This window comes from Pseudopodoces humilis, chromosome 20, assembly GCF_049639895.1.
Source record: "Pseudopodoces humilis isolate 2021_Gansu_Grassland_sample_001 chromosome 20, ASM4963989v1, whole genome shotgun sequence".
NCBI lineage: Eukaryota > Metazoa > Chordata > Aves > Passeriformes > Paridae > Pseudopodoces > Pseudopodoces humilis.
Window position 1 is genome coordinate 8,044,655 of NC_142219.1, and position 60,948 is coordinate 8,105,602.

The 60,948-nt window shown below is 44.3% G+C and overlaps 3 protein-coding genes and 1 long non-coding RNA gene across 12 annotated transcripts; 1 reads left to right on the top strand and 3 right to left on the bottom strand.

Moving 5' to 3' along the window:
• Window positions 1-8,779: 8,779 nt before the first annotated feature.
• Window positions 8,780-14,195, bottom strand: SDF2L1 (stromal cell derived factor 2 like 1). Its single transcript, XM_005524387.3, has 3 exons — window positions 13,962-14,195; window positions 13,041-13,237; window positions 8,780-11,834 (listed from the first exon to the last, which is right to left on the bottom strand). The coding sequence occupies exons 1-3, from the start codon at window positions 14,128-14,130 to the stop codon at window positions 11,556-11,558; spliced, it is 645 nt and encodes a 214-aa protein (XP_005524444.2). The 5' UTR covers window positions 14,131-14,195; the 3' UTR covers window positions 8,780-11,555.
• A 287-nt stretch (window positions 14,196-14,482) lies between these two features.
• On the top strand, window positions 14,483-34,593 carry YDJC (YdjC chitooligosaccharide deacetylase homolog). Of its 6 annotated transcripts, XM_088065242.1 has the most exons (7): window positions 14,483-14,534; window positions 17,559-17,773; window positions 23,024-23,196; window positions 30,830-30,989; window positions 31,669-31,768; window positions 32,669-32,846; window positions 34,261-34,593. In XM_088065242.1, exons 3-7 carry the CDS (start codon window positions 23,039-23,041, stop codon window positions 34,568-34,570), a joined length of 906 nt encoding a protein of 301 aa, XP_087921368.1. In that variant the 5' UTR covers window positions 14,483-14,534; window positions 17,559-17,773; window positions 23,024-23,038; the 3' UTR covers window positions 34,571-34,593. The 6 variants fall into 6 exon arrangements, with proteins under 6 accessions (XP_087921368.1, XP_014109493.1, XP_014109490.1 ...); XM_014254018.2 differs by lacking the exon at window positions 14,483-14,534 and having other exon boundaries at window positions 15,376-17,773; XM_014254015.2 differs by lacking the exons at window positions 14,483-14,534; window positions 17,559-17,773 and adding an exon at window positions 22,309-22,409.
• LOC148182756 (uncharacterized) lies at window positions 23,112-32,414 on the bottom strand. Of its 3 annotated transcripts, none has more exons than XR_015774283.1 (6): window positions 31,727-32,414; window positions 30,808-30,974; window positions 27,525-27,680; window positions 24,103-24,232; window positions 23,822-24,017; window positions 23,112-23,248 (listed from the first exon to the last, which is right to left on the bottom strand). It is a non-coding gene; the product is annotated as an uncharacterized LOC148182756 (long non-coding RNA). The 3 variants fall into 3 exon arrangements; XR_015774281.1 differs by having other exon boundaries at window positions 24,103-24,329; XR_015774282.1 differs by lacking the exons at window positions 27,525-27,680; window positions 30,808-30,974; window positions 31,727-32,414 and having other exon boundaries at window positions 24,103-24,463.
• A 1,962-nt stretch (window positions 34,594-36,555) lies between the features above and the next one.
• Window positions 36,556-54,049, bottom strand: UBE2L3 (ubiquitin conjugating enzyme E2 L3). Of its 2 annotated transcripts, none has more exons than XM_005524390.3 (4): window positions 53,963-54,049; window positions 45,709-45,804; window positions 42,240-42,426; window positions 36,556-39,237 (listed from the first exon to the last, which is right to left on the bottom strand). In XM_005524390.3, the coding sequence occupies exons 1-4, from the start codon at window positions 53,987-53,989 to the stop codon at window positions 39,083-39,085; spliced, it is 465 nt and encodes a 154-aa protein (XP_005524447.1). In that variant the 5' UTR covers window positions 53,990-54,049; the 3' UTR covers window positions 36,556-39,082. The 2 variants fall into 2 exon arrangements, with proteins under 2 accessions (XP_005524447.1, XP_087921369.1); XM_088065243.1 differs by lacking the exon at window positions 53,963-54,049 and adding an exon at window positions 53,313-53,423.
• Window positions 54,050-60,948: the final 6,899 nt, after the last annotated feature.

A 60,948-nucleotide genomic window follows, 5' to 3' on the forward strand; every position in this document is an offset into this window, starting at 1 on the left:
TGCAAACCCAAATGTGTCATTTTGCAGTAATGTAATACGTAAAATATTTTAAAGAGTCACCCTGCTACTACTACAAAAAATAGCAGAGCCCTGCCTTCCTCAAACGCTGATATACAAAGAAGTAACACCTTTGCCAGGAGCCGCTACATCTTTGTGAACAGTTTTCCCAATTAAAATCTAAGGGGAGTTACACTGAGTACAACAGCCACAATCACACGGTTCTAGAAACAAACTGGTTTGTTCCACCACCACGAATTCCTGTCATATTTCAGGACTAGGTTGGGGTGATGGCCATCTGGGTTTACACAGCCCTCCAGCACAAGATTCTGTTAGCTGGTTTTCTTCTCACAGCAGCTACACCTTTTACACGTCTCTAAATTATTTTGAAAAATTCAAACAAAAGGGAAGTTGTGTTCTGAGAGCAGGAGAAAATAAAAAACTTCCCATTCTGAAAGAGAGGGAGATCTCTCACCAGCCACAGAGAAATATGGAGGTCACCTTCATGTGCAAGCTGTTGCAGACACCAAGAAGGAGAAAACCTAAGGATTTCTCGCTGCCTATCCCCAAACATCAAGTGATTAACTTATGACATTTATAGCAGAGTTTGGAGCAAGTGAAAGAGTAGTTTTGGTTGAATATCCATCTGAATTCTCTGATCAGACCCTTTCTCCCCCTCGTTTCCCTGTGCATGCATAGACAACCTTACTGAAAAGTAAATTTATACAAGAAGAAAACTTAACAACCACCAATCTCCTCCTCATCCTCCGACATCTCACACACCGCCCCCGCAAAAAAAAAAAAAAAAAAAAAAAAAAAGCAGGAGATAATTTAATTAGGGGCGGGAGAATCAGGTTAATACTTAAATCGGGAGAAGTGAAGCTGAACTGTTTTCCATTTGCACCCTGTTTTACGGAAGCCAGTGGAGTAAGGGGTCTTCTTTAAAGCCTGGACTAGCTGAATGAATGGGTCTTGGCACTAGCGGGTGGTGTAAAGCCCCAGTCTGCCTTCCCCCTCCGGCGGCAGAGCGGCTCCCCGGGCCGGGGGGAGGCTCGCCCGGGCTCCGCTCCGCGCCCACTGCCCCGACGGCGCGGCGAGCACCAATGGGTTCGGCGAGCTGCACGGGCAGCCCCAGCCGCGCTGCCGCCAGCAGGAAGAAAGGGTTTCGGTGCCGGGGGCTCATTTTCGGTGCTCGGCAAAGGCCAGTGCACCGCAGCCGGCTGCCGGGTGAAAGCGGCCCCCGCAAACGGATTGTCTGGGGGTTCCGAGGGTCTCTGGCTCGCGGCTCCTGAGAGGACCCCGCTGACAGTCGGTCCCGCCGCTTTGTTCGCAGGCTCTGCCCAAAAGGAAGGCTTCAAGCCTGAGGATCTTCCCCCGCCGTCACACAGGGAGGCAGAGGGCGGCCCCCTTTCCATCGGGGAAGGTGTGCTTGAAGCCACTGCCTTCCCCTCGCCGTGAAAGTCTGACGCCAAAAGTCACGTCCGCCAGTCCCAGCAGAGACGGGGAGGACAGGCTCAGAGCGGGGGCAAAGGGGACACCGTCTAAAATCACTTCTCGACATAGAAGTCTTTAAAGTTTTAATTAACTTGGGAGCACACAATAAACATAAATATGGGGGGAGACACAGCAGGACTAAGTATTGCTCAGGCTATTCAGTCACACGTTTCCGATTATCTCTGCCCAAAATACCTCTGCCCGAAATCCAAGAACATCCTTCTCTGGCTCTTCTCTATTCAATTTAAATCCACTGATGCACATAAATGCCCCGGAAACCCGCCTGGGGGGAGTCCGCTGCTGCTCTGACCGTGCCGTCGGGAAAGCCCCTCCCGGGCCCTCCGGGGGGCTTGGGGGTGACCCTCCTTACTGTGTTTGGCCGCATTTCCCTCAAAGAAGGGAGCGAAAGTCTCCCACCGGCAGCCGGTCAGTCCCGGCGGCGAAAGCACCGGGCGGAGAAGGGCTGCGAGGCATGGGGAGCCCCTGTCACCCCGCAGCTTCGAGCGGGAGCCACACCACCCCGGCCAAAGAGGCGCTGGCTCCCGGCAGAACACCCAGCCTCCCTCAGCCGGGCGGTAGAGGCCGTGCCCAGACTCGCACCCGCTCCCGGTCACCCCGCAGCCCCTGGACAGCCGGACGGGGACAGGCAGAAGTCCCTGCCTTGGAGGAACAGGGTGGCCGTCGCCATTTTAATCTGCTCAGAGCAGGCCCGCAGCAGAGAGGCAGCAGGTGATCTTCTGCTGCTCTCCGGGGCTCCGGGAGAAGGATATTGGGGAGGGCAGGGATTCACCTGGACAGCCCTGTCAGGGCATGTCATCCAGTCTTCCTGCTGGCTTCTTGGACACCTGCCCTGAGCAGGAGCCCAGAGCACTGCCCACAGAGAAGGCAAAGAAAACCTATAATTTCCTCTCCCAGAGAGGACGAAGAAGCACCGACATGTTTTTGGGATCACACAGCTCTGCAGCTACAAACTGAGTGTTGCTCATCAGTTCCAGTTCAGTACCTTAAGCATAGCTCTACATATTCATTCCAAAAGATCTCTGGACTTTAGCTAACCTTTTATGAGGATGGAATTTTATTTTAAGTATTAAGGCATTCTTTCAGTATAAACCATAGCGTCTCAGACTGAACAACAAACATTTTTCTTTTGGTTTCTTAAGGCACCAGATGTAAGAAAATATGATCTGGTGTCTAGGTGGCTTTCTGACAAGAACGATCTAGACTCGGCAACTTTCCTGTGCAGAAGACCACAGAAAGCAGGTTGAAAAGAAAAGCTTTTCGGCATTTATTATTATTTTCCCTTCGAAACACCTTTTAACGTAGCATCCCACTCAGCACCATCCTTCCCAGCCCTGCCCCGTGCAGCATCTCCTCCCCGATGGGGCCAGTGCCCTGGCACGCAGCCGGCGCAACCTCCTCCGCCGGAGTCCCAGCCAGGAGCGTGCTGTGGGCAGAGCAGGAGCCGCCCCGGCGGCAGGTTAGTGCTGAGGATGCTGAGCCACCTTCCCTTGCCAGCTCCCATTGTACGTCCGCTCCACGCCTGCGCCCTGCCCCACGCAGCCCCCGCCCCTGCCCTGCTGGGCACCGCCGGGCTCGGAAACTCTCGTTCTCCGTCACTGACACCACATTCACTTTGTTCTGATGTTCCCCACGTTCGGGACCCCACCTCCCCGTCCCGGCAGAATAAGAGTTGCGGGGCTCACTCGCTCCCCGACTCGGCTTTCGGGTGTCGCTGGGGAGGAAGCCGAAAAAAAGCTGCTATGTCAAATTTCCAGTCTTGTGAGGGTTCTCAGGCTTTTCTCTGACACCCACGCCTGCTCTCCCGGAGGGCGGTGTTCCTTCAACTCCAGCTGCCGCTTACAAAAAATCACAAGTATCCCTACCTTTTTGGGTAGGGAGGAGGGAAGTTATGCCCTCCCAACTGTGAATTTGCCCCTTGAAGAGCGAATTTGTTCCCGCCGGTCGGATCGCCCCTCCCCGGTCCTTGCCGAGCAGCATCTCTGCCATCCTCCGGCGTCCGGCTTTACCCCTGGGAATGGTAGTTTTCCTAAAGGAGGCGGGGTGTGTGTGTGTGTGTGTGTGTGTGTGTGTGTCACGAAGCACTTTCTCCCCCGGAGCCGAGATCGAGGGGCTCCGAGGCTGCTGGGAGTTCTTCAGCAAGATTCCAGTTAATTGCTCACAATAAACAGCCGCCCATATCACGAGGGGAAACAGCGCCCATAGAGACAAAATATTTTAACATTTTAAACTATTTTGCCCTTGAGACTGAAGTCTCTAAACTCGACTGAGAGCCAATCTCACCGTGGGTTTGTATTGCTGAGGAAACACAGCACAACATAAACGTGTTTTCCCATGCAGCTTTAAAGAAAATTGCCTGCAGCTCGACAGTAATCATCTGCACATCCGCACCTAGCGAAGGCAGAGGTAATGCGTTCAAAAGTATAATATTTGCAAGAGAGAGCATATGGTGCTCCCTTGGGTGCAATTTCAGGAGAAGCCTTGCATTCTGCACTTCTCGAGGTCTGTTTTACCCACACAGATTTAATGCTATAAGAGCTCTATATTTTTTTCTTTGGCAATGGAGTCACAAGCACACCCAATGCTAGCCCAGTGTAAGATGTTGCTGGAACGCATCACGACCCTTCCCATTTTGAAGAAACAGGGAGGATACAAGCAGAGTAGACAGGTGATTAAACAAGTTCCTATGTGATTATTTTACTGCATCACTTCATGTGTGCCCGCCGAAGCCAGCTACTGAGCTAGATGGGTTTGTACAGGATGGGAACTGCTGAGAACGCATTAAGGTGTGTTTCTCTCACAGTGTCAGCAGCCGGACAGGGCCGGAAGCCCTCTGACAAGCCATATAAAAGCAAGGTTAGAACACCCCTAAGCACGGAGGCCTCCGGGCATCCCTGATGCGGGATAAGCACTCAGGGCGCCCGTGAGCCTGTCGGCTCCCTCTCCCAGGCAGGTACTGAGTCGCCGCTGTGTTTTCTCGGCACAAGGAGGCACTTCGCTTTTGCAGCCTTCCGGGCTCTTGAGCTACGGGGCTTTAAACTTGCCGCCTGGCCAGAGGAAATCGGGTGAAGGCAGCGGAGGAATCGCCCTCTCCGCCGACCCATCGGACACGGGCAGTGCCCAACGCAGCGCCGTCCCTGGGCGTCGGCCCTGCGGCCAAGCATTGCCGCGCCCACCCGCGAGGAGCTCTCCCAGGGGAGACGGGCCGCGCCCAGGCTGTGCTGGGGCCCGGGCTCTGCCCGCAGCCGGGGGCTCCGGCGGGGCTGGCGCACACCGTGGGACCTCCCCGCTCCCTCCACGCCCCGCTGCGGCGGGCGAGGCTGAATAAAGAGACGCCGATCGTGCTCGGCAGAGAGGAGAGGGATGGAGGCAGAGTGAGCCGTGAGAACAATTTCGCTACGAGAATGAGGGTCTCCTGCCAGCACCCAAGGATCGCCATTACCAGCGGCTGGCACGCAAATACTGGTACCCGGGATCGCGGAAGGCTCCTGTGCGAGAGCATCTTTCCGCTAGACATGAAAGGATATCGGCAAGCGGCGGATGCTGAGAAACCCAAGTTGTACCGCCAGGCAGACACGCAGGAAAAAAAAAAAAAACAACAAAAAAACCCCCAAACAAAACCCCCTACGTTCTTTTGGCACGTGAACAAAGCCCTCGGCAATAACTGCGCGAGCAGGAAGGGGAGTTGGACCCACCGCTTGCTGTCCCCTCTGAGGACGGCTTCTGAGGCGCGACGTGGGTGACCCACGAAGCCAGCGGGAGCTGCAGCCCCGCAGGATGGCTGGGAGAAGTCTCGCAGCAGCTCGCAAACCGATACCGTGTTGGTAAGAGATGGCAGCTCGGCTTTCATCCTCATGTCAAAGGGAATCCTCGGCGGATGGCACAGGATCTACACCAGGGGAAGCGGTCCAGCAAGAGTCGAGGAGAGCCAGGTGAGCTACGTTAGGCATAAGAGATATTCCTGTAGCTACCACTGACGTGCAGCCTATTCTAGTTAGGAACAGATCGTTTCGTTTTAGCTTTTACTATCGAGATCTTGCGAAATGCAATGCGTTTTTTTGTACATGACAGGACAAGGAGAGTTCTCTTTTTTAACGATCCTTTTGTGTGTTTTCTTCCCCCACCCAGCAGAAACTGGTATTTAATTTTACAATACAGATAATTGCCTTAACTATATATTGTAAGCAAACAGACTTCATCCTTGGCCGCACTTCAACGATCCTAAAGAAAAATAGTAAACAGAAACGTCTGAAGCACCGCTTCAGAGCTTATGCTAATGTTTTAAACTTCCCTTTCAAATAACCGAGCAGTCCATGACTTGGCAGAGCACACCTAAGGAGGCACGGCCGCACGGGCGGTCTTACAGCAGCTGATCGCCTTAGCAGTGTAACGCGGGGGAAGCGGATGTTATTTGTTTCCCCCCGAAGAGTATAAATCTGCGGCGATCAAAGCGGCGCTGCTGAAACCCTGCCGGGCTGCCAAAGGCACACGGTTCGCAGGCAGGCAGCGCTGGGTAGCGGCGCGGAAGGCGGAGGAGCAGCGCTGACTAGCGGCCGCAGCTCTCGGCTCCAGCACCGAGAGAACGAGACATGCGCCCGTCCCTTTCTCTTCGGAACGGCCCTGCTCGCATCCACCCCACGCAAGTTTTTATACAGCTCGTTCACAGGGCTCTTCCCTAGGCAGGACGGAGTAGCCACCAGCCTTTCAGCGCACAGAAGAGAAACTCTCGTGTAGGGGCTGTCTGTGGGCACCGGCCAAAGCAAGCAGCAGCGGGAAGGCGGCGGGTCAGCCCGACCCTTCCAGGCTGCGGCGGCCGGGCAGGCAGAGATGGGGCTGTGAGGACATCAGCAGAAAAAAAAAATAATATCGGGCACCTACTGCGTCTTATGTTCAGCTGTGGTTTGAGCTGCACTTAGATTCACCCCACCTACTTCAATTTTCAGTACAGCTCACACTTGTACCTATAAGTACCCCCAGAAAATGAAGCTGAGGCAGATAAATACATAACCATCATGAAGATCAAGGAAAGAGCCATAGATCCAAGCCAAAGCTCGACAGTCCCCCAGACAAAGCCAGCAACCACACATTATTTTTACAAATTAAAAAATGCACATAGGAAGTTATCATGCAGCTTTACAGCTTGTATACATTCTGATTAATTTGTAATGTGTTTTGTAAGGCTTTGAGACCCTTGAGATGTCATACAGCTTCTAACACTTCTTATCCTAATGAAGCAGGACACCATTTTCCCAAAGGACAGGAGACAGATGAATCCCTCACAGAACAGCAGCTTGAATCAGTATCAAAGCTATCAAAGGATTTCACTGTGAACTTTATGCTAATTCAGAATTAGCACAATACCAAATATAATAAAAAGGTTTTTATAATCAATTCAATTTGAAGCAATTTAAATAATAAGAAGCATTGAACAGTGCAGCTGCTGAAGTCTACTTTTCAAGGTGCTCACTATATTCCCTCCTTGCTCATACCCAAAATAAACTAGTACTGTCCTTAGAGGAATTGGCTGACCATGTCTCATCAATTCCCATGCATTACTGCAATTACAGCAAGTTTGATTCATGAAACAGATGAGAAGGAGCTAATGCTGGGTTTGCATCTTCTGCGTAGAAAGTAAAAAGAAATTATTAGGTGTAAATACTGCACATACTACCAAAGAATTTATAAACATGGGAGAACTAAGATGCTTAGAATATCCCTGGAAGGAAAAGAAAAAGGTGTGAAAATATTTATTCCTTTAGAGTCCTAAGGTTTTTTTAAAATGCTTAAAGTTTAGAACTGTTCGTGATGTGCATGCATAATAAACCCTAAGATAATGTTTAAATTGCCTTGTGTTTCCTATGTAACTCCAGGTTGGTAAGGTTGAATGTTTTACTCTTCTTTGAGGAAGAAAACCATCCCCTGTGCTTCCTATCCCACAGGATAGAACTAAGAAGAAAATACTTCCTTAGCTTCAAGTATTTATGTTTAAACTCTTTTTTTGCTTCCTTAAAAAGCTTAATGACACAACCACAAGTGCTGTCTTGTAACCCCAAAAACAGGGGTTCCTGAAAGGCAGCTGATGAAATAGCCGTGTTATGAAGCAATCAATAATCAAAGATAATTGATTGGTGGCCCAGGACTGGATTACAGGAGACATTTCTGAAGAGAAAATTGCAAAATGAAAAAGTCACAGATGAAAATGCAAAACTAGGAAAGAGGGGCATTAGCATCAGACACCCTACATACACAAATCTCTGATAGGCTCTCAGCCAGTTCTCAGCTGCCTGCAGGGAATTTAACAAATAGGCACCAAGGATGCCAAGCAGAGTCAGACACCAGCGGGAGGCTGCTGCTGGAAGAAGACACCGCTACAGTTCAGCCTCTGCCTAGGCCAGGTGTGAAACGTGATACATCCACAGTGCCAGCTACTGCTTCAGTGCTGAGGAAGGCAGGCAGAAGACAGAAGATTCAGCAAAACTAACAGGCTTAAAAATACTGCTGAGTAAGAGAGTCATTGTTACAGACTTGTTTTGACCGTTTTTTTTCCTCTTTAAAAAGACATGCTAATTTAACCTAATAAGAATAGATATACCCAATTAGTATTCCTAAACACAAGAAATTAAATTATGGTTATACCATTTAAATACAAGCACTGATTTATATTTAGCCTTAACATTCAGAATGAAGAATCAATGAGCAGCACATCCCTTCCAGCACATTGGAAGAACTAAACCCAGGTCTCATTCATCCTGACTGAAAAGTCAAAACATGTGGCAAGTGTTCATATGCTGAGCAGTTGTACAGAGCTTTAAAGAGCTTCCATAAATAGAGTAAAAATATCTGTAGGCACACACTTGCCTCCAAAATTAACACATCTAAGGAACTCCGTGTCATTTCATATTGAGCTAGATATATACATATGTGTAAAATGCACTATTTTGACAGATTGACTAGTCTTTAGCAACTATTCCTGCTGAGAACAACTATAAATACAGATCCCTCTAATTCTTTCCCCAAAAGCCCTTCTGGTTTCTTAAAGGAAGAGTACAAAGCAACATTGGTGCATCTTTTCAGAGAATTCTTGTAGTAGAAAAGCAAGAAACAGGAAAGCACCTGTCAGTTATTTGAAAGAATTATTTCCTGCTAGCATCAGAAGTCAAAATAAACAGGTTTCATTTAACCTTGAAACATACAGAGATTTTTGATAGGAGGTATAAAATTTATCACCTTAAAATAAAGGAAAATAAAGAAACAAAACAGCCTTCCCAAGTTTTATATCTACATCTCTCAGTATTTCGTGTTTTACCCTTGAGCCCCAACAGCTTTAGGCAGAAAATAACATCATATGGAAAACAAATACCACCATACAGCAATATAAAATCAGATTCTCCAAGTCTCTAGTCCTCACCCATGGGGATAGGACTGAAAAGTTGAATTATGAGCAGCCAAAGAAAATAAAAACACCTGAATCACACTCTGAAATCTCAGTACTTACACAAGAGCACAAGCCACCATTTTTCACAGCTATAATGTTTGCACTTCATACACGAACGTGACTTTTGTAGCCAGAATTCAGCAAGCTAGGAGGACCAATAGTTTTTGAAGTACTATATTAGATATTTCCAAAGTAAGATATACTTACCAGCCTTATTTGAGTGTCCTTCAGAACAATGCTTACAGAAATAAAAACTGGAGAAAAAATTCCAACCACACAAAACTCCCTCAACTATTGTGACACACACTCAGGTGAGATACTACAGCTAAGTGACTTTTACACTTTGGTCAGAATCAGAAGTGGAGAAAACTCAGTTCACAGGAATATTGTTGAACATGTCTTTAAATAAGGCATTCATGGGTATATTTGTGTGTTGCAGCTTGGTTCTTTAGGAACAAAAAGGGTTTTTTTGTTCCTAAATAAAAAAATAAAATATTTTTCAAAACAGAACATATTAGAAAGTGAGCAATAGGGACTAAAAATCAGTTTTTTCACAGCCTCACCAAACCAATTTGGTTCAAATCCAGAATAGAAAGCCAAAGGTCCAGTGAGATCCCATTAAAGCATAATAAATAAGACTGAAAACCACCTCTGCTAGGGACAGAGACATCCAGGCACAGACAATCATTGGGTGGGGATAATATCTGGCACACAGACCAAGATAAGCCCCACAGCTCTATCTCTTTTCAGTCAATTTAGTGTTTCACAGGTGCACAAACACTAAGCCCATATGGTGTAGGGACAAAGCATTTTAGCTCTTAGTGACAGAGAACTCATTGCCAAAACTATTTCTTCCTCCTGTCAAATGCTATCACATTGTTTGTGTTTATATATATACCACCTTCAAAAGAAAAGCTCTCCTTGTTTATGCAGGCTTGTTTTGTTTTTAAATAGTTATCCTTTTATAGCCATAACCTCAATACTAATTAGTCAGGAGCATCATCAGTGAACCTGAAATACTAATCAAATGGAAGTTTATTTCTAATACAAAACAGCAAAAGCCAGTCTACTTAATCTTCAAAATGCCTGCAATTCTTAAATACACATGTGCAACTAAAATTAGTAGAAAAACATTTTTCTGTTTTTCTTTGAAGAAAAATAGCAAGGTACACAGAAGTGCTCTTACAGAGGTTTCTTGTTCCATATGGACAGATCTTCCCCAGCAGAAAATCCTTAAATAAAACCTTGAGCCAGCCTGGACAGCACTCTGCATGAAGTGCAAAGAGCAGCTGCTGGATTTGTAAAGATGAAATCAACTGCCTGCTGCACACTCTCAACACAACACCAACACTGCAGATCCCGACCACAGCTTCCTGCTTCTTTAACTGATTGACTAATGAGCACCGTAATCAGTAAACTATTTATACATGGAAACAAGAACACCTGATTGTTCTGACTTTTCTCACTCATTTAGTGAACTTTTCAATTTGAAACAAAATCGCAAATATATGGTATTTTGAATTTTAATCAGTATTTCCAGTAACACTGTGTAAAAAACACACTGAAAAATTAATTTCTCTTTTCACAGAGGAACACAGAAATTCTTAACTTGTTCAGTGAAGATTCCTTGCTAGAACTCCAGTGCATACCACTCTGTCAGAAATCCATGACCAAACCATTGTCTCAGATTTTTTTTTATTCTTCTGGATTCACACATAAAACCCCCCACATTGGTGTATGCCTCACTATTTTTTCACCTGGATTGTCATACTGATCTTGTAGAGTGTCACAGGAGTAAGCCAAATTCAACTCTTCCTTTGCACCTAAGAAAGTTTGTAAAATTCTAATATTAATTAAGCAAGCAGCAGTTTTCCACACCTGTTCATAGAGCAGAGCAGCCTTACCAATGGACAATCAGCTGTACCACCACTACTAGAAAATCCAAATTTTTTGGATGAAGTGAAAATATTAAAATTTTGCCTTCTTACTCCAACATACACAATATTTTCAAGTCTTCCAATATAATACATAATGAAACTCTCATAAGACATTGGATGCAATTTTCAAATGGATACTTTTTTTTAACTTAAAGACCGAATAGCTGACTGCAAGGTATTCAAAAAACACCATATTTCAGAACCATTTTTCCATTTCTAGACTCAATCCATCTCCTTATCAATAACATTGTTTCACTAGGACAAAGAAATCTTTGGAAACAAAAAAGTTTCCAAATATTTAATTATAGCTGGAAAAAGATTACAAAATACAAAGTTTTACTGAGACTAGAGAAAAGTACTACTTTCATTTTCTCATTTCCTTCAATTTCGAGAAAAAGTAACAAGCAAATAAATGACAACAAAACCTAACAGATGTATGAACTAGTTTCACCAATAAAGCTTGGAAATTCAGAAAGGATTTCACCAAATAAATGTCAGTGGCTGAACCTGGCAGAAGCCATCCACCACTGAAGTGCTGCATTCCTAGAATGAACTAATGCCCTTCAGTAAAACAGAAAGTCAGTTGCTCAGGCAAGGCAGGACTTAGAAGAGACCAAGGATTAGCATCTCCAAACACTGGAGTCAAATGGAGCATTTTGGATCCTGTGTCAATTTCAGAGCTCATCATGTTTTGCAGGGTCCAGACTGGGTTTGATGAAGACTCCCTCCATGGCTTTCCAATAGTTGTGGTGGTTGGCAGCAGGCATGCCATGAACTTCCCGCTGGCCTCTAATGGGGTGGCCGTACTGCTCCCCCGTGATGGACAGGAACACCTCAGTCCCCACATGCTTGAAGCGCACGGCATCCTCCCGCTCCCAGTAAGTCCCACTGCACTGCACAATCCAGAAATCCAGGTCATCTCCTTCGCCATCATCCCCAAAGGCACTTACTTCCTGTTAGAGACACAAGCTTCCTGAAGTGAAAGTGTAAGCAAACACCTCCAGGACACACAAATAACAAGCACAGACTCAGCAGAGTTCAAAGACAAGGATGGGGAAAGAAGTGTTGTTTTGCTTTGTCAACAGTTACCAAAGCCAGAAGCAGTAAGGTTCTACCACTGCAATCTGAACACAAAATGCCAACAAACTCAAACCTGTAATCTGAGCAAAAAGTGCTAAAAAATCCCCAAACAAAACAAAACCCCACAATGACAGTTGAACATCCTCACCATAACAACAACAACATATGAAGTTCATGTCTACACTGAAAAATGAAACCTGGGGGGAGGTTTTAGACTAAATCTTTCCCAATTCTTTTGAAATGCTATTTTTCCATCACTTCTTTTAATAATTAGGTTATCTAGACACCCTACACAGAGCTGGACCTTATTGTTTCAGCCACTTTACCCATGGTGAAAGAAAAACTTTTCCACAAAGAGTCAGATTTTCCAAGTTTGAATGTAACAACCTATCTACATAGCCTGATGGAAAACTGACAGGACTAACAACAAAAATCTTCCAACTGCAATATTTAAGAGAGATTTTCAATCTTGGAGAAGTAGATGTTCAAGGACAAGACTGGGGCTGAACTACAGTTGGAAATTACACTCTTCTAGATATGTACAAAATTATAAATAAATATGATTGCAAGAGCAGATTAAGTTTTCCTGTGGAAGGGGGACAGATAAATAAGAATGGTGAAATAAAATAGAGATATCAAGAAGACAACTGAGACTAATAGACTGGATCACCAAGGAACATGGACATAGGAATGCCTAAAGTTATAATACATGATTAGTTGCCTGGCTCTAGAAAAATCTTCACAATGTTGAGGGAGATACTCAATATCCTGCATCTTGAAAACACCAAACATTTCAGGACAGTCTTCCTAGTAGCAACAGTGCAGGGAAAAAAAGCAGATCTGTTAAAAGTACTGTGAAATACCAACTCTGGCACATAATAAATATTACCTCTGTCAAGAACTGAAATGCATCATTTCGAGATGCAGAAAAGCCTATACTTGAATCTGGATATGCACAGACATACTGCTTCTGGCAGCTTGTACTCAAGCCTGATTCTCCAAAAATCCAAGTAACTGGAGAGACTATTGTCAATAGCATGCACTACTTACACAAAAGCTTAAGATTTAAACCAACTCACTTGGTTATTGGAGAGTGGTGATGGGAAGTGATGAGTGTGCAGATTTTTCCCAGTGTTAACATGGGTAAGTCGTATGGCTTGCCCACATTTCACTGGTGTCCCACGCTGGCAACTGCTGTCACTCTTCCCACGGATCCGCCAGTAGCTATTGGCATCATCTGAAGCTTCAACTCCTGTCACTGACTGCTGCCCACTTCCTGTTTGAATAGAATTAAATGACACAAGACTTATCCCGCTTCCCCAGTTGAAAAACACACAGGAAAACTACAGAAATTTGCTTTAATGTTGTCATGCCTTCACGTTTATGAGCTGCTTAATTCTCACAGTCCACTTACTGACTGCAACAGGAATGCAGGCACCAAATAATCTTTCAGAAGGAAGCAGTGAAACACAGCATGTGTTAGCAGATGCAAACTGTCAAAGTTCATAGCAAACACACATGAAAAATCTCTGATCCATGACAGGTACTATTCACACCATCCCACCTTTATCAAAAATACTATCAAGGTCTTGGTGTTCCCAGGCAGACCAACACCCTGGTTGCCAGAAACAGACAGTGGGAAGGTACTGCTGAGGCCCTTGACACTGAGCAGGGGTTACCTCAGGGACGAGGACAAAGCACCCCTGCCACATCCTGACTCCAGGGCCCGCAGAGCAGCTGACACATCTTCCCGTCCCCCAGGCCTCAGCTTTCCCCTGTCCCTGCCGTGTCTCCAGCCCACCCCATCCCTGGCCTGCCGCTTACCCCTGCACCAAGGACAGGAACCCCGGGAAGCTCCAACATCCTCCACCTTCCCCACCACCCTCACTGCCTGCCCACCCCCGCCATTTCCTTGCCAGGCACCGCCTGTCCTCCCACGCTTCCTCGCCCCCCTCACAACCCGCGCCCCTCCACTTTCCAGCCGGCTGGGCCCTCCTCACCAGAGCCGTACTTGACCTCGTGCGAGTGGAGCCGCACGCTGTGGCGGGTGTTGAGCAGTTTCAGCACCGAACCGCAAGCCACGGCGCCCGGCGCCGGCTCCCTGCCGTGGCACAGCCCGGGCAGCAGCGCCAGGAGCAGCAGCGGGACGAGGCGGCGGGTGTCCCGCATCGCGCCGCACCCGGCCGGCCTCAGCGCCCCCCCTCAGCCCAGCCGCCACTGCCGCCCTCAGCGCGGCGCTTCCGCTCCCCCGCGCGGGCCCGCCCACCGACCGCCCCGCCAATCCCCGCCCGTCCCCCTCCCCGCCGCGCGCTTTCATTGGGCTACGGCGAACAAGCAAGCGGGGAAGTGACCAATCAGAGCCCGCGGCGTGGTGGCACCCAGGGGAGGACGCGAAAGAGAACTGCGGCCGCTGCTCCCTCACGGGGCCGGGCCGGAGTTGCGTTGCCGCCGCCCCCGGGCGCCTTCACCGCCGGGCCCGGAGCGGTGTCACCGCCGGCTGCTGGGCACCCCCGGGGCAGCGCTGACACGACTCTGCCGTCTGCCCTTGCTGAGAACGTAGGAAGGGAGGCCAGGTCTGTCACTGCTGCCCTCTCGTCTAACGGGGTGTGGGCTGTATGAAAAATTACAGCCAGATCAGGCTGAGGGATTGTTAAAGGGCCTTGGCGGAAAACGTGCTGTGGGTTGGACTAGTCAGTTATCATCGAAGCCAGGGAAGGGCACACACAGTGTCCTCACAGTGAGAGCCGTGTCAGAGACAAACTGGCTCTGAGGTCACAGCCCAGGTACGGGCAGGGTTTACAGCCAGCCTCGGGGAGCCGCAGTTGGCACTGTCAGGTCAATCAGCCCCTGCTGTTCCATTCAGGCTACTTCTAGCTCAGAGCTGGCAGGCGGCACATTTAGGTCTGCTCCTCCCTGCGGTTCTGGCTCTTAGAATGGAGTAAATATGTACCCATTTGGGGGATTTATAGAGAAAAGTAACACAGTGCTGAAAAACAAAGGAAATTCAAGTTTGTGGAGTGACTTGGATGATAATACATCACAACTCTAGTCATTTCTGGATTATATTAGAGCTTCTAATTATAGGGCATAAATGCTACACAAAGAAGAACTAACAATGGTTGCTGTAACATTAAGCTGTAGCAATAACATAACATCTTTGCTTTTGGATCCCAAAATTCACCTTTTGTATTTCAGTCTCTTGCAAAGTTCTTATTACAAAGAGATTATTAAGATCTCTTCTGTAGAGAAAAACCTGCATAAATTAACACACATACTGTCCTTTATTGCATAGTTTTGCAAACTAAAGAAATACCCCTCCCCCCCAAAAAATCTCAATAAGAGGCAGCCATTGACAAAGGACATTTGAACTCCTACATAGTTCTTTTGTCTCTGAAACTCCTTGGATTGACCCATGTACCACATCGCAGCCTTGTGTGAGTCCCACATAAAGACTTCAGAATTGTGAAGAATTCAAAGTAATTGAAAAGAGAGAAAGATTTTGATCTTTGTAGTGGCAAGGAAAGAGGTAGAAGGGCTCCCATCTTGGGACTTAAATCTTTGTAATAATGGTATTTTGTCCTTGAAACAGCAAAGAATTGAAACACCGAACTTGGTAATATAGGGTGATTTAGAAAGCACATTAGTGTTGCTGGGTAGTCCAAGCATCATAAGATGATCAGCTGATTCTCTCTTCCACCAGTCCTGAAGCTGCAGGGTTTTTTCCTGCTTATGTGATACCATTCAATTGAATGGTTAGGTTTTTTGTGCTGACTTTGGCCTGTTTTCCATAGCTATACCTACATTTAAGAAAAATCTCTGACTAAATGCCAGGCCAGCCTTAAAACAAATCCAAGTGCTAAACTCAGTCACATACACACGTGTCTATACACACACAAACACACTCAAGTGTGCTTTACTCAGGACAAAAAAACTCATTTCCTACTGCTGGAGATACAAAGCTTTACTTACAGGAAAGCAAAAAAATCCCCCACTGATAGTCAAATGCCATATTTTTATGTCATTCTAAGCAGCCTTGCTGTTCTAAGACAACAGCTCACATTTGCCTCTGTTGTAACTGGGGCAAAATCAGATGTCTGTGGTTGCCATTTTAGCCATGGAAAATCAATCATATGGGGCTTTAGCAGGCACCTGTCTATCTTTCTGGGAGGTCGCTCAGTCTCAGTGCATTTAGTGCCGTTTACATGGTGCTCCCTACAATGCTTTTCACTCCCACTTTAGAAACATAATTGGGTTAGAACGGTTGCCAACAAAGAGCCCATCAATGCCAAACACCCACGGCAATTAACAACCACCTCATTGCGACAGGGCCCTCTATTGTTTCTGGTAGACTGCTGTAAGCTCCAGGTAAAATTGCCTCAGAAATTATGTGGCTTCACCTTGGTCATGACAACATCAGCTTTTTTTAATAGAAATCTCTTTATGATTCTTGTTTATGCACAGAAACAAAATAATTCAACGGTGCTGTAAAAGAGGAGAATGAAAAATGTAACTACAAAGCCTTCAGTCACACCCCTTGTGCACAATTGATTTTCAAGCACTTTGGAAATTCCTACCATTTTCACTCAGGTGCAGCTGTAGGTATAACCTGGCCTCCCTGAAAAAATGATTGAGCAGTGCCAAATGCTACTAACATGCAGGAATGAAAAATCTGTGGCACAGAAAAATTTCAGAGGGCAAATATGTACCCAAAGCAACAGATTCTAGAAAAAGGATATAGTTTTTATGTTGGCCTTTGTTTAAGATGCTTTGAACTTTCTGTTTGCTTTGCATGATTGGAGCAGTTACTGACAACTAAGGTAGCAGACCTGGCATCTCCTGGGCGTGATCTGCAGCCCAAAAAGCACTGGTACTTGGTATTGACAGCCCTTGATTTATGGAGAACACTGCAGCAACACTTGGGTTCTTTCTCAGACCAACACAAACCTTAGGCAAAACACACAGGGACAGTTCTGAAGCCATTAGTACAGAAAGTATGTTAGTACCTGATACAGAAACAAGCCCACATGAGCTCTTCTATTGGCTTTTCTCTGCATCTGGTTCCTTCTCTGACGTCAATAAAGCTGAACTGTACTGAATTCAACAGAATAACTGTAGACAATCAGGTCTGCAAAGATTCTGTGCTTTTTTTCTGTCTCCTTCTTTCACTCCACGCTGAGGAACAGCTGGTTATAAACCTCACTTCAGATGAAACAGTTGTCTCCACTGGCATGCCTTGCAACAGAGCTCTTCCAACTGTGACCCCTAAGCCTCATACAGTGAACAGGAATAATAATGATAAAATGCTGTCACTCAGGGAGAAATCCAAGTGAGAAAAAAAGGCTTGTCAAGAATTTATAGAATTCCAGTTTCTTATCAGTCAGCCTAAGTTAAGGTATAGATAACCAAAATAATTTGCTTAGATTTTTGGATTCAGTACATATAAACATAATGTAAGAATAAGCAGAGTAAGTAAATAAGCAGAAGACATTTGACAAAAAAAGTATTAACATATGCATATTTACATATTTAGATTGGAGATTTTTTCATCTCCAAGATGAGATGATTTGATGTTTTTTAATTCTGTCTTCTATTTCCAGTCTTAGAGGTAGAGAGGATTTCCTGGGAAGTTCTGCAGAGTCCTGGCTATCTGTGTCCATCACTGTCGCCATCTCTCAGCCACTCTCCTGTCTGATGCTTGTCCTTCAAGAGCAGGTTCTCCTCAGAACCCCAAAGGAATTAATCTGTACTTCCACTCAATCAACTGAGATTTTTCACTTGTTTTCAATGATGCTGGGAAGTGACAACAATCACTGTAAGTGATCTGCCAGATTAACTTCCAGGTGTAGTAACATTGCTGAGGTGTTCCTGATGTTTGCATTAATTCCCTTTTTTCCCCCTTAACATAAGGACCTGCCTCTGGTATCTTTGATCCGCATGACCTCCTGATCAAATTTACATTTGTAAAAATCAGGTTTAGGCTTAACTCTGCTTTTGTTTAGACGGTAAGTTGAAGCTGAGGAATTTATTTTGAATTTGTAGAATGATTATTATTATTTAGAATTATTGTTAGACTTATTAATTATTATTTAGAATTTGTAGGCATGGATTGGAATTGTTGTTTTGAAGATTAGCTTCTATTTTAGAATAAGAATGTAAAAATGCAATGTATGTTACATCAGTTCAGGCAGCTTTTAAAATAACTTAGTTCTTCATGGAGTTGAAAAAACCTCTAGACATCTGTTTCCTTGGTAGGTAAATATTAATGTAATTCTGAAAATTCCACTGAACATCTATGCATCTTTTACATAACCTGCTCCTCTCTGACCTCAGAGATAATTTCCTCTAGGAACCTTTATCATAAATACCAAGAAATGAACTCCAGATAGTATAATAACTTTCAGAGAGGTCAAACTGAATTCCCGATGCACTCAAACAGGTAGTGGAATCAGTCAGTCTGGGTTTAGCTATTAATGTGCACAGTTAAACAGTACCTATTGTGGACCTATCATTTAATTGTCTATGAGAAATATTCCCCATCTCAACTCTCTTTTGACCGGGTGTCTTTGTATATTTAATAGACCTCAACATCAGGCAAAAAGGCATCTGGAAAAGGAATGTGCAGGCTTTACATCATCTCAACCCCAGTTAGAAGTCACAGATGCTGTAGCTTAGTTCATATTCAAATACTAATTTTTACCACACATTAGACACTGAAGGAAATGCAGCGCAGAGAAAATAACCCTCTGAAAAAAGGGAGAGTGGATTTAAAATCACCATCAATGAGCCACAGTATCACTAAGGACCAAGGCCTGCTAGGTGCATCAGGAGGGATTTGAGTTTGGTGCTTTTAGCAATCCTCCATAATTTAATGCCGAGTGCCAAGTTAATAAGAATGGCAAATTTGCCTTTCAGCCATCTTGCTAGAACCACACACCTTGCCAGGTACTGGCATTATTTTGTGCTGGTGTTAATTCAGGTGTTTCAGACATGGGCCAGGGAAGGTGACAGGTACTACCTGGCTGTATCACATGGTAAGCAGGGTAACCTTTCACTCTTAGCAGACGTATTACAGAGTTTGGGGATTTCAACCCTTTTTGATGCAGGATGCAGGAAGCTGTTCTATGGATGAAAAAAACCCCATAGTTTAAGCATTTCTACAGAAGCCACTGAACCTCAAAGATTTACAAAATTTTTGAGGCTGGGACAGAGAAGAAAATATTTACATCCTTTCATTTAGAAAATGGATTTTACTTTGTGTCATTTCAATGCCTTTTACAGTTCACACTTTCAACAAAATTTCATGCAAGGAAAAGACAAACAAAGTACTACTGTGCTACCACTGTAATCCCAAATGAACTAACTAGCTGCAGCCAAGGGAACAAGAAAAAGAAAACACATTTTTTATGTCAACATATAAACAGACGCCTTGTTGGAAGCAGTAATTGTTGGAAAACACTTTTGTGAAATACAGGAAACCTCGAAATTTGCTACTGATTAACTCAAAGTTCAGGGAAAGAAATTCAAGCTCAAAAGCAGTGAAGCACTTGAGGAAGGTGAGAACTCCTGCTGGCTTTTGCAGCTAAACTGAGGTAGGGCTGTGCTTTGTTTTAGTTAAGCTGGAAGATGCAGCCTTTCCTTAGTCCATGTCCTAGTTTATGCAGCTCCACCAGAAATACTGGCCAGTGTGCCTATCTTCACTGCAAATGAAAGACTGTCCAGAGGAAGTCAGCCTTGCCTTTCAGCTCTGGGTTGAATTTGTAAGGGTCTTTCCCCGCTGGGCTCTGTCGAGGTCAGCTGCAAAGGCTGTCCTAGCAGCCAGCTGCGAGTGCAGGCTGCAGAGGGAGCACTGCTGCTGTCTAAGGGGATGTGGCACAGGGGCAAGGGTTGCTTACTGGGGAATGTTTGCTTCCAGTGGCAGGAAGGAGAGCTGGATAAACAGGTATGAAATCAGAAAAGAAAAGCCTCCAGGAAGTGCATTAAATATTTAAGAAGGATGTTACCGTTAATAGCGTTAAATGCATACTAAGGTTAAGAAGGCTGAGAAGCCAAGCTTTGTCTAAGATTCTTATGTTGTGCTTCTCACCTGTGCAGAGTCAGGGAGCACTGGCAGTTCTAGAAAGAGGCAGAAAACCCCAGAGTTTGCATTGGCAAAGAGAGGAGATACTTATTTTTTGATTCATGGCATTACTTCGGAGTTGTGCTGACTTCAGCTGTTACAGTAACAGCACTCATCACTAAGTGAAGACTCTTGGGGAATGTGGGCAGGCTGTGACGTTCATCTCCCAGAAGGGGAAGCAAGTAGCAGTTGCACAAATATCCCCTCTGAAATGCCAAGGGCACAGGAAACCTTTACAAAACATCAAAAACTTTTCTGTGACAGAGCCCTACAACTATCAAATGACAGAAAAGCTCACAGGAATTGCCTGAATGAAGATTTAGCAAGTTGTCTACAGCATTTTAGCATGATCTGTTTTGAATTTCATTTCATATGGTTTTTTTCCTAAGAGAAAATGTCACTGAAGAGGCAGAAGGCTGTCTCCAGCTCTCACCATCATTTGCAGTAGTCATTGCTCATTTACATGAACAGGAAAGAGCAAGAAAGAGTGAGAAAGTGACAAACAGCTGATGTCCCCTTTATGCAGCAGAAGTCTCCCAGTGCTGCCCATTTTAAGGCCTGCAGGGAAAGCAAAGCCTAGGAACCAAATTCTCTCATGAATAATATTGCTACTACCCATTTTATTTTTCTCCTTCAAAGTATCAAAATAAACTTACAAATTGTCATCCAAAATTTAGCTACCCCTCCAAGTGCCCTCAGGCTAATGGGAACAAAGTTCTGTAGCAGTTTTGCTAGGTGGACTGCAATTGATGAGAGCCTAAAGATAACAGGGCTGCAGCCTACCTCAATTCAGTGATTCCAAATTCCTTCTTAGGAGACAGACCTGGAAAACCACTACTCCCACAGGTGTTCATGCCCCCACACAGATGTTTCAAACTTCAGGTGTGAAAAGGGTACAATTTCCTCTGCTGAAGTGTGCTTCTATGTCTCCAATCAGATGGTTCTTCCTTTGCCAAAGACAGTCAGTCTCTGGCAAGTCTCAAAGACAAGTCATGTCTGACTTTGGGGCATGGACATGCCGGCTGTCTTTTAGGAATTTAACTCTGCTGAAAATGAGACACCTGGAGGCTTTGGTTTCTTTACACTTTCTTTACACATTAATTAAGCAGCAGGATTGTCAGTCCATTCCCACAGAAACGACTCTTAAAGCCTTTTCCAACCCATTTCACTCCAGCTGCTCTTCCAAGAAGCTGGTTCTTGGCTTGTCAGCTGTTTCCGCACTTACCTCCACACTGGCACAGGTTAGAGGTGTAAATCGCCATTGTCCATGCAAGAGTCCCACTCCCAGTGTGATCCCAGCTTCCTGGAACAAGTTACAGCAAACACCAAGGCAGCTACCCTGGATTCATGGACATGTTACCATGGCACTTTCTGAGCTGCCATTCTCCCTACCCCAAACATGAGTTTATTGTTTCTCCTGAAATATCAGAAGTGGGTAAATGTTTTGGGATAACACTACAGACCAAGAAGAGGGTTGTTCTGCTTTGATAGAACTTCATCCTCTTCCACAGGTGAAAAATGCTGGCTAACAGTATCTTCCACTCTTCATTTCAAGCTGAGTACTTGGCACTTTCATTCTGGTAGATCGAGAGTAGCTTTTCTGCAGTGAGAAAAAGCAGCTCAATGGGAGGACAAACAAGATTTTACATGCAGCCTGATGGAGAACTGGCTGACATCCAGCACTGAATGACAGCATGTTAGAAGCTGCCCTTCGTGAAACTCTCGTCTGTTCTCCCTGCCCTTCTCTAGCCTAACACCAAGAGCCATGGGACCTCCTGACCAGGGATTGCTGCCCTGTGGCTCTGAAGTCAGACTGAATGCACACTGCCACCAAACCAAGGTGGGGGAAAACAGGCAAGTGGCTACGGTGATGGTCACCGATTGCAGGATTATATATCCATGGCATCGTTGGGATCGTCAGTTTTGCGCTGAAACCAGCACAGAGCACGAACTGAATTGCTTGTCCCGCCTTCAGCCGCAGGCGAGTCTCACCTCGGGAGTGTGGAGCAAAGACCGCCACAGAGAGCGGCACGGGTCCCGGCCGAACCGGGCCATGCAGCGCTGCGGGCCGCCGCCGCCAGGGGCCGCCGCCGGGGCCGCTCCGGTGCTCGCCGCGCTCGGAGGCGCCGGCGCTGCGGCGGGACCGCCCTGCGCTCGCCTCGCCGCGGGGGCTCCCTCCTGGGACCGCTCGGAGCGCGGGCAGGGGGGATGCTCGGCCGGGCGGCGCGGACACAGCTCCGCCGCCGGGGCCAGCGTTTCCCCCGGGGCAGCGGCGGCCGCGGCCGCCCACACCTGGCGGCGGCCCTGGGACCCGGATCGGGCCGGAGCGGAGGTACGCACCGCCCCGGGCGCGGGAGGGGAGTGGCGGGCCCCCTGCTCCCCCGCCACAGCGGGAAGGCAGGGCCGGACCGCCGGAGCCCGCTCCGTCCCGGTTGTCCCCGGGGACACGGCCCGCACCCCCTCTGGCCGCGCCCGCTGGAGCCGGGGATCGGTGGCCGCGAAGACGTCACGGCTGCGGGCTTGCCTCAGGTGATCCGCACCCGTGCCATTTCGCTGGGCACCGCGGGCGAGGGTGTGCTGGGGAATGGAATTTGACCCTCTCTTGTACCTTCGATCGATTAAATCATCCCACCAAGTCCCCGAGCTTTCGCACGCTCCTCATCGCCAGAGGTACAAAGTATACGCAAAGGTTTGTCCCCGCAGGGGAGGGCGCGGCTGGTGCTCTTAGGCAGGAGCAGGCAGGGATGGTTGAGCCCGGCGGCCACACGCAAATTCAACCACTGTGCGAGCTGCGAGACAGCGGCGGGCTGAGGTGGAGCAGGAGGAGTTAGTCAGGGGCTGAGTCACGATTGGGTTCGCCCCCGGTAAGCCTGTCTTTTCCTGTTTGCCTGTGATCTGCAGATTGCCGAGTGTTCCCATTAAACCTCCTTTTACTTTTTTTGCCAGGGATGACATCTAAGGATGCTTCAGGTGAAGCTAATAGTAACTGGAGATGACTTCGGCTATTGTCCTCGGAGAAACCAAGGCATTGTGGACTGTTTCCTGGCTGGTGCGATATCTAACGTGTCCCTTCTCGTCAACGGAAGTGCTGCAGCAGATGCAGCCAAGCTGGCAAGGAGGTAAGCTACTTTCTTTAGCTCCTTTGTGGACAGCCTCCACGAAAAACCAAGCCTGGAAAATGTATTTTGTAGCCCCAGAATAAACACTGTATCATAGCTCAGACTGGTATAAGAAAACTCTATTCAGATACATTTACTAAGACTCTTTATAGTAAAACCAGTGATCTTCTAATACTAGTAGTGGTCTTTCTCTAGTATTAGCCACTGCACCTTTCCCCCCCCGCCCCAGGATAGGAAGTCATTTCCACTATTTGACTAGTAGAAATTGGGTTTGTCAGACTTTCTCCTTCCACACTTCTAAGAGATGCATCATCAGAAGGAAAGTGCACATTATATAGTTAGACCAATCTTCCTACCCCTAAAACTATAAGAGCATAAAAGCACAAGTATTTAAATCTAATATAATTGATCCATTTCACCCAGGCCAAATACAAGGTCAGACAGGCTCATTGCAGAATCAGGGAAAGGTGTGATTCTGCAAAGGCTGATTTATAAATCTGGACAGTGAAAAACTTGACTTTTTCCCCACACCATAAACCTTTTTAAAAAAAGCACATCAATATTTATATTAATTCTAGGCTTGATAAATCTGTAAAAAATGCATACATAAAGAAAGGAACAATACCTTGTACCACCTTTACTTCACCAACTTCAGAGGCTGCTGGCACAGTTAGCTCTGCAGCAGATCAAGTGCTCTGTGGCAGTCTCATGGTCTAGTCTAGCAAATCCTTTAATAGGAAGCATTATTTGTATTTAGGAGGTAAAACCCAGTTTATGCTTTAGCTCTGGTGTAGCCAGGCACTTGGAAGCAGGAGTATGTCCTGAAAGAGAGAACATCAAGGTTGAGAAACAATTTAGGAAAGCAGAAAAGGAAAGAAGCTGTACTGCTGCTAAATAAACAGAGACCTTATGCTTTAAATGTAGCTGCTGTGGGGGAGACTTTCATGAGAGTCCTGCTGTCCTCGTTCTCATTGAGCACCTCTCCTCAATTTGCTGTGGTTTTAGAGGTATTTGGAAATTGCTTTTAGCTTCTTTGCTGTATAGTAGTGGAAGAAAGCCAAGGTGCAGTGTTAGTGGCAAACTGGTCTGTAATAAGGCTAGAGATTCTTCACAAACATCAAGGGAGGAACTGCCTGGGAATGAGAAGGGGAGAGGCACAACACTAGTAAGATTCTTAAAATCCTATTAGTAAATGAAACAAAACACAGAGATAAAGCCAGCACATCTCTCAGACACAGAGGCACCATGAAACCCTTTAAGCCCCAGTGGTCTGGTAATGTTGTCAGCTATTTTAGCCATGGTCTTTAGCAGGCTTTTAAAATAGAATCCACCTGGCCTCATTTCCATAGCCAGGAAGTAGGCCATGGAATCAGGGGTTTAGAAAGCATCTTTGAATCCAGGTCATGACACTTGTGCTGGCAGCTGATATGGGTGTGAAAAGCCACTTGGGAGAGCAGGGGACAGCAGAGGCTGCAGCCTGCTGCTCCAATTTGATTTTTTCTGGGGAGATGGGCCTGGGAGGGGATGTAATTTTGAATTATCAGTGTGAATGAAATGGATTTAAATCTGTTTCTGAGCATATAAGCAGGGTCACTTTGGGAACGTCTGCCAGCTCTGAAGATCAACACCCCAGCTTCTACATTTCCTCATTTGTGTAGCTATCTGCAGGTGTATTCAGCCATACCCAGGCATGGGGGGAGCATTAGCAGGTGTGGAGAAGCAATTTCCTCATGTTGAAATGCAAGCCCAGCCTCAGCTGCTGTTAATTGGCACCTGTGTGTGTAAACAAACCCCTGTGTCACCCCTGAGATATTTGTTCATGTTACAAAGGCTGACGCAAACTCTCTACACAGATGACAAATAGGTCAGATTTGCTAGAAACGTCATTGAGTCCTCCTCATCTTGTGGTGCAGAAATTGGAAAGTATCATTTGCTTGTCTGCCTTGCCAATATTATTCCTTCTTTCCCCTGCTTGGTGTCATCTCCCATCCCACTGTAAATATTGAGGCTTTTCATTTTATAGGATTAAAGTCTGCCTGTTTTTTTTTCTCCCCATGTTTGTCTTCCCCTGTTCAGCCTTGACCAGTGGTGTAAGCAGGAAGAGTGGATCTATCCTCAGCTGAGAGAAGAGGCTTGAAGCAAATAGCTTGTCCTTTCCTGGGGCACATTCCAGTGCGGTGGAATTTGGTCTTTCACACACATGGTGCCAGGATTGTCAGAGTGATGGACTGCTTTTATGGCTTCTTGATAAACTGTCTATGACATGATTGCTTGTCACTGCAAGTCTTAAGCTGTCACTCCTCATCTGGTATTCAGATAATTGGACACAGGAAGAGCTAATTAATAAGTAGGCAACTTTTCCTTCCAAGCACCTCATGCTGCTCTACAATGTTAGGACCCAGCATCTTTCAGAAAGGAACACAGGTCTTCTGAAATTTCTTTATTCCTTTCATTTTCACAATAATTCTGTAGTTTCTGGTTATACCATCTGTTGCTCTGAGTCTTGATTAAAAGCCTTGGCAGACATGTGATAGTCAGCAGATCTTTGTATCAGCTCTAACACAAGCCAACTGCAGAACAGCAGAACCAAGCAGTAAAAAATGTACCTTCCTTAACATTCAGGCTCAGCACCTTGGGCTTTCCTCATCTGCTGTCACAACTGGGCTGAAAGAAGGGGCACACTCATTTCTGGCAGCAGAGAAGTTTCAGCAGAGGCCTGATCCATCACCAAATGACAAACCTATTGATAGCATCTGCCAGAGCAGAACATAACCAGAACAGCAGGTGGGAGAACAGACTGCCGTTGTAGGTTGAAGATTTTTTTCAGTAACTCAAAGCTTTTCTCTTTATGGGGCCTTGACTGACTGTGATTTCCTGCTTATTCATATAATATAATCACAATTTTCTACTTAAGAGGCCCTGCCTTGAAGTCAGGCTCTGGAATAATCACCAGGAAGTCTGTCTTTCTCAGAAACTGGAAGGGTTATTTTGTAACTTGAAGAGATGCCTTAATTTTTCCTTAGAAAAGTTGAGATAGAAATAGAGACACCTAAGACAGTTTACTGTCATATCCCCCCCCCTTTACATCAAACAGCTCAGGTGTCACTGAGTCTTAGGACCCTTTTCTATTTGATTGTGTCCAAATAGCTTATGAAGAGTGACATATTTTAGAACACAACCTCAGTCTTCCTGGGTATTTTTTTGTGGTTTAAATACTGAATATCAGCCAAAGCCCCCACAACATCTGGGTACATTTAACAGAAGAATCTAACACAGCCACATTTAATTGCTCCATGTTTTCACTTCCTTTCCCATCAACACTAATTGCAAAATATGTGTGTAAATTGTGACTTAATTCTGACCCTCACAGTCAACATCTGACTAATTTAGAATTCTCTTATGCTTTCTCGTCACCCTTTTATGTGACTGTTAATCACACAGCAGACAGTTCCTCTGCTGCACTGTTTGGATAGGGGTGGGACCCAATCTGAAGCTTTACACTAGAATCTCAGATCATATTGACTTTACTGGCAACAGCCCATTTTACTGACATAAGGCTGCAGACACAGGAGCTGCACTTGATACAAAGACGTAATTACAACAGAAACCTGGGTCCCTAAGCTAAGTTACAGCAACCAGCTCTTAACAGTGCAGAGGGTTTAGAGCATTTCTGGCAGAAGAAATAGGTTTTTAGCAGTAACAGAGAAAGAAAGTATGCCATTTGAAGAAAGACAGATATTCCTGAATGGTGAAAGTGTGTGTGAGGAGGTATGCAAATGCCAACATGAGGAAACTAAGGAGTGCACGCTTTTGCTCAAATCCTTGCTTTGTTTGGCTTCAGACACATGGGTGTTCACTGAAGCGAGATGTTTAGATACAGATACGTATGTGAGGCTCTGACTTGGGTCACACTTGGGCCGAAACCTGATGATCAGCAATTTCCTGGATGATACAAATAGGATGTTGAAGGTGGAATTTGTTTACCCATCAAGAGAAAGGGAAAAGTGCTATGCTTAAGCCAGAGCATGCAGCCTTCAGCAAGGCAATTGGAACAGTGCTTGGCAAATCTCATAATTCCCACAGCCATTGCAAGTGCTCTCAGGAATACACAGTCCCATGGCATGGGCAGGCAGGACCCAGGACACTGTTGCTCATCCAGCCTCAGAGTGACTTGCTGCAGTTACCCATTCTCCAGGGTCCCTTTGCTGCCAAGGATGTCAGTGAACAGGAATTGCAGCTGCACATTGCCTCAGCAGAGACATTTGTTCAGAGCACTCATGTGGCAAAACAAGCAACTACTTGAAAAGGAAGCAGTTTAAGCAGTTTACCTGATTGTATTTCCTCTCTCTTTGATAACTGAACTGGGCCTGCTGACTCAGAATTCTTTCGAGGGTGAATTTCTTCTTGCTCCTCCTAGCACTTGCTGTAAGGATATTTCCTCTTGCACAAGCCTCTCCTTTTCTGCCCCCACCTCTACAGGAATGCTGAGAAGAGAGCCATAGATGTAACAGCCAACTTTCAGTGCAAAAAAGCTCACTAATGCATTAACCTCAGTGGCCTGAACCTCTTCACCACAAGTGCCCAGGCAGCTCAGTCTAATGCTGATCCTGCTGCAGGAGCACACACCTGACTGAAAGGGTCATTATGGCTTAAAAGAGTAATCAGAAAGAATTTAGAGACACCAAGTTGATTCTTCACATAATTTTGTTTTGGCAATGGTGGCTGTATGCAGAAACTAAACTGTTGCCTGAAGCCCAATGCCAATCCTTTTATTTTGCATCTCGTGTGAGCAATTAGCAATTCATGACCAGCAATGACCAGCAGGGCTCACCCTGTCCCATCTGGAAAGGGCTTGGGCAGAGGAGGGGGTATGAGGCCAAACCCACAACAGCTGAGCTCTGGTCCCAGGGCAGCGTCACATGCTATGTAAGCTGCTTGAGCTGTTGGTCTCTGCTTCAGTATTTCAGCCAACAAGTTAGCAGGTAGTTTACAGTCTTTTGAAAGACGTGGGCAACTACAAAGTACGTTTCTGCTACAGAAATAATCATGTGTGCTCTGAAAAGTGGGCCCTTTCAGGATATTCCTGCACCTTAACTTTTCTCCCTCTGAGGATGCAGTAGAACTCTGCTGTACTCACTGAACTGTCCTCCTCCCCATACCCTTACAACTTCTCAGCATGCCTTCTTCTGTGCACCTCCCACAGATGAGTATTTCTGAACAAGTTTCTCATGTATAGCATTTTGAGTTTTGCTTTCAGTGCCTGTATCCCAGAGCCATTAAACACGAGCAATTCCTCTCCAGACTGACTCCATGAGCAAACTATTAAGATATTCAGCTGGTGTTAGGGAAAGCTCTGAAACATGCTCTAATGTTACAGTCAGGGTCTCTTCTTACCCAAGGACAAGGCCAGCTCTCTCTGCACTTCCACATTCTGCACATTCCCCAGCTCAGGGGCTGGCTTCGGCTCTGGCCAGGAGCTGCTCTCATGTTCCCCAGTGCAGCCCTTGGCTCCTGGGTGTCCCACACCTGTCAGAGGGACTTGCCTTCTCCTGGAAATAGCCTCCCTCACAGCATTTGAGGCATTGCACAATTGCAGGCAGTTCATTTGATGCTCCTGGGAGACAGCACTGAGAGGCTCAACTGTTCATTTCTTGCCCTCCCACAACACATGAGAAAGAGAGTACTCAACAGAAAAAGTCCATCGGCTGATTCATGGTAACACATGAATCCTTTTTTTCTTGCAAACTGGCTGTGCTACAAATAATACTCCAGCTGATGCAGTCAAGAGCTCCCTGGAGACATGATAAAGAATTTGGGGTGGATTTCTAAAAGAAAACCAAAACAAAACCACAGGCTTTCCCTCTGCCTTTGGGCTCATGCAGGGTGCCCAGCAGGATACAGGATGGAGGGGAAACCCTCCTGCCACAGCACCCCTTCTGCACTGTAGCTGTCTTCTGTGCTGCTCTGCAGCCTGTCACCCCCAGTGACACCTTCCACTTTTTGTATTAGCCAGGAGTTGGTATGCACATGTGCTCAGGCCCCTGCTATGATGAACATTTTTCATCAGTGAAACAATCAGGCCCTGCTACACAGAAATCACCAGATCAGAAAAGCCAGAGAGGACCTTTTTCTCCACAAGCTGTTTTGCTCCATGAAATTAACATTCAAGCTCTTTAATCATGCAATGGACTTATTTTTTTTCACAGATCTGTGCATTTAACTTGACTCTTAACATATATGTCTTTGAGAAGTAGTGTCTGGCAACTGATTGCACCATCTACCTGGTTCACAAGACATGGAAGAGCCAGGAAAAAAAGACTTTCAGTTCTGCAAGGGCCAAAGCATTAGGACATGAATGAGCTAAATGACTCTGACTTGGTCCAGTCCATCCACAGTCCTGTCTCCAGTGAGCTGGTGCTTCAGCAGTCAGCTTCAGATGTCAGACAGCACCCTTTGCCTAAATGGAGATTGTTTTTGTTTTCTCCTTGCCATACAAGGGCTGTACCAGGGACAGACCACACCCACTTTTAACAGTTCCATGCAGATGTTCCAAGAAGGTTTTAAAGCATCACAGACTTCTTGTCTTGAAATTCACTCTGCACCATGACTCAGACTGGGCAGCATAGACGGAACATTGCAGTCCTTCATCCACTCACTGGGTCAGCCAGAGGCCATGGGTTGTCTTGGGAAAAGTTTCAAAGCATCATTTTGGCTACTGATTCTGAGGATTTCCAGAAATGTTAATGAGACCCATCACAAGTCCAAGCACGCACAAGTCCTGTTCTCATTGTAGGGGAATCCACAGCAGACCAAGAAGGAAACACCAGCACTCTGCTAAGCCCTATGCTTGAGGGGAGCTCTGCAGCTACACCAGCTCCACAGTTTGCTTTGGTTTTATTTTTTTTTTTTCTTTTTTAAGAATGCTACAAAGTGCAACTGGGTAATCTATATGCTCCTTAGCAAGACTCTACACTTCCCTGTAGGCCTCCTTGCACTAATCCTTCTTTGGCTGTGCCAGGGAGATGCTGTTCTGTACAGCTCAGCCTTGTCACTCACTGAGTGATTGCTCCAGTAGACAGAAGCCTGGCCACTGCAGGCAATTCCATCTGCAGCCCCTTGTATTTACACCTGTAGCCTCTGCTGTTGCCATAACAGCTTCCTTGGACACTGTTTATATGTAAGTGACTGGATTCTTCTTAAGCGCAGCTTTAGGAGTCATCAAGTAAAACTCAAATGACTCATAAATGTTCCATCTTTAACAGGGTGAACAACTCAAGGGGATACCTAGCAAGGGCTAATGAGGTGCTTTAGAAAAACTGCAAGATCTGGATTTTTCAGCTGGTTTCCAGTGACTGCAGTTACTGGAGTGCAGTTACAGCATTTAGCCCAAGATACCTCGTGAGCCAGGGTGGGGGCCGGGTTTGGGGGCACTCACAGGCTGGCTCTGGGTAGAGTGCTCAGGGGGGTTGCCTGGTTGGGGTCACTGCCATCCTTTCTGGCAGAGCAGAGATACAAAGATGTACTCCAGTGAGCAACACCTCTAAGATCAGTCTGGTTCTTACATTTAAATCTCCCCTTCTTTGACAACAGTGAGGGAGGGGCAAAACTTACCAGATATTTCACTCTCTTCCAGATACAACATCCCAATAGGCCTGCATGCCAACCTCTCCGAGGGCTCCCCTGTATGTGAAGTGCTCAAGACAAACTCTTCTCTGCTCAACCAGGATGGATTTTTCCATGGAAAAATGGGATTCAGAACAGCTCTGTCAAAAGGTCTCCTGAATATGTCAGAGGTAGGAGAAAGCCACATACAGCTGTACAGCTTGCCTTCCTGATACAAATCAGCCTGCATTTATCCCAGCACATAACAGCTGAGGATCTTTCCCAGATCCCAGCTGTGAGCAGGCTTAGAGATGAATCCTGCCTGTGCAGCTTGAGCTGGCTTTTAGGTCCTGGGCCTCGTTCTGCAGCCTTTGAGAACCCATTCTTTCCTGATTCAGTGCCTGTATATACTGTTAAATATTTATCTGAGGAGGTAGAAGGGGCATTGGAACAGGTATTTACAAAGAACCTAGAGATCAGTAAAGAGCAAATGACAGAAAAGCCCTAAGTAAGCACCAGGCTTTTCATCAGCTTGTGAGAGGTTTTGGTTCTCTAGGGAGATGTTTGGTTTTGCCCCATGAGCAAGGATGAACATGTTCAGATGATCAAAACTACACCCATTTTAAACAGAAATGGGCGTTCAAATATCCTATGTATTTAGAACATCCCCATCAGCAGTACCACAGAGAGCCCCATGCCCAGTGGAGGCTCTGGGCAGCCCAGCAGTGCTGCACATCCCTGTACAACCACAGCACCTGCTGCTTCCCAGAGCCAGGTCCTGGCTCCTGCCCAGTGAGGTCCCAGCAGCCCCATCATTCCCCTGCTCTCAGCCTCTGCCAGGTCATGCTCTGACCCTTTTCTGCTGCACAGGTGAAGCAGGAGCTAAAGGCCCAGGTGGAGCTGTTCCATGAGCTGACAGGTCACCTACCTCCTCACATGGATGGGCACCAGCATGTCCATGTTCTCCCAGGTAAGAAGGAAATCTTCCCAGCACCAAGCAGGTAAGAGAGTCAGCTCAGAGGGGACTCCCCCTGCCACAGCTGCCTTTATGGGCAATAACCCCACCATGAGACACCTGCTAGCAGTTGCAGTTTGAATGTTCCCACATGACCCCACAGTCCTGTGCAGACCCAAACTCTTCTTGGAGGCCTGGGTCTTCCCATAGCAGCACCAGGGCATTAATGGCACAAATGGTCCAGGTTACACCTCTTCCTCCAAGGAGCAATAATTCTCCTCAGCATCTTAATTCCATGTTCTCACCCACATTGAAGGAGGCAGACCAAAGTCAGCAGCAGACTGGCCAGTTTAAACTGGAATGCTGGAGCTTGCAATAGCTGGTGGCTCTTTCAGATCCTACAAGAACTCCATCCTGTCTGTTGTGTTCCCACACCAGCCCCTCACTGCAGATCTAAGCTGTAGAGATGAGCAAGGATCTTTTGTCCTTGTTTTACAAATAAAGTCATTGTGGTACACAGATGGAAAATGGAGTGAGAAAAGAATCCAGTTTTTCCCATTCCACTATTAACTGCCTCCGGATAACATTGCTCTGGCTGTACAAGGACTTGATGAAGAATTTGTTCCTGACAGTGCAGACCTCTGGTGCACTCTAAGACCAGAGTCACTCACTTAGAAGCGGGGCTAGACTAAAGGCTCAGTGCTGAAAGGAAGACAAGGCACCTACAGCAGAAGTCCAGGGAGAAATGTTTCCAGTATAGCAGGTGACTCTCATACAGACGGATTTTGGCAGAAGATAAACCAAATGGAATTTTATTTTCATAGAAAGGAAAGAAGCCTCTGTGCTAACAGCTTGCAGGGGACTCGAGAAGCTGGTTATCCAACTCCTGACTGCAGACTCTGGTTTTGCTTACAGAGGTCAGGCATGTATTTGCAGAGGTGTTAGAGGAATATGGGATTAAGTACACACGTGTCCCAATAGAGCCAGGCCTTCATAACTGTGACTGGATTCCACCATCCCTCATGGACTTCTACCTGGGAGTAGAGGAAGATTCTTTTAACACAGTGGATGTGTTTACAAAGCATGGAATAAGGTAAGACAGGTATTAGTCATCCTTTTTTGTAGTAAAACATTAAGATTTTATCAGTTCCTGATAGTATCTTTCAAAACTGGAACACTACCTTTCTCTTTCCTCTTAGGACTTAGAGAGAGTTTCAGGAGGAGCACAAAAGTGCCAGGGGCACAAGGGCTTAGAAAGTTTTGTTTGAACAGAGATGAGTCACTTTCCACTTGAGAAGGAATGTTATTTTCAGGGTATGCTTCTCAGCCTTTCTAGTGAAGCTGCATCAGCCTGGCAGTTGGAATGTCAGGAGAAATGCTGCATCAACGCTGGAATTTTAGAAGTATTATCTAAGGAAAATTGAACTAAATTTTCATCTTCCTGTCATAGTACAGAAAGGGTTTTAAGTAGCAGGAAAGAGACTAATTAGAAGCAGGTATTTGTTAGGGGGAAGCAATAAGCTCTGAGAGGTGGCAGTACCACAGCAGGTGATCACTGCTGTAAGCAGAGCCTTGTCAGTGTCTTGCATCTCAGGGGCCAAACCCAGAAAGCTCAGCCCTTTCCCCAATAAAATCCTTCTCTTAAAAGTTTAGTCAGTGTTTTTTGTGTTAAAGGCCTTTCCCTAGAGACCCTTGCAGTCACCTGTCCTTTGGTGCAGATGTCATTATGTCCTCAGTCCACTGGAAACATTATTTTCTGGGATTTTTTTTTTTAAATCTGTTGTTCTGAACACCAGCAGCAGGCTGGCCTTTCTCCCTTCTCAACAAGAGCTGAGCTGGACTCTTCCGTGATCATTCAGGTAACGACTCCAGCCTTGATTTCTTCCAAAACCATTTTCATTCTGCCCTGACATGCAGTGGCTCAACTCTCCTGGACTCGTTCATGCCGCGCTTAGAACTGACACTCGCAGCCAGACTTGAAGGAAGAATTGCGTGAAGCGAAGAAACAGGGTGTAGGTGGCATCCTCTAGGAGTAACATTTTGTCCATTTATTATGGCTTTTTGATACATTCTGGCAGAAGGCTTCTTTAGCTGGGTGGTTGCCATTTTATTTCAGTTATTTCAGTTTCTACTTAGCTGAGGGGTTATTATTCAGGCTTAAGTTATTTCTATAGTGTGGCATTTTTCAGTTTAGCACTGCTTTTCCCTTTTGGGACAATAAAATACACCTGTAAGCTCACAGATGCCAAACACCCCATGTGCCATCACAGTGCTGGGGCTGTGCTGGGCCTTGCTGTCCTTGTAGAACTGCTGCTTGAAATAGGATCCTGGTTTCAGTCAGGAAATGTTCTGGTTTTACTTTTGTTTATAGTTAAAAGTTTAAAAAAACATGAGTTTTTTTCTATCTTAAATTTTAGGTAAATTTTGATTCCTAATCCAGTGGATGTAACACAATTCTCTACCTACCTCTCTGGCATTAACAGCTGTGTTCCCTCCTCTGGCTGCAGGTGGCCAGACATTTACATAGGCCTGAGCACCATGGGCAGGAACATGTCTGTCAGCAGCATCCAGAGCGCCATCGACAGCGCCGTCCTGCAGCTCACGGCCAAGGCACCGCAGAGCAGCACAGTGACCATCGAGCTGATGGTGCACCCAGGGTACCCCAGTGTCCCACCCGCCGGTGGCTGTGGGCAAGGACCAGATGATTTCTCACAGTCCTGGGAACGCCTCCATGAACTCCAGACATTAATTAAGCCGGAGCTGCAGAGCCATTATAAAAGCAGGAACATTCAGCTGTGTTCATTCAAAGATCTTTAAATAAATGAGCAGCCATCCATCCATCCATCCTCTGAAGACAGGCAGTTGCAAATGTCCAGATCAAATGTCCAAGCCAAATCACTGTTCTCAGAGTCACAGGCCCTGGTCCAGCTCAAAGGAGTTGTGAACGGCCTGGGAATGGACACCACCACCCTGTGAGCAGTGCCCCAGAGCCCCAGCTGCAGGTTTAAGACCACAATGTCTGCTCAAAATGTGCCAAACTCCTTCTGTGACACCCCCTCCACAGCGCCCCAGTGCAGCACACGCTCCCAGGATGCAGCTCCAGCAAAAGAACAGCACTAGGACAGACTTGGCTGTGAGACGCTGCAGCACAGCACCCTGAGGAGTCTGATCATTTCCCCTTCAGACTTGATGGCAAAACAAGAACTGTGCTGGGGAGCAGGTGCTGCTTTGGAGCAGCCACTCAGTGTCGGTCACCCACTGGACACCTGCAGCACTTGGTTCTCTGAAAGCAGCCAGTCCCTGCCCCTCCACTCGTACCTGTGCACCGATGGTGAGGGGCGCAGGGACATTTCACCCTCAGAGCCTTCCTCTGCTCAGAGCAGTCAGGTCACACACGGCCCAGTGGGGTCTGCAGCCACCTGGGAGCCACCTCAGCTGTCAGGAATTGTGTCTCTGCCTGTTTACATTGCCTCTTGGCATTAAGCCCCCCCTAGGAAAGTAACATCAGCCACAGCCCTTTTGGAGAGGCTTCTTATTTTTGGGATGACTTTGCAGGAGCAGCAACTGTTGACCCATCTGCTGTTTTAGTAACTGCTGTGTATGAGAACAGCAGCAACTGGTCTTGCACCACCCACTGCCCCTCAGGACAACCACGAGCTGTACCAGCCACAAGCACGGCTGCGAGTGGAGAAGGTCCTTGTATTTGTCCCTTTTATTCCTGTCACCAGAACATTCAAACTCCAACAGCCTCAGTAGCACTGCAGCTCTGTCATTCCTGTAAGGACTTTCACACGGGGAAAAATTATTTTAGATTTTTTGTGCTCATTCTCTGCACAGGAGTGATTCTAGTTAACATAATTGGTTTTGTTAACCATGTTTTTTAATATAAAAAAAATCAGTATGGTCATCATTCTTTTAAATGAAAAATAAACTCAGGCCTTTTCTATTGCAAATCTTCAGGAGGCTTTCGAGTTTAGTTATATCTGGTGAGTGAACTAAACCCACTCACCTGCCTGCTCCCACACCGCTAGAAGGGCCTCCCTTTCTATCATTAATGGGAACTGTCTGATCTTTCCTATAACACATCTGAGGAAGTTTTTGTCCTGTACAAGTAGGAAAAACATCAAGGATCCTGTAGAAAATATTTTCCCCGATTCTTTCCTATATTCTAGAAATGCCTTATGTGTCTGAGCCGGGCGGCGTGAGAGCAGGGCAGGTGTTACCCCGGGGATGCCCGGCCGCGAAGCCGCTGCCGGGGGCACCGGGACAGAGCCGCGGCCGGAGCGCTCACACCCGCCAGCGCCACCCCGTGCCCGCCGGGCCGCACTGCAGCCGCAGAGCTCCAGCGGGTACCGAACTGGCCCCGCGTTCTCACGGATATTTTTAACTTATTATAAACATTTAAACCGCCCCATGTTCTAAGCGCTGGATTGGCTCTGATCGCACCCGTCAGCACCTGACACACCTGTGAAATTTTGGATGCATTTCCTGGCAGCTGAACGCTGAAAACCTGAGGGCAGCCTTTACCTGAGGGCTCTAGTGTGAAAAATGGACTCCATAAATTCCTTATTTTTAAATGTAGAGCATTAAACCCCAAAATTCTGTTTTACTAGAGAAATGAATAATGAACTACTTAAAAGGCTACTCAACAGGGAACCTTTCACGTGCATGAAGTATAAGGAGATAAGGAAATTTTTCAGTGGTTCTGTGAAAGCTTTAAAGACAACCCAAGTTCATATGAGAACACTACAATCCCAGTTAACTCCCAGACCTCTGTGAAAATAAAACCATGCCACAAAGCCTTTGAGAGCAATTTTTATTAGGGTAGCAGAATGGACTTGCAGAAAGCCTATACCAGTACTCCTGGGTGTAGTTTCACCAGTGCGCTGCATTCACTGTGGATGTTCAACTGCACATTTAAAATTCAGCATGGCTTAGGGAACCAGAGAGAACAAGAGCTTGATTTCCTGAGTTATCATAGGACTTCACACTTGGATTTCTTCTCCTCAGCCTTCAGCCACACAGGTGCTGGATCCCTTTGTTCAGAGGCTACCCCAGACACGCGCCAGCACTTTGTTTACGCGTCTCACAGTTTAGCAATTGGACAATGAAGAACACACCAAGAGAACCGATAGCGAGATCTGTCTTTGTGTGACCTCTGCAGCTGGATGGGAGCAGCTGGTGCGGCTCGGCCGGAGATCCTGCGATCGCACAGCCCCTCCGTCCCTTCCTGCGGCATCCGATCACAGCCAGGCAGACAGACGCAGTCTTTGACCTGAGAGGCTTTACAACCACAGAGTAACTATTGAGTAGCAACAAGGGCAGCAAACTAGTGCTACAGATTTGTTTCAAATAAAATTTAGAGAATGGTAAAGTTTCCATGCCAATAGACATGATCAAAGGTACAGTGACTCAGGTGATGCAGAAGTTACACACTTCAGTTTGACAGATAATTTGGCATTATTTTATTATGAATCTGAGTGAGCGTGAACAAAACAAAATCAGTACCAACTTTCTGCAAATGAAGACACAAAGATGTGAAAATTTGGTAATAGTGCTCTCACAAGCCTGAAAACACTTAGGAAATGCAAGTTTCCGTAAATAAGGTGAATGTGGTTTAACTTTATTTACCTGCCAAAGAATCTGTCTAAGAACACTTAAACATAAAATTTCTTAGCTCCCTAACTTATAAAAAAATTTACTTTCAACAGAGGTGAGGTACTGGGCTGTCATTGTTTACACTAAATTGGAAATGAAAGCCAGAGGAGAGGGACGAATGAGGAAATAGCAAATACACAAGACATTAAAAACAAGAGAGAGCTACTGCTTGACACACTAGTTCTGAAAGGTTGCAAAGGCAGAGGCTGTATTAAAATTGAATTTAGGAGTACAGGCAACCACCTAGGTGTCAGGGTTTTTTTAACTCAGCTTCCTGCACATCAAAATGATATGTGCTCCCAGATACCTACAGATTTCTGGAAATAATCCATTCACTCAGTAGCAGACCCCAGCTGCAGAAGGGGAGACAGCAGGTTGACTGTGTGGCAGTTTGACTGGAGCTAGGAGCACGCTCTGGGCTGGGGAGGAAAGGCAGCAGAAGCAGCAGAGACACAGCAGAGGATGCTCAGCTCTGAAGGGAAAGGGCTCCCTTTCCTTCAGCATGCGCAGGAGTGCCCCGGGACAGCCACAGAAGGGCTCCCCCGACACTGAACACTCACTGAATCCCCTGCCCCATGTGTTGAACACAGCAGCAGCAGCAGCTGAGCACACCCTGGCACACCTTATTGCTCAGGCCTGGCCTCGCAGCCGTGCCGGGGCTGGGAACGGCTTCGAGGGCCATCCCACAAACACAGATGCTCCTGACGCATTCTGAGGGAAAACGTTCAGAGAGGACAGCAGTTCTGTCAGATTTAGTTCTTGAATTCAAAATTAATATTTCCAAAATAATGATTTTAAACTCAAAAGACAGTTTGTCACTTTGGTACCTCTTGGTCCCCAGTTTCTGGAACTCTCCTAGATTGGTTGCAATGTTGTTCTGTGCATGTTTCCCGCGACTCTGCGTAGGTATTAAAGATAGAAGTGAAGGAAGTTTGCAATCACATTCCACTACTTGTTTGCTACAGATTTTTTTCCAAAGTTTTCCAAGAGCAGAACATAAGCCATATTCTAATTCAATGACGCACACAAAAACTTGGGTTTCCCCGTTTAATGGATGTTGGCCAGATTTACATCAGACCTAGACATTATTTCTGATTGGTTTTGTGGGGTTGGATTTTGTTTATTATGTTACAAACTGAAGTTCAGGGGAACTTTCAACAGGTCCCACAAAGCACAGTGCAACATTTAGAAAGAAAAGTAAACGAAACTGCCAAACACTCAATCATTTTCTGCCAGAACTGGGATATTTTTCCTAAGACATCACTTTGAGGAGGGAGTTAAAATCCAATGAATGAACTCAAGATAGTGGGAACTGCAAGGAAAAATAAGAAATGACAGCCACAACCTTTTCAATTTAAGGGCAGAATATAAGTCTAAGATATTTTTGATAAATTCTGACAAGAAAAAGAAAACAGCATACTTTAAAGTATATTGAAGCAGTGATTTTTAAACAAAGAAAGCAGAACTAGAACATCTTAAATTTTAATCCTTTCTTTACAGGTTACCTAGCCCACTTTTGATTAAGAAAACTGTAGAAAGTTAGTAACAGCCACAAGTTCACACCAAAAGGTGGCACTTGTCAATTTTCCATAGAGTCCTGCTTTACGGGGTGTCTCAAATGCACTGCTCCGATCTTCTATCATAGGTTGCTGACAGCACTTGTGTCAGATTTTAGTCCACTGGTCGCTTTTCACCATATTTCTTTGTAAACTCTTCAGCATTCTTACAGAATTTTTTACGGTCCTTAGAGTATTCTTCAGCTAGGTCAGCCCGGAGGGGGTGCTCGGGCTGTGGATCATTCACCAGTGCTATGAGGGACTGGATTACTGTCAAAAGAAGTATAAATACGGTCAGAGACTTAGATGGTTAATTTTTCAAAATCAAAATGTAAGCAAAATTCCCCTGTAAGAAAAGAGCTTTAACTGCATTTAAATACATCCCCATAAATCTCAGGCCTTTTCAAGCGCAGGGAGTGAGTAAGCTGTAGTGATATGCCAAGATTTAGTTCAATGACCATGAATGAACACCAGAAAATCGTATTTGTAAACAAAATCAACATGAATAGAGACCAAAGTGCACAACAAATGATTTCCCATGTAATTGGCATCCCATCTAAAATCCTCTCCTATGGCTGAGAACAAATCGAAGTTCTCAGACAGGTTCACTGAAGGGGTTGGGGAAAGACAGAATTTGCACCATGAAGCATTTTCCAACACCTGTCACAGTGACACAGCTGTGACCCAGACTCTTCTGGAAACCCTTTTTTCCAGCTTTATTTCCCTATGATTCTTCTCCTATGAACAGCACGCAAAATCTTCCCTTTACTCTGCCCAAGGCAGCCAGTAGAGATGCACTGGGCAAACCACGGGGTGAGAGTGACAAGGTGCTCACAGTAATGTCACCAATGTCCCTGTCACTTTCTGAAGGAAAGTCATTCTTCAGGAAATGGAGATGCACCTGACATTTACAAAGTGAACCTCACACCCCACAGTGCCATTTACTGCTACATTTTTCTTGCACACATCCTCACAGCCATTGGAAGCTCACAAGGATCAGGAGTCCCACTGCCCAGCTGCCCAAAGGTGTCAGTGTTCCCGGGCAGGAATGCAAGTTCATACAATGATGATCACTACAGCAGATGCTTCTAGAACACCAGAGTGGCTTTGTTTGGGGCACTGATCTCAGTCTTTTCCACTCATGAACAAACCTCAAAAGAAATACTCAAAGCCACACTCAAATCTGACCTGTGTCTCTAAACTGCTAAACAGGAACATTTCTTACCACAAATGCAAGTTTAAACTGCATCAAACTATCTAAGGAAAGTAGAATTGATACCAGCTTCCCTCACAGTAACTCACCAGTCCTTACAACAACTACCATCCCATTGCTGAAACCAGCAGAAACACTTGAGTGGCAATCCCTTCTCACTGAGCAAGGCATGCAAAAACACTACAGAGAAAATGTGTGTTCAATAATCTTAATAACAGTAACACGACAGAAAAAAATAGGCCTGGCAGAACAGGAGCTGCCTCAATATCCACAGTGTTTGAAGACTATCCTGCCATAACAATTGTTTCTAATATTAAGCATAAATTTACCAAAAGTACAGCAGTAAGATGCAAATTTAGTATGTGAAAGGTAAGTTAATGATTTATGATGAACAATCTCTTTTTGACACCTGCATGAACAAAACCAGTCACTCTGATGCTGTACTAATGATGTCACATTATTTCACTGAGAAAAGCTGAGAGCGATTTTTCAGTGCAGAAGAAATCTGAAGGAAAAGGAATAGACATTTAAACAGGGTTTTAGTAACATTGTCACAGGTTCGTACAACCATGTAGTAACAACAGAAGTTGACACTAAAACAACTTACTGAAGAAAGAGTTAAGACAAATTAAAAACCACAACACAGCAGACCTTGATAAATTTGTAGTATTTTGATACCCAGGATCGGTTCCAAATTCTGATTTTAGCACAGCTTTTATTCACTCTCTCAGATAAAAAGGGAATTGCTACTTCTCAGGGAGACACTGACTATTTCCTGCATGCAAACAATTGTTAGAGTAGTTCCAGCTAATGACAGCTTGTTTTTCAAGCTGAGTAGAAACGTGCAAGTAATTTAGTTAACTAGCAGGGGCTGATAGCACCAAGACAGCTGCTCAGGTGTGGAATAGAACAGAAACCTTCCACACGTTCTTTACATCTCCTCTCTCCCAAGGATCTTTGTATAATCAGGGATAAATCTACAACAAATTGAAGATCTTGGCTGTCTTATTTCACAGGTTCCTTTTGCTGCCACACCTCCATTTTCACCAACATTCAGCTGCTTCATCTCTTCTAAAAAAACTACAGGAATTTTCCTCTTTTGTCCTTGGGCAAGATCACACAACAGGAAGTACCTTCTTTAGCGCACAGGGGTGCACAGAAAAAAGAAATCTTAAGTACAGCATTGTTTTCTATCGGGAACACAGATCATGTGAAAATAACCTTAAAGAAGAGGCTGGAATAGAGAATTATTTTCTCCCATGGAAGAAGATATTTTAGTGTCACTGAAGCTCTAGCAGTGCCCTAAACTGCTACTCATTTGAATTAAATTCAAGGATGTTTGCTTTCCATATTTATAATAATGAAAGTGCCAGACAACACAAAATTCTCACCCCAACAATTCATGCAAGCAACAACAGGAAAAAACCCTACTTATATGACACTGAAGTCTGCCACAGAACCTGACAAAACTTTTTTCTTACAATATTTAGATTCTTATCAAAGACACTCTACAAGGCAAGCCCAACAGCAATAATCTTTTAAGAACTACAAGTTAATCTGTGGCATTATTTCAGATTTTGTTTACGACTCCCATGATAATTCAAGCCATATGTTCAAATAACTGAACCACATGGCAGATTATAAAATAAACAAAGCCTTGAGGTTTTCGACCCTTTCTTTCAAACATCCAGGAATTTACTGAACACCTTTGGATTCTAAAGTCACTGTTTAAAAAGAAACACGGAATAACCCCCACACAAACTACCAGCAAAATTTTAAAGTATGCTGAGGACACTTCCTTAGTAAACTCCTTAGTCATGAAGTGGTTTCCTGGAGGTGGAAATGCCACTTCAGTGCCAGTACCTCCCATTCCAGTAACACAGTGAGATTCCACAAGAATTATATTCTGTGCTCATCACATGTGATTCATGAGACAAACCTTACAATGAATATACCCTCAGAGCACTGAGAAGCTGACAAGTGAAACATTATTAGCTTTAAACTCAAAGACCCTACAAAGTTTCTCAATACCCAGTTCTTTCTCCACACGGAGTCCTACCTTGGTCAGTTTTGGTTGCTGGCTTCCAGTTTTCAGCACTAATTACTGGCAGACAAACCTGCCCCTTTTCATCGATGTTAGGGTGATAGATCTTTGTTTTAAATGTAATCTTAGGAGGTTTGAATGGATATTCTGCAGGAAAGTTGATTTCAATCCTGAAGGCTCCTTTATCATATGGAGGATTGTCCTGCAACAAGAAGGCAGAATGTCAAGAATGTGGCACATGCTAGTGTGACACTAGTGAAAAGCAGCATGGTACAGATGTGGATTTCTTTGATCTCTTGAATGACATCTTTGAAAGGCATTTTCTACCAACACTACTGCCAGGTTTATGTGTCAGGAAACATCAAAACCTATGTGAAAGGCAATACAACCTGCACATTTACATCTACCCTGAAAAAAGCAGGTTGCCATTGTCCTACAGCTGGCTGACATTTCTAGAGGTAAGAAAGCATCCAGCTCCATTTACTTCCAACTCAAGGCCCTCTCTGTCTCTTGTAAGTAGTTTTATTCCCTGCTTTGTGTTTCAAAAACATAGTAAACCCTTTCTGAGACACAAACAGCAAGCCTGACAAGGGAAATGGGTTTCTGAACAGTTATTTTGTGTGTCTCACAACATGGTGGCATGAACAGCAATGCAATTTGGTTTGACAGATCTCCCTAAATGTTTTGAGAACGTTTTTGTGCTGACTACACAAAAATCTGCTGAGCATTCATTGGTACTAAAGATAGATATTCACTGTGTTTGCTGATGAGAACATTCTGAATTTGTATGCAGTTTTAGCACCCACTCTTATCAGATCAGTTTTGAAGGAGCAGGATGAGAGAACTGTGAAGTGAGCAAAGCACTTCTTCATGCTGAAACAGAAAAAACAATGCCCAGAATTTCACTTGGAAAAACCTGTTAGACTACTGATACTGATGCTTCAGATACTGCACAAGAGAGGCAGAACAAAAATAAAACCATTGCTACTTTTAAAGCCTATGAAAATACTGTTCTGCACTGAAAACAGTAACTATGGAATGAAGCCTTTCCAAACACTCTGGGAACAAGAATCAAAGGATGAGAGCTTCCAGTTGGTGTAAAGTATAATCACACACACACTCTTCATTAGCAACCAGACCCATCCCTGTAATCAATTCCACTCCAGAATTTACCAATACTTGGCAGTGGGAAGCATTCTGTTGAAATATTTGTCAACAGAAAACATTTCATTTTAGGCTCATCCATGTGGAGAATCTGGTTGTGTGTTTGTAAGAAATACAGCAGTTTCTGCCAGAGAGGCAACTACAGCGGCTTTAAAGAAACTTTTTACCCAAGCAATCCTAAAAGCTTTGGAAGTTGAACTAATAACTTGTGGTGGTGGTGACAACTTAGGCAGACACCGTCCATTTCCCCCACAGCTCAGCTGTTCTTGCCTGCATCATGTGCTGTAATTTGTGAGGATGTTCAGTGAACTGACACAAGTGACCTGCCTTCAAAACATCTATTTTCTTCACTGTACCTCTTACATGAACACGGAGCATGGGCTACCTAGTCTTGTTTTGATGTTGAAATCAAATAAATAATGTACCCTGGCCACCCACAGGACACAAACTACTTCATTCTACAATTTAGAACACGAAAAGAAGTTGACCGGGTATCTTCAGCTTCTCAATTGAGTGAACACTCTTAAAAACTAACACTTGTTCTGAGGAATAAAATATGTTACAAACACGATCTTTACATTTTCAAGCTTTACAGCTCACCTTTACGTTACCTTTCACAGTAATTCTGTAAGAACACCATTAAAAATAATAAGCATTATCTTTCACACCATCATTAAGCAGCTGACCAAGAAATGCCCAATTATAGCATTTAATAATCAGCAGCTGGTTAGTCCTACTAAAATATGTGTCTTTAAACCCTAAGTAAGAACATATGCTAAAATGGAAACAGCACGTGAAGCAAAAACACAGAGAAGAAAGTTTAACTTTGAGTGAGCTCATGTATTGCATTTTTAAGCTATCAACTACAGTACCAAAAATAGCTCAAGAGACAGTAACACCAAAACATCTATAGCATAACCTCAGTATAAAAACTTATACTACTCTTTGAACACAAACAACACATTTCAAATTACTATAGGAAGTGCAATTTCTTAACAAAATTCTCCCTTAACTATACCAGCAGCGCATTTGAGGCTATTTCCCCTGTAACAGGACAAATTACAAACCAAAAGGCAGATCTGGAGCACAGTCTACTGTGCCAACATTTAAACCCTTGTGATGCTGCAAAGCTTTGCAAAACTAACAGCACGCTCATCCTCTGTTGAGCAGAAACTGTTAAAAATAACTGCTATACACCACACATTCCTAATCTTAACAGGAATAAACAAGTATTTTTGTATTTTGCTTTATTAGTCATATTTACCAACCTTATACTGCTTCAAAGTATTATCAAAGCACTAAACTGTTACACTTGAACCACAAAGTGGCTGATTAAAGCAAGTTGTTCCTCAGCTCTAATTTCAGTGTCAGATCCTACTTGCTTTGTTTGCAGTAGTGTCAGCCACTCCAAGGAATCACTTGCAATCTATAAGCAAACAGTAAACGTAATGTATTCCACAGCATTTAAAGTGTAAAGGCCCAGCCATTACCTCAGCCTGTGCCATGTGAGCTCCAGAGCAGCCTCTGACTAACGAGGCAGAGGCACTGCTACAGAGATGTCTCAAAGTCTTACTCATATAATAAAAAGACAGACTTACACTGGCTGGGGAGGCTTTTTGGCAGCACCCACAGAAAACCACAACTACTGCCCCCATGGCCCATCCCCTATTGCTGCAGACTAAAAATAGCTCTAAGAACCAAGCCAGCCATTTCCCACTGCTATGGGCCACAGCAGGGGAAAAAACAAGAGGTGAAAATCCAAGTGATTTTCAACCAAGAAACCAACACAGCACATTTCCTGCTTTCCCCTTAGTAACAAATCCCTCTGTATTCGACTAAGAAAAGGGTTATCTACTTAGATTAAACATTCCCTAAGAAGACTGTAGTGCTTTTAAAAAAACTAAGTGAAATAGGTTTACTTTGGCAGTAACTAATGCCTAAATAAAGATACTACTTTCGTTTAAAGAGCTCACTTTGGAAAATCCAAACCTTTTCCTTGCATTCCCAATACTCAGTTATATCCTACTAATAAATCTAGTAAATTAAAAAAACACATTAAGGAGTTTGTATTTCCATTCTTTTTCCTCATGATCGTGTGCATTTTGTACTTTAGGCTTAATGTAAAACCAAACTTCACTTGCTTCCCCCTTCCAACACCTCTCCCAGCAGCCCAGAGCCACCATGGAGCCCCAGCCATGCGTCCAGGCCTACAATAACGAATCATTTCATGGTCACCAGCAGCACTGCTGAGCTGTGGATTTATGAGATACAAATGATCCTAGTTTTATTTTAAAGCTCATAAGGAGTAGTCTATACTCACAGGAACAATAAGCCCTTGCCAGGTCAATAAATTAGCTTCATCAACCTGGATATTACGGAAGTTTTTCATTCCACATTTGCGGATTTCTTCAAGCTCCTGGAAAGCAAAACAAAGTGTTAAGTGTAAGTTAATAACTGTATTAACTGAGATGCTCACATCATTATATACACAATGAAGCAGAAGTATTAAAAAACTACATTTAAAAATGTTTTTCTATCTCAAATGTAAATCAGCGCCTTTGGTCACAGACTATTGATAATACTCTGACTGTAGAAATAAAATGCATCTTAGGACTTGTGTGAAGGAAAACAGTGATTTGGAAGAACTATTTCATAATAGTTTTAAACAGGGATAAAACCACTGAACAGGCCAATTATTTCAACTGAAAATGAACAAATTCCTGCATGAACAGCTTAAAGTGATCCAAACCCAGAAAAATATCAATCTAAGATAAACAAGCCTTGTTTGGAGCAGTAACTTGAAAAGATTCAGCTCTCTGTTTAGTACCTCAAAGCTCACACTATTAGTACCTCAAAGCTCACACTACACACTAGGATTTCTCTCTTTAAAGCTGTGTCAGTCTTGAGCAAGGTTATCTTTCTGCACCAGTCAAACTATTTTTAATCAGTTAGCAAACCAGGTATCAACAAATTAAATATTTCAGCATTTTTATATTTAAAATGACATATAAGCCCTACTGTAGGGACTATTTCATGAAGTATTTCAGAAGACCTAAAAAGAAACACCTCAAGGTTTCACTTTTATTTCCCCCACAACAATTACAGTCCTTTGTGGTTGAACTCTGCCATTTTATCTTTAAAGAGAATTTAACCAAATATGAATTCAAAAATCATCCATAGCAAAACATAAAAGTTTCCCAGTGCTTTCAAAACTGCAGCACACGCCTGGTGGATGCACAGGTTAGGAAAAATGTTGCTTATACAGCAGCACTGGGGTGCTCTGACAGTGTTCAGCTCTGCACTGGGTGCAGGCATCTTGCAAAATTAGGCTGGATATAATTATGATAAACTCCCCAATTACAAGCAAAAGCACTACACAACAAAACCCAAAAAAGATCAGTTTTTCTGCTACAAGTGCTGAACTGTCCATGGTTTGTTTTCTATGTTCATCTTGGATCAAACCTCTCTGCACTTGACTGGCAGATTTAATACTTGCAGTAACCCCTTGCATAAATTCAGCATCTTGATAAAATTCAAAACCAAAGGGAAAATGAGAATTCCAAGTGCATGTGAAACAAAAATCATGATAGCCACATACCAGCAAATGAACATTTATATTCCTACCCACTGCACCTACTAAAGCAAGTTTAACCTTGGAGGCTTGGATACTGAATTGATGCCCAACACTATCCTCATGATACTAACAGTGACTTTTTAGTCTAGACCCATGGATTAATCCCCAAATTCTACTGCTGCTCGATTTATGCAATGTCACAGGCAGTTTGGGTGTTTTTTTTTTAAGAGCTAAGAGGATTATCCTATTTCCTTAGAGCAGGAAAACATAGCCCCCCCAAAAATAATCCCCATGAAGCATATTTATAGGGATAGAAAGAGCAAAACAAAATATTCAAAAGAAAATAACCTCTATGATCGCAGCTCTGAGAGGTGCTTTACCATCACTCAGAGTGCAAATCCTCCCACAGTCCCTTGAGTGCTCCTGCACAAAGCAGCAGCTCAGGGAGAGCCGGCTGGACCCCAGGCTGACTTTGTCCTGACAGGGTCAGGAGAGGAACTTGCTCTGAGTTTTGCTGCTCACTCCCATCACATACAGACATGCAAACCACTACTCCACAGCATGTAAAAGGAATAAATTCCACTCCACACTAGATGTAACACATCAGACACTGGGAACAAAATAAGCTAATTAAGCAACAGGTATTTAGAGTGAATAAATGTGCAACATCGCAAGTGCCTTCTCTCTAAAACAAGGCAAGGAAAATGGGTTTAGACTATTTTCTAGTTACTATAGTAAAAGCATCACGCACATGACAGAAATCTCCCCCAATAGACCCAGTGGGACTGCAGCTTCCAAGCAGGAACTTTTGTCCCAGGTTCAGGCAACAGCATTGTACCACTGCTGGCCCAGAAAACAATCTTCCAGATGCAAAAAAAGGAAGTACTATGACTCTATAATTCAGGTATGTTATTAAGCTAATAGAACAAATAAGAAAAGTGTGGCTTCACATTGCTGGAAGTTCAAACACCTACATTTTATAGTTAGATTCAGGTTAAAAAATTGGATGCTGAATTAAGAAATGCAAGAATCCCATACAGAGATCATTATAAAACTGTAAAACTTTGTATGCCATCAATGAAAAGTTAAAATAAATATACAAATTGTTTTCCATTTTTTTCTCAAGTCCACCATATGAGGGAGGGAATTAAACAGTACAGAAGCACTAAATTAGACAAAAATTATTCAGGCCATCTTCCTCTTTAAACTGACATGTGAGGCCTTTGCAGGAACCCACTTCCAAAATCAAAGCCGTGGTAAATTACTGGAGTGTGCCAGGCCTGTACCGTGCCCTTCTCCTGCGGGAGGAGCTGACAGCTGTGCGAGGGACAGCCAGGGATAAAGCCGGCAGCTCCGTGCCTCACACGCAGCCAGGACTGCAGAGGTCAGGGACAATCCAGACACCTTAGTAGGGCACACACCTGAACTATGGGCTTAGACAGATTGCAATTTATACTAGAAATTGCTTTTCTTATACTAGGGAGTGTTTCAGACTTTGTATGTCACTCCAAATGAATCAACTCCGTGGTGGAGTTCTTTACAAACAGCTCTTTCCCCACTACAGTCCCCACAACTGCAGTTTAACACTACACAGGCCAGCAGCTTTCATGAGTGGTAAGAGCTTCACCAGTCACAATTTAAGGGTGTGAGGGGAGGTTGTTTGGATTTTTTTCTTCTGGCAACTGCCAAAACCCATAACAAAGATGTAACTGCCTCAGGGCTAGGGACGCAGACACAACTGCAGTATAAAAGTACTGTTAAAAAAGTGAATGAGCTACTAAATACTTTCAAGCAACACAGATTAAAAGCTAACAATAAGTTTAACGTGGGCTTGAGCAACTCCAAAGGGACAAAAACTATTTTATGAGGTAAAAGGATACAGTCCAGATATTTATTTCAAAGTAATACTTACGAGTCTAGGCAGACAGTAAATAGATTAATTCCTTTTCTTGTCCTCCACCCCCTAATTTTGTCAAGTAACATAATTAAAGGAGCACAGGAGGAGCATAACTAAAGGTTAGATGACTGCAGTAAATTTCAGTCTTCACTCCCCGCTCCTTTATCAACCTTGCATGTGACCTTGGCCGCTTTGGTTTATCCACTTGAAAAACTGAGATGTCTTAGTTCATGGGGCTCTCTTGAGAAATGATCCTTTTAATTTGGAATTTGATGCTTGAAGTGTTATACACAGCACATGAAATGGAGAAAACACTGTTTTAGAGGAGGTATCTGATCCTCAAGCATATAATGCAGAAGGTAGTCAAAAATACATACTACTTCTCATATATAACCATTAAAGGTTTAAAAACTGTTATTTTTCAATACTTTGCAATAATTTGTCCTGTTCAAATCAAAAATCAAATGTTTGAAAGTAGAAAGAAAAGGGGCATCAGCTTAAAATATAGCTAAGTCTTTTAAAAAATCTGCAACTGTGTTGTCTGTGCATCTTTCAAGTTTTGGGACTTCTCTAAAAACCCAAGCCAGAAAGGAAGAAGTATTTGCCTTCACTGCATTTAAGAGTGCAATCCCAGAACATGGGAAAAAGTGTAAGAGCTGACACTGACTTTAATAAATTCTGCCTCAAGCCCAGAATGCTACTAAATTCACAAATAAAACCAAAAGTCTCCTGAAATAACTCTAAACCATTATTACAACTTATATTTATCTGCTTTTGAATACATTCTCTAAAAAATGCCTGTAAGTCAAACAGGCTCCAAAACACTGATCAGGAACTGGCCAGTTTCACTTTCTGCATTTACAGTACAGAGAAGTCTTATTAAAACACCTTAAAATCTGATTCTACCACACACACACAAACCCCCAACCCATCACAAATCCAACCAAAAACAGAAATAGAATTTAGTTCTTTCAAGAATCAGCAGTGTTTCCTCTGCAACATTACAACCCTGGACACTCACGTCTTATTGACTGAGCAATTCTGTTTTTTGCAAAGTAATTGCATTTGATTAAAAATCCTTTCGTCAATTCTCAGTTTCAAAAGGGGAAAATCCATTGATATTCTCACTTCTGCCTAAGGACAATCATATGTTGCTCAAAACCATATTTCCCTTGTTACTAAGAACTGAAGTTTGGATCAATTTAAATTCTTTTTCAAGTATCAGAGTTGTTTAAAACCCCTTTATTTGGGAGCACTACAGTGTTTACAGGACCACAGCATCCTGGAGATTGCAGGCAACCTACTTGGGTGTGGTCCCATGTTTGTGTTTTATCATGGAGTTCAACAGTTGCATAAATGTTTGACTATGGAACTATGGAAGCAGCATAAAAACAATAACATTAAAATTATTGTCTACATATCTCACCTCCTATGTGAAGTGTTATTTACTATTTAAGCCAATTTTCAATTTCTACCCCTAAAGATACTTTTGAACATCTAAAAACCAGGAAACCAAAGCATGTATCTTACAGACACCTGAGCTCCATCCCAGGCAGTCAACATGGAAGGGTCCAGCTCAGCACTACATGCTACCACCCTTGCAAGTACTGTGAGTGTCCAGCACCACAAGAGCCTTCCCTCTGTACCACACTGCACTTAGCTAGGGATCCAGCATGGAGAATGGCTTCTTTTACACTAGTAGGTGGCAACTGCGCAAAGCCTTTCCTTGAAGTCTCTGGCATGTCTCTGGGAGATCTGTGCTCCCCATCATATGGCCTGCAGACAATTTCACTTCTATGAGAAAGGGCCATGAAGCCCAGCACCCCTTTCAAAGAGAAGCCTTAGATCCTCTCCTAAATATAATCACTCCATATTTGCCTGTTTTAACCCTGAGAGAGAAACTGTCCACACCACCACATCCTTGACAAAGACTACTTCATTCCCATTGTTCACATTTCACAAGGAGTCAGGATTCAACAACTGGGGCACCTAGAAGAGGTGCAAGGGTGGCTCACAGATCAAACCTCCACCTCAGATGTCATTGGAATATGAGTCATTAGCCATGTTTATTCCATGTTTTTGCTAAGCTAGGTGTACTCCTGGAAGGACACACCTCCACAGAGATGCTGTGAATCAGCGGAGAAGACTTCAGTTAGATGGCACTATTTGATGGGACAAAGCTCGGCAAAAGGAGGCCATAAAAAAGGTCTTTGGCCTAGGGAAGGTGATTTGTTCAAACACACCCTCAGTTAACAAGCTGATCTTGTTGTCTTTATAACTTGAATTCACCTTTAAAATCGACCGATACAAGTACAACGGCAAAATTTATAATGCTTGTTTCACACAGAGCTTTGTGAACTGAAGATGCAAATGGCTTCCCCGACTGGAAAAGGGCATCCATTCCCACCTGGACAGTGGACATGACTCCCAGTTTTCTACAGGCAGACAGTGAGTTATTATGGATGTACTGCATCCAGTCTCTTTGAGCCGTGGTGATTAATATGAATAACTATGATGCATGACTTGAGTCCAGAAAAAATGCAGTACTTCAAAATGTTGGCAAGACCTTAAGGAAACAGGAATTGCTTAATTTTATATAACTATAAAAGGTTTAAGGCTTAGTCTCATTTATCAAAGACCAGCTTGATTATTTAGCTCAAAGAAAAGACAGTTAATGCTTATCCTAAATTATTTTAAAGGTAATTGACTGACACAGTAAAAAACCCTATTTCCTTTAGTTATAATCACTCATCATTCTAAGGCCCTGACAAAAACACCCCAAAGACTCTTCCCAATTGCAAAACTTCAGCATTGAAAGACTTTAAATGCAAGTGAACCTGTGAATCTGGGACTTTAACAGTGATATTAAGTTGATACATGTGTGAGTCTGGACCTTCACATCATGCTGCAGCAATCCCGATGACATCATCCCTACGAGAGCTCCACTTTGTTCCTACTGAGATGAATGGCAAAGCCAGAGCCTTTTGGGCTGCCTTGACTCCCCAGAGCAGGAAGGGAGCTGCTGACTGAACAGCCTCTGCAAGTTGTGGGACAGAGCAACCCACAGCTCTTCAACTGCATAAAACCCACACACAGCACAAACAACCCACAGATATTAGGCAACAAAAACAAAAGTGAAAATATAAGCGGTAAGTTATCAATATCTCCTTCATTCCCACACCACTCCCTCTGAGAAACAAGTGCCACACCAATTTTCTGGAAAATCACATCATCAAAACTCATTTTTAGTGAATTTTAGTGAAAGACTAAAGTACTAATGTTTCAGAAGTACAGTGAAAATGAGGAGGGGGGCTGAAAAGCAAGAGACACTGAAAACATTAAGAATAACTTTTCTTGCCTTTTCTTGTTATTTTAAATTAACAAAAAAATTTGCAAATATATATTATTCCTACCAGAGTAGTAGTGATGTGCTTCTGAACAAAAATGAATGTATTTTTTCAGAACAGGCAGAAAAGCTGCCTTATAAAAATAGTAAACAACCATTTAATTTTATATCTGAAAATAAGGGAAACTGAGTATGAAGCAACAGACACAGTGATTATGATACTAAATCCCTGAGAAAATATAGAGCTATCAAAAATGAAATAAAAAATGAATCCCATCTCACCAGGATCCTTAAAGACAATTAAAGGTTTATGCCTACTGATTTTTAATATATATGAATGACACTCCACACAATCGATCTACTATTTAATTTTTAAATGTTCCATAGAATATTTAAATCCACAAAATGAGTCTTATAGAAGCACTGCTGAGTTATTGGTTTCTTCCAAAATACCCAAGTTATAATGGTTATTTATACATCTGCACCATTAAGGAAACACAACTTCAGGGTGTGCCATGAACATGTCCTGGTGAAATCCCAGCCCTACTGAAGGTCCATGTCCTTGAAGCCAGCTGTAAAACTGGTATTAAAGGATTAAGTTTAACAGAATCACCCAAATATCTATCAAATACCAGTGCAGGGTTACTCTCCACCCCACAGGGATGTGTTTTTTAATAAGGCTGAAACATTGCTCAACAGTTATGGGGTCTTTCCCCTCCATTTCCCAGGACTGGCCTGTAAAGTTCATTGATTTCCCCACAGGCACTTTGCATGCAAATTTGGGTTCTGCCATAGCATTTTACAGATTAATAAATTTTATGCTACTAGGTGCGTGTGTCCTAGGCAAACCTCACTGCTTACAGTTTGTGATGTTAATTAGCAATTATATACAGCACATAAAAAAATTTTGAGTGCTTTGGGGGCAACAGTTACTATTTTCCTTCTAAGTACCTTCCTCCTCAAAGAAATTAATGAAAAACATAATCCCGAGTGGTATTTAACCATAAACTCTAGGTGCTCTTGGTTAAAGCCCAACTGGGGCCGAGTTTCCATTTCCAAGTATCATCCACGGTTCAGAACAAATAAGAGTGAAGACAAAAACATTACCACGTCCGCAGCGAATGAAGAAACTTCTGAACCCAGGTCCATGTTTCAGTGTGATAAACCTCTTACTCATACAAGGAAGAGGTTACTCTCCGAAACAACTAAAACGAAATTATTTCATCCCTGGGCGTCTGGGGACGGTTCCTCACCGGGGCGAGCGTGGGGGAGCGGCGAACCTCCCTCCGCAGGGAGGAGAGAGCGCTTCCCCGCCGAGCCCTCCCCCGGCAGGGCCGCCGAACCCTCCCGCCGTCCCGGGGATGCCCCGGCCCCGGGCGGTGGCGTTTCCTTCCCCCAGTCCCTTCCTCTTTGCTTAGTCACCCTGGAGCCCCCCGAGCGACGGGGTCGGGGCAGCCCGCGGCGCCCGCCCAGCGCCCCCGCCCAGCCCCGGGCGGCAGCCGGGCCCGCGGGGCGCTGCCGAAGCGCGGGGCGGCGGCGGCGGGGGGGCGGCGCGGCCCCTCACGCCCGCGGCCCAAGTGCCGGCTGCTCCCGCTCTGGCCGCTCGGGCGCGGGGCACCGCCGAGGGGCGCGGATGAGGTCGCCCACACCGGGGCGCGGCGGCGGAGGCAGCCCTGCGCTGCCAGAGGGGGCCGGGGCGGAGGGGCAGCTGCGGGGGCCCGGGCCGCCCGCCCGCCGGGCCTGCCCGGCGCTGTTACCTTCATCAGCCTCCTGCTGGCCGCCATCTTGGCTCTGCTGCTGCGCCCCACAATGCATCGCGGCGCGGGCCGGCCGCTAAACCCTGCGCTTCCTGGGGCGGGGCGGGGCAGGCGCTCGGCTGGGCTGGGCTGGGCTGGGCTGGGCTGGGCTGGGCTGGGCTGGGCTCGGCTCGGCTCGGCTCGGCTCGGCTCGGTTCGGCCCGGCCCTGTTCGGCTGTGCTCGGCTCAGCTGGGCTCTCTTCTGCCCGGCTCGGCTTGATTCGGCCCGACTCGGCCCCTGCCGCCCTGAGGTCTCTTTTCAATAAGCAGTCACTGATTTGAAAGTGTTGCTGTGCCTTTTTCTGTTTACTGTGCATCCCCCAAATTCCTATGCATTCCCCATTCCCCCATCTTCCTCGGCGGGGAACAGTCCTGTAGTTACATGCTTTCTCAAAAAAGCCCATATCCTCTTCAGAGCCCTTCGGAAGCTTTATTTCTTAGTTTCTTCAAATACACTGAAGGGAGAGGGAAGGGTGATTTGAGAAGAGGCTCCACTGGTGTCTGATGAAATTACCTTTGGCCTTACCTCGAACAGTCCAGCCTCAGCCCCTGCTTCCAGCGCCCTGACACAATCTCCAAGGGAAAAGTGCTGTGGAAGAGGAGAAAATCCACTGTCAGTACTAGTCAAGCCTATCATTTGCCATGTGCTTTTTAGCTCTTTAGTGGAGCTCTTACTGTAGCTGCTCCCTAGCTCTGAAACACTGGATCCAGAATCACTGCAGGTGTCCTCAGGTATCCAAGACACAGGGCTGGCAGACATAAGTTCCTACATGGGCAGGGGACATAAGTTAACTACATCACATCTAAAATGCCACCAGACATCTGTGTTCAGGTATCTGACATGCTCCCTGAAACCTTCTCCATTGACCCAGTGTACTCAGGAATTACTCCAGGACTGCTGGATATGTGGGCTCAATTCCCCTTTTCCCCCACCCTTGTGTCAGTTCCTGTTCTCACTCAATCTAACACTTATTCTACAGAACAAGTCACCAACAAAGTTCTAAGCTCTAAAAGGAACTTTACAGACTCATACAACCTGAAAAAGGAAATGTTGTGGTTATTACAACAGGCTTTCAAAAACTTGTAAAAACACAACAGAAGTTTTTAATTATGAAGCACAGGATCATAATAATAAAATTAGTCCTTGAATAAGGTATTTGCTAATCAATATTTGTATTTGTATTGTAAATCAATATTTACATTAATATAGTGCTTATTGCTAACAAAACTCAATCAGCATTTGTTAATGAAATAAGTTATACAGCACTTAGAGGAATCACCTTAATTCTCATTTACTTCATATGCATATTATGAAATAGTTTGTAAATAGTTATTAAATATATTTGATGATCATGATAACTTTATTCTATTAGATATGTAAAGATTTTTGCATTCATTTTATTCCAGGAAAATGGAGTCAGAGGAAGCTGAAAGAGGCAGACCCTCGTGGGGAAGGAGTGGAGAGATGCAAAGCGAGCCTGTGCTGACTGGGTGGAGAAGTTACACACGCGACAGGCAGGCACAGCTGTGAGAAACCAGAAGCTGCAGAGACTCTCTGAGGATTCTTGATGTGCTGCTGAAGTGGGATGCTGGTGATGAAGATTTTAAAATGCTGACATCTGATAAAAGAGCTAGTTCAGATTCTATGATTGTGAAATGTAGTAATACCTAAATCTGATACCATGGTAACTTGGAAGAAGTGTTCTTACAACTGATTATCCAGATGTCTACAAATATGAAAAATAAGCTGCTTCAGATACTATCTTGATTTCTTTATTTGCCAGAACTCTATTTATATCTTCAGCTCATCTTTATTTGACTGCACAGTTTTCCAAGACTACCATATGTCTTTGCATATTCTCTAAAGATTATTTTCCCCAAAATACAATTATTCCGTTCCTCAACTATACCTGCATTGAGACACAGTCACCAAACATCAGAGAGTACTAGAAGCACCACAGGGAATTCTGAAATTACTATCTGTAGTTTTAATCCATGAATTTACAGCTTGTAAGAGAGTGTCAGAAGTAGCTGGGATAATTATAAGATAATCCGCATTTCCTTTAACAAGACAAAAATACCGCCCACACTACAACTAACAACAGCCCAGCCAGCTCTTAAGAAACTGGTGTTGAGTGTAGCTGTCCTAACAAATTGAACTTAATGTTGAAATCATTTATTGCAGCAGTGTTTGAGAAGTTTACACAGAACTGGACACATCTCACACACCTGCTGCCAGTACCCTGGATCCTTCCAATGCCCAGACCAGGCGGGATCCGAAGCAGATCTGATGGTGCCAACACATGTGCATCTTGTGGAGAGAGGCTGCAGGCGTGCTCCCAGTGCTGGATCTCACCCGGGTGCCACTTACTAAGTCAGGACACGCTGTTGTACAATCCTGGAGAAGCAGCAGGAATTTCTTTTCAGACAGAATTTCATCAATTATATTTCGTACTCCTCCGTCAGCAGCAAAATCCAGGCCATTTGTTACATTGCTTGGAAGATGGTTCTGCATTTTTAAACTTGCCTTTTGGTGTAGTTTCTAGGTCGTATCTATTATTTTACTTGACACTTAAGAGTGTCCAGAATGCAGGTTTTAGTGTTTATCATATAATATCTTCAAAAGATTGGACACTTATACCTGCCCTCTGCCAAAGATAACTTTCTATTACATTTCCACTTTTTAAAGCAACATAACTGTTTCACTTCTAAAAAAGAAATTGTGCAAACAGACTTGTGAACAAGTGAGCCACAAGAGCCCAGCTCTTAAAAACTTTAGAAAAAATTTTTCTGGCTACTTTACTATTATGAAATGGCCATCTGAAAGAAAACAAAAAACCTCATGAAAACTGAAGAGGAAAGAATAAGAATAATTTGGCTGCTGTATGAAACCTTGGTACCCCCACACTGTGCTTACAAGAGGGACTACACCTCAAGAACAACACAACAGAACCAGGGAAGGTAAAGAGAAGGGCAGAGGAGGTGATCAAGAGAGTGCAACAGTGATGTACTAAGAGTGATTAAAGTGGCTGAGGCTCTTCCACCTGCAGGGGAGGAGATTGAGAAAATATGATCAAAGCTTATGAAATCATATAGGCAGGGGCTGAAATGAATATGAAGCTGTTATTTATCAGACTGGAATGAAGGTACACACACAGAGACTGATCAGGCATTACAAACTGCCCAAAGATAGGGCCTTTTTCCACAGCAGATAATTGTTTGGAACTCCCTACCACAGGCTGCAATAAAGGCAAAGTTAGCAGGTTCAAAAAGAAACTAGTCAAACTGGGTAACATGTCTGGTCATGGATTAGAAAATAGAATAGGCATGGAATAATCATCTAACATCTCCAATTGATGCCTGATCATGATTATGGATACTTGGAAGTGTGAGGTGGCAGCTGTTGGTTGCATGGTGGTCCCTAAATAAACCATCCCCCCCTGCCATGGGCAGTGAGAGAGGGGAAGGATAGTTGGACCTCTGTTCTGGTCCAGCTGGACACTTCAGACATTCAGGATTCCTTGGATGTGATGGTTTCTAGAATATAGACAGAATTCAGATTTCAAATGGGTTCTAATACCTTGAAAATACATCAAAGGGACCTGTAATCCACAAGGGCAAAATTAATCTCCAGGAGCAAGGTAAAAGGTAAAAAGATAAGATTAAAAAATAATTAATGCCTTAAAAATTATAAGCCTCTCCATTGGAATTGCTAAATCCAAAATGGTTAAAAAAAAAAAAAAAAAAGACATAGTTTATTATTCTGTTGATAGTTCTCCATCCTTTATTCCTGGCCAACAATTTAAAGTTTTTATGTAAGTTTTCTTGTGTCTTCAGTCTCTTAGATCTCTAATGACAAGCATTTAAAAGCAATTAATTATGTATGATGATTGCCATCTGACATTTGTTCTGTCTAGTAAGTATCCATTATAAAATTATAAACTCATTGTCTTCCTCCTGCATTTTGTGTGTCATGAATGTTATTAAAATGATTGTGTCCTATAGAGATGCCTTTCCCCTTGAATGCAATATTCCTTAACTTTATAAAATCAATGCATTAAGTCCCCTTTGATGCTGGAAACTGGTCTGGAGATGGAGAGGGGAATGTGCAAAGTATTACAACAATAGTACCATGAACTTTATGCTCCTTTCTATTCATGCTTCATTAGTTTCTATCAGTCTGAATCAGAGGCAGGGTCCCATGGTGCTAGAAACTCTGCACATCACAATGAAAAAGACCATTTCTCTCTGAAAAAAACCCTGAGCAGCTGTGATAGCTGGGGATGATCACCCCCAGAGAGACCTAAAGGGCCTGGAGGGACTATGGAGTGTTCTTCAAAATAAGAACTGCCTTGGAGGGCAGGGAGCTTTCTGGAAGTGTGGCAGGAGGCAAAGCAGCACAAGAACACTGAACTGCTTCTACTGCTCAGCAACTGGAAGAAAGAGACAGGTAATGACATAGTGACATGAGACCACTTTCAAAGCAATTAGCTCTTGGCTTCTTTCAGATGAGGCCACTGAGACACAGGAATCCATAATAGACAAGTATTCCTTAACCCTAGAGTCTCCAAGACAGTAGGCTGCAAAATTTGGAGTATTCTTAGCTCAACATGGCTATGACCCTTTTAATGGACCTATGGAGCACCCTGAAGTAGAGCTTCCTTTATCTGCTGGAGAAGTGGCTTCATTCTTTTGAGACTTGGATAAGGATGGTTGATTTGAGGGAGAGTTGGCAGATGGCAAAGAACAGGTCCCCTCTAACGTGACAGAAGTTTCAAAGGATGACACGGTGCACATTGAGCCTCCATAACCAAATGAGATCTTGCAGAATGCAGATCAGGAAGTGAGATTTTGCAGCAGAAGCATGAGCAATGAAGATAAAAGGAATGGTTTTGACAAAGAAATCCGTGTCATTGTGTTGGCTGATAGACCAGGAGATACAAAGATTTCCCTTAATCATGTGTCAGTACCTCATCCAAGAAATCTCACTCTAGTCAAACAATTTGGAAGAAGTATTGTTGGCTGGGAGCCTCCACTTGTGCTGGCTGTGTAGATATTAAATGTGGTTTCTATAGCCAGACAGTCAGCTCAGAGACTCAAGCAGTGATTGAAGATTTGGATTTTGAAAAGTCAGACCTACCAAATTCTACTTCAAAGTGTAATATAAAAAGGAAATTCCTGTTAGAGGCAACACACCATCCTAGTAGGGAGAGACTTCCAAATAGCTCCAAAATGTTTAACACTTAGGAGCATCATCCTGTTTCAACAGAGGTCACTTGGATGCCAAGCAGCAATTATTAACATGCTGTGTACCCTAATGAAAGGTACATGCCATGAGGCAGAGGTCCACTGGTGTGTGTTCCAAAGCTCGTAACCCAACCCTCAGCAAAAAGCAAAAGTGGAAGTGTGACCTCAAGATGGGAAATGACACATTAACCAAGAGCAGCAGGAACAAACCTCAGCATCAATGGGATTTGTTACTCCATCCATGCATCATAAGTGAATATTCTGTATATCAGCTGGCAACAATGCTGGAATCTTCCAAAGGAATGGTATAAAGGGTAGGTCACAGCTAAAATATATGTGGAGAATTTTAAAATAAGTGAACATTCAAATATTTAAATTTAAATAACATTATTTAATATGATTATTTGTTTAGACCAGTGGAAAGTTTACTAGTTTTTAAAGCACTGTTGATTTTTGTATCTGTCTCATTATTTGTTTTGAGATACAAATGTGTTTTGTGTTTGGTTTTTGCAAACATGGATGTTGGAGATGGCTTTCTTGTGATACAGGCTTTCTTAACTCAACATCTTTCTTGTAGTTTTTCAGTATTTGCTTTTAAGCCTATTATTTAGTGAAGGATAAACCTGTAAAACCTTATGAGAGTTATCTTGCCCTTGCACTGTGTTTAGTTCCACAGTCAACTCATGAATGAATCTCTTTGATGAGAAAGGGATTTTGCAGATGCAAAGTGACAAGGTCTAGTGTGGGTTCTACTGATTTGTGTGGAGAAGCCATTCTGTCACTCCCAGAGGTGGGGACACTTGTGTGCCAAGATCATCCTGCACATTCACAGCCAGGAGCTGCTCTGGCTTCTGGCCTGTCTGTACAAGCACTTAAAGCTCTATCAGTAATTTAGAAGGTGTTTTTAAAATCTTTTCAATTTGTGAGCCTTAGGTAGTTTTACAGCTAGGTACAGAACACAGGAAACTTCACCTTACTACTGGCACAAAGCTGCCCTTTACCCTTACTGCCGGATGTGTCAGAGATAGTCTGTAAGCCCCTGTTTAGGAAGTAGAAAGGGGCAGAGGGAACAGCTGCTCCCAGAGCCCAGGCAGGAGAGGTTCCCAAGGCTGACTCGGGGCTGTGGGTACCATTAGGTGGCAGCAGAGCCCGGGGAACGAGACCCCGCGTCCCTCGAGTGCGGCCGTGCCCCAAATGTCCCTTCTCTCCTCCATGGCCCCAGTGCCGCCTTCAGGGGATTTAAAAAAGGACCTTTTAAAGCAAAACACTTGCTCTTCATCAATATGATACACTGCAGCTCCTCTTTCAGCATATAAACTCCTAGAGAGTTTCTAGTCCTTAAAATACTTTTGATACTTTCCCCTGAACATACCAGTGTGTTCAGCCCATCGAGGACACAGGTCTGCAAAATGACAAGGGCTGAGAGGCTCTGCCAGACACACACAGGACAATCCACAGGGTGGTCCCAAGGTAATCCCAGCAGCTGGAACTCACACACTCGTGCTTGAACCATTGCAAGAAATGTTCTTTTACAGCAAGGCTGACACAGGCTGGATGCACTGATGGGTGCCCTTCTCTACTCATAGCTCAGTGTGATGGAGCAGACCCTGTGGAATAACATAACATTACCCAAGTCTAGTTTTATAATTCCAGTATTTCAAACCCCCTAATGTTGTTCTAACCAAGAAGAAGGAGTATCA

Coding starts and splice junctions, on each gene's coding strand:
- SDF2L1 (XM_005524387.3), bottom strand. CDS start 14,130: ATGCGGGACACCCGCCGCCTCGTCCCGCTGCTGCTCCTGGCGCTGCTG. Junction 13,238..13,961: donor CGAGGTCAAGTACGGCTCTG/GTGAGGAGGGCC, acceptor CTATTCAAACAG/GAAGTGGGCAGCAGTCAGTG. Junction 11,835..13,040: donor CACCACTCTCCAATAACCAA/GTGAGTTGGTTT, acceptor TGTCTCTAACAG/GAAGTAAGTGCCTTTGGGGA.
- YDJC (XM_088065242.1), top strand. CDS start 23,039: ATGCTTCAGGTGAAGCTAATAGTAACTGGAGATGACTTCGGCTATTGT. Junction 30,990..31,668: donor GTCTCCTGAATATGTCAGAG/GTAGGAGAAAGC, acceptor TCTGCTGCACAG/GTGAAGCAGGAGCTAAAGGC. Junction 31,769..32,668: donor GCATGTCCATGTTCTCCCAG/GTAAGAAGGAAA, acceptor TTTTGCTTACAG/AGGTCAGGCATGTATTTGCA.
- UBE2L3 (XM_088065243.1), bottom strand. CDS start 53,354: ATGGACCTGGGTTCAGAAGTTTCTTCATTCGCTGCGGACGTG. Junction 42,427..45,708: donor GGCAAGGGCTTATTGTTCCT/GTGAGTATAGAC, acceptor TTCTTGTTGCAG/GACAATCCTCCATATGATAA. Junction 39,238..42,239: donor AGCAACCAAAACTGACCAAG/GTAGGACTCCGT, acceptor TTCTTTTGACAG/TAATCCAGTCCCTCATAGCA.